This window comes from Pyxicephalus adspersus, chromosome Z (assembly GCF_032062135.1).
Source record: "Pyxicephalus adspersus chromosome Z, UCB_Pads_2.0, whole genome shotgun sequence".
Lineage (NCBI taxonomy): Eukaryota > Metazoa > Chordata > Amphibia > Anura > Pyxicephalidae > Pyxicephalus > Pyxicephalus adspersus.
In genome coordinates this window covers 87,530,444-87,602,532 of record NC_092871.1, presented here as the reverse complement: position 1 = coordinate 87,602,532, position 72,089 = coordinate 87,530,444, and positions in this window count along the sequence as shown.

Below are 72,089 nucleotides of genomic sequence, written 5' to 3'. Positions count from 1 at the left end.
ACGTAGCTGACAGTGGATTTCTGTGCAGAAATGACTGGGGGCCTACCTGCCAAACTGAATTGGAGCTACCGTGGGGGCTCCTGCTGAGGAAGGTTGGAGTCCTTGTGCAGTGGCACACTTTGCATCTCCCTATGTCCACCCCTGCTAATGATTTTGTGATTGTTGGTTTTATTTATAGTGTATGTACAGCCTAGCAATGAACGTTTCCTATTTGCTGCCTTTTGGTCTATTGAATATACCTTTGGAAGGGTTAATCTAGTAGAATCTGTCCTGTACACCATTCTTGTGTTATCTCACGAATCAGTCCTCCCAAATCTAATCATGAACATTTATTCTCTGTCTCCTGAGATGAGAAGAGTTGTAAGAAGTGATCACTAAGGATAGGTGTACTACAGCTTCAGCAAATGGTCTACGGAATGGGAAAGGTGGTCACTGTGATGCACACAGTGGGGATGGTTGTCATTGAGAGGTGGTCATCAGCTCTGACAGCCACTAATGAACAGAAACACTGCCTGTCATGTAGTAAGATACCAGCCAGGACACGGGTGCAAATAGTGGCATTCACATTGGATGTTTGGAACATGTGACTGCGCCCTTTTCTTTGGAAAAAGGTCAACCATGATTGGCCGGTTCAGCAGTGGTATGTCCCTCATGGAATTTTTAAATTCCTACCATTGGGCAATGGTTGTTGTAGCATTCAGTGTACTTCTGTGCAGAACTGACTGGGGGCCTTCCTGCCAAACTGAATTGGAGCCACAGTGGGGGCTGAGGAGGGTGAGGGCCCTTGTGCAGTTAAGAGAAGCACCATCCCTAATAACCACCATTCAATGGGAACATTGCTTGTTTTTTACATTAGCATCACTGCCCTTATCTGGTTATTAAGTCCATAGTGGATAATGTTCATATTAAATGGTGGCTGTCAGTGGTGGAAAACATCAACTAATGGGAGTGTTATACCAGCAACTGGCTCCCAACAAGTTTTCAGTTCAGTTGAATCCTAAAAAATAAATGACTTAAAAAGTAGCCAACATTCACTAATGTTATTGTTTCCATGGGTTTGCTTAAAAGAGGAACGGTAACAGCATATGTGTAACCAAGCATAAGTGCAAACCAAGCAATATCCATATCTATTTCAGAAAAGACATTGAGATATTCAAAAGGGACAGCCAGAAAGGGTTGACAACTTTTCTTGTAACTTCAGTCCAACATTTTGTATATTGTTGGCCACCAACGTTGGCCAAGAGGAACTTAAAAGCTGAGTGCTTTTCTGCCAGGTCTACAGGTATTTTCTGTAGCTGCATCATCAGCAGACTTTGAGTGTAGTCACAAGGCTGAATCAGGGCAGATATCAGACAGTTGTAAACACAGCCAAGAACTTTGTAGAGACCAGAATTGACATCCTGGCATCTCAGTCCAGGAAGTAGATGGCAACCTAGAATGATGGCTCAGCAAAGATGACTCCATCTTCCTGGAGAGAAACAAGAAAATAATACATCTGATATTGGCTTTCACTACAAAATACCAGCGATGGATGATTCACCCGGCCTATAACTGAAATACGCTGTGTGTGGATTTTGGACGCCGGTCGTCTTATTTTGTTTCAATATTTCAGTGGCTATTCTCTCCTCCAGCCATCCTAAACATTGCTGTACTCTAGGCTCAGCCGGTGTTTGCTTTAGACTAATAGGAATTCTTTTGCTGGATTTCATTAAAGGAGGCTCTCGAAATCTCAGATCTGTGGTCATGTCTGCAAGACACACGCTGTTGAAACAGATTATAGTGCTCCAATTTGTAGCGCAGAGGCCATATGCAGAGGTCTGAGGAGTTTTCTTAAATCAGTCTCTGGAATAAAATACAGCGCCGCTCTGATGTCTTTGAAGTAAGCGGTGTAATCAGGCCGCCATCACGTTTTTTCTTTCTTTCTTTTTTTTTTTGCAGCTTTTATAATGAGCTCACATTAAACTGCCCAGTACAATTGTATAGAATGGACACAGAACAGCATCATCTGCAAATTAAAACAAGGCAAAAAGACAAATACCCATGTATTCTCCTTCCTTGCATTCTTCTAGCTGGTCCGGTCCCATCTCTGGAGGCTTCTCTACCACATTTAGTGATGTAAATGAGTAGGGTAGGCATTATTCATGGACTCAGTTACGCTTGACTTCATTACTCAAAGTTACTTTTTTGTAAAGGGGGTTGAAGGCCACACATTTGGAGATGCCCCTTACACAGGTGTGGGAGCCTTGAGCAGCACAACTTAACCTTTTTTGGTCTTCCGTACTTAACGGTCATCAGCTTCTTGTGGATGAGTACTCATGACAAGGCTGAAGCCCCTGGGCAATAAATGAAGATTAAAGGGGATGCTGCAAGTTCTGAAGAACTGTGAAAACTTCAGAAACACCCTTAACACCCCTTACCACAACCCGACCCATTCTTGGTCAGTGTTATGTGGTTGTATCACTCTTCTTGGGACCCATTTATGCTATCTGTGGGGTCAACTTATGTGCATTTATATATTTGTTGGGTTGACATCACAGTTAAACTCTTAAGAGTTTCAAAATCGTTAACATTGCCCCCTTGCTAATAAAATAACATAAAATAATATTTACCTGAACCCCAACAGCTGGTTGCCAGCTCCAGCATTAAAAAGTTGATGGGCACTTTTGAATCATACACATGTTGCAAGATCATGAGTGGTCAGTGGTTCATTATTGTATGTGATGATTTTGGTAAGAAGGGTGGTAACACGACCAACTGAAGACCAGCTTTAAAGAAGTGGTCAGGATTTTGCAAATGTTACACTTAAAATTCAATAGCATGACATACAATCATAGGAATTTACCTACAGCATGGCATACAATGATGGAAATTTATCAAAAGCATGGCAAACAATCATGGAAATGTACCAACATCATAGTACACAATCAAAGAAATGTACCAACAATATGGCATACAATAATGGAAATGTACCAACATAATGGCTTACAATAATGGAAATGTACAAACATTATGGTATACAATAATGGAATTGTACCATCATCATGACATACAATCATGGAAATGTACCAACATCATGGTATTCAATCAAGGAAAGGTGCCGACAACATGGCATACAATAATGGAAATGTACTAAAAGAATGGCATACAATCACTTTAATAAGAAAGAAGATCCCTTTGCCGTGTACAAAATGGGAAGTAGACCATAGGCTGGCACATTCGCCTTTTATATTTTTTAGACATTGTGTGACAATAATGTAGTGTGGTCTTTGATGCCTTAGAACCGGCGCCAGCTTTTGGCCTCTTCGGCACATGGCAGCTGTGATGCGATTCTTTTCTCGATTCAGCGACCTCCCTCTCCCCCAAACACAGCAGGAGTACCAATCATTTTGTTTGATTTCTTAATCAGCGTCTCACTATTCTGAGCAATGTTTTTGCATAGACAATGCAACGAGCAGATTGTGTCTAATCTCAAACCGAGACTGCGCAACAGATGATTCCTATCTACAGTATAGGAAGGGAATCCCAGAACAATCACAGGAATGGCAGTTGATGTAATTTGTAAATAACTTTTATTTGGCCTCTTATCAGAAGAAGGAAAAAGACGCATCTGTATCTCTGCTGGCTGACAGATGACAAAGACAAATACTGTCTGTACTCAATGATCACTGAGTGAACCAAACTGATCCGTAATTGACCCACATAGCATGGATTTATATACATCAAATCAGGGCCAAGTTACAATGCATTTTCAAAAGTTTGCTCATCTACTATAAATTATTAATGTGTATTTATAAATGATTTTTTTTTTTTTTTGCTAAATGCATTCCAGGTGCACCAATCTAAAGACATGCAAGTTTTATATTTTGATTCATTAGAAAGCAGCAAAAACAGACTTGTTGGGAAAAATGAGAGGTTCTCTTTAAGCACATGAATGTTATTTGACATGTTGGAAGGTCTAGCTCCATTATAGCAGCCACAATATAGGTATTGGGGTCTATGTACAAAAGGATTTTTCAACACATCAGTTAAGATTAGCCTGATCAACACTGTCACCGTTGCATATAGCTCTATCTTTTTCTATCTTTTACCTAAAAATTGAAGTATTCCCAAGATTTGTAAAAACTTTACCTCTTGCCCCATCTTTACAACATACCCCATCTCTAATTTATCTCCCAAACCATTTTAAAAAATCAAAATGATACATTGGGTTCTAAATCTTTTTGCTTCCTCACTGCAAAGTGGGAGAATTCCAGTTTGGGTTCCCATGTTGCTGCCTAGTGATGAGGACACGTTCTATGTTTTGATCAGTGGGGTCCTTGCAGGGTCCCTGAAGACTCCAGAGCTGTTGTGGGGACATCAGGATCAATCGGTAATGGGTCTGCAGGAGTGGATCAGTGGTCTTCAGAAATAGGAACCAAAAACCATGTTTGATCATGTTCTATGGTTTGATCAGTGGGGTCCTCCTAGGGTCATGAAGACTCCAGAGATGTTGTGTTGACGTGAAGACCAATTGGCAATGGGCCTGGACTACAGCAATGGATCAGGGAAACATTAACGGTGGATTTTAGAGTAAAAAGGGGTATTTTTTAAGTAAACTGGATGGGTAGGGGTGCAATGTTGCCTGAAGAAAGGCTTGAAATCATTTATTGTACTAGCATTCAGAGTGAAAAAAGTCTGGTGGTTTTAATATCACAAAATCCCCTCTGAGACATTTTTCTATCAAATTATTCATACCGCTTTGATTGAAAGATTGCTGCATTTTCCCTCCGACGCTGTCCAGAAATTCAACTAACAACACTTACATGAAAAAATACTTTACAGATTGAACAGAAAAACAACACTGGGAAGGCGATGAGTTTTCTCTATCATGAACATTTGTAGACCCAACACAGCAATTTCACAGTTCAACTGACTTCTCAAGTCATAAAAAGGATTCTGGTGCTGGCCCTGAATAGTCATGACGTTCTTGATGTCTTAGCACAAGAAGAGATGCAGTTTGTAATATGGGAGGAAGGAACATGTGTTCTGAAACTTACCCACACATCATAAAAAAATTACTTCTGCTTCAATGACCAGAACTGAGGACCATCATGACTATGGCCAGGATAAAATATCACAAACTGTACATGATAATCATAAGGCAGACATAGAGTAAAATTTTTTATAGTATATCTATGTTGTTAATATCGATCATAAACTATCTGCATGCAGTTTGCAGGTTCTCCCGTGTGGGTTTCCTCAGGTAATCTGTTTTCCTCCCACATTCCAAAAAAATGCAGTTATGGTAATTGGCTCCCCCCAAAAGTTGACCTTAGACTGTGATATTGACATATGACATTAGAGACATTAGATTGTGAGCACCTTTGAGGGACAGCTGGTGACATGACTATGGGCACTATATAAATACTGTGTAATAATATTAATAATAATAATAAGAGGTAAGAAAAAACTATTCCATAGAACTGACCAAGTACTGAATGGAATGATAAAGTTACACTGCAAAGCATGAAGATTGAGGACACCTGACCATCGTACTTACCTATATAGACAATAACATGTGGATCCAGTGAAGGGTCCTGGTAACCCTCCATCATACAAAGACATTGTAGACAATTGCATTCTCCCAGCCTTGTGGTCACAGTTTGGTGAAGACCCTTTTCTGTTCCCCCATGACTGTGCCCGCGGGTACAAAGCCAGCTCCATAAAGACATGGGGTCACCAGTTTGGTGTGGAGGAACTTGAGTGACCCGCACAGAGCCCTGACCCCAACCTTACTGAACACCTTTGTGATGAATTGGAATGGTGAGCCAGGTCTTCTTATCCAACATCAATACCTGACTCCACCAATGGGGGCAAATCCCCACCATCAGCACCTGACCTCACCAATATGGGGCAAATGCCCACTATCAGTACCTGACCTCACTAACAGGGGCAAATCCTCACCATCAGTACCTAACCTAACCAATGGGGGCAAATCCCCACCATCAGTACCTGACCTCACCAATAGGGGGGAAATTCGCACCATCAGTACCTGACCTCACCAATGGGGGCAAATTCCCATGGAAACCATCCAACATTTTGTGGAATGCTTTTCCGGAGAGGTAGGGTGTTTTAGCCATTGAGAGAAAATGTGTGTGTGTGAGAATATTAAAGCTGAGAATATTGTAAGCTTGGCAGACCTCTCCACATTCCCTCACCCCTCTTGATGTCCATATCTAATGCTTTTCTCCTCTGCCCTTCTTCTTTCACAGTTCTATACCTCTTTCTTGTGCACAGATCACAAGAAGTTATCAGCTTACTAGCTTGGCAGGATCAATGAGTATTTTGTGCACTTACTGAACAGATATAACAAAAAACATTCCAATGGCATATTTAAGAGACCAAAATCAGAGGAGCTCATTGTCAGGGTTTACATACACTTTACCAGCAAGCACAAAGTAGTTTGGTAAGGCTGTGACATACAACGGAGTCTGGGAGTCGGTAGGGGGACAACAACATTAAAAGCTGGACAGATGAAAGGAAGACACTCATTGCAGGTTCTGCGCCGCACCACAGGGAATATCGAACAGAACTTATAGACTGGAAGCTTATGAGGAGTTTTGCCATCTGAAACATGAGAGAAGTCAGGGACAGCAGGGGGTTCATGTTTTCAGCTGACTAAATTAACAGTGCACAGCATGGCATTCACATCCTGTCCTTCAGAGCCTGCGTCAAGCACAGATTACACTGCACAGGTCTGAAATGGGGTTGTTAGTGGTGACTGTTGCAGCTCAGATCTATGCTGCCAAAAATATCTTCATTTGATGTGATGTAGTTTCCAACAGTCACTTCCATTCAGTGAGATCAAACATATCTTCCAAAGGCCTAAAAAAAGTTTGCACAAAAAAAAGACTTCCATACACATCACCTATGGCCGCAATTACTCAGTATTTAAGGTCCAACAATGCAGAATGTTTAGAATACAAAAAGAAGCTCTAGCTGCAATACTGACTCCCTCTTTGGAGTTGCCCCATGCAGAAAAAAATAGCAGCCCCAACAAGATGTCTTAAAGCATCTGGACTGATGTATAAAATTTAAGTCCTTTGTTATCAAGAAGTATGCTTTTTCTCTTGTTTTTGTTCTCCACTTTTTGAACCCCCAGCTGGATTTATCAAAAGTGGAAACAGGTTTTTTTCCCTGGTGATCAGGCCTCTAAAAGTGGACAATATAAGTACAGTGATACCTCTAAAGTGGGAATCTGATGTTCTACAGCCTTAAAGTGGTAGCGTATCACTGCTCTTCAAAATGGTGATAAGTGGCAAAAGAGAAAACACTGCAGATCTTCATTGTAGCCTATGGCATTCTCAGTGAATTAGGTACAGAAAAAAGGACCAAAATGATTTACTATTTTTTATGATGCTGAGTGATTTGTTTTTAAGCGACATTGGATAAAAATTTAGCAAATATTTAGGAAAAACAAAAATGTTGATATGGACTGTTGACAAATTGTTGATAATCATTGCCATATTGTCGATAATCCTATCAGACATTTGATAAATTTGCCTTTTTGGATACCAGTATGGCTTGGACTCGGATGAAGGACATTACCCCATGGAGAGTACTAAAACATCCCGTAACAAATCATGGATTTCCAGCGCAGTAAAACTTTGATAGTGTTTGTGTAATTAACGGAATGTATGGCTTTAAAGCCATCCGTCTTTCATCATCGTTAATTATGAACGGTCTTCATCTGCCTCAAATCTTCTTTGCACAATGCTAGGGGGGTAAGGGAGGTCATCATTCATTTTTTCATCTGCAAATCAGAGCTCCAGCTTAGTAGCCTGTAGATATTTTCCTAGCGTACGGTGCCTTCCTCAGATGAGACTATCTGACCCTGGAATAGAAGGCCAGAGCCAAGGGAAACATCCGCAGACAGCTGCTTGTCTTACTCTGTGAAACAAAAGACAGAGACACAGACAGAACAGAGCCAGATGTTGTGTGAGTCACATACCTCAGCCAACGTGTGCAAAATCCACTCAACCCTTCAGGGCTGCAGATTTCCCATTGCCACCTCAGCTACTTTGCAGCAATTTTTTTTTTGTTACTTCTAAAGAAAAGAAAAAAGCAGCAAAATTATAATGGAGAAGAATCCCTCTTGCGTGACTCTGCTGTAATACAAAAGATAACATGATCTCTGGGTGATGGCACAATTACTGCCGCCCAAACAAAAACTTGCAACAAATTGACATAAAATAGTTACTCCATTGGCACAACTGATTGCTTTGAGGAAGCCAATGGTGGAAATATTGTCAGATTGATATCAGAGAGAAATAAAGAGAACTAGGAAATAGAAAATTCTCTATGTGCGGAAAGCCATTTTTTTGTTTAGACAGGCCATCTCATTGTATATTGCAAGATGCTTGGTTCAGATGTCATATCGTAGCATTTTTTGTATAGAAGTAGCACATCATAGATTGTGTATAGTATCATATTACAGTATTAGTATAGATTCTGATATGGCTTCTGGTTCGTACAGAGAAAAATGGACAGCGTGCTGTGGACCTGTCATTTGTCCTCAGTCATCATCATCTACTTCTTCTTCTTGCAGCAGATTGATGAAATCATCTCAGCCTAGACAAAGTCACTGATTGGAGGTTATGAACATCTTCTGAATGATAAGAGTTGTAGCTTTCCTGCACAATGAAACTCTTTCCATATATTGTGACATGTCAGGAATGTACTCAAGCTAACTTGAAAAGTTGTTGGGGTCCACATTAAAGGATCATTTGAATCTGGGCTTTTTGGAAATGGGCAATACCACAAACATAACATGCATCATCTTGTTGAGGCACCATTTATTTTGAATAGCATTTTGAGTCAATACATCTGTGTTGTAGTGCATTGTAAAGCAAAGTAATGCATTAAGGTATGTTTCACTAAAAGAAAATAGAGGTTTTTGTGTATAGCCAACCTTAATCAATTTTAATTGGTTTCCCTAATTCTATGAGCATTATTGCACCATATTTGCACCATCTAAATGGACCACTGGTACCAAAAACCAAAAGCTTATGTCAGCTGGAATATTCCTCAAAACACTGATCATCCGATCCAAGCATTGTGCTTGGACCTCTGAATAGGTTAGCAGCATGGACACCACTAAACTGCAACAAGCATGCATATTATGAATTCCAAAACTCCTGGTTATAGTTAACATCCATCTCTATCAATAGCTAAGGTCATAGGAAATGAATGGACATTTTTGGCCAAAGAACAAGTCCAGGGTAGATAAAGGGAGCTTCTTTGACCATCAGGAGCTACTTAAAGCCCATTAGGCCCTAAAAACATTTAAACCTATTTATCAATAGTTGATCAAACCAAAAATCAATCTATCTCTACTATTAGGTTTCAGTGTTCAATGTTAGATTGGGACTCTAAATTATCTTTTGGGCACAGTTTGGTAAATCTTATACACTTTTGCTGCTCATCAGTAACTCTCTTCTTACCTTCTCCCCAGATATACTTCTTTTTTCTTGGTACACACGGGTCTGATGTGCATGTTTTGTGAGTTCAACAGCTGGCGAGTGTAAGCAACCAATTGTTTGATCTTTGATTAAATGTGTGTAGAACAAATATAGAAAGTGATTAGAGAATTCCATCCAATCAAACACTGATTGGAAAATTGATTGGACCTGTCAGTCAAGCACAAAAATGGCACCCGGTCTACCTTACACATGTGTCCAGCTCTGCTCCTCCACCTGCTCTTTCACATTTCACGTTTTTTCTTTTCTATAATAAATCTGCTCTTACTTATTCTTAGTAAACTCCTTCTATGGAATCTAGTCTTTGTCTCCATCCCCTCAGCCCTTACAGTGTTATTTTAACATATAAGGAGTCTATTTTCACTTTATTTGTGTAATGAACTATTTCCAATTTACAGAGCAGCAGCTGATTACAGGGCAATTAACACGATTACAAATATACAGTTCCACAGCAATAGCTGTATAATTTTCAAGTCACGCAGTTGTTTGGGTTTAGGTGCTAATTACAAATCTGTTTATTTTAGATAGAAGAAAGTGAGAATAGGAACCTTCCTAAACTTTAGAATTTATTAAAAAATACTATTAATTAAATAAGGCCATCTATTGTGTTCTTTCTTTACTGTCCAGGCAATATCAAGTAATCCTGCCACTGGGGACAACAAGGCAGAGCCAAAATTTCCTTCTTACCAATTAGCTGTTTGAATAGGGTTGTTCCCTTGCTAGTCAGATCAGCAACATGTCACTCAAACAATAGCCAGAGGAGCGAGATGTTGATCTAATGCTAGAAACGCCAACAAGATGATGCTCATGGAAAGCCAGACCAACAAAATATCATTCTATTAAACCATTGAGATGTTGTTCCATCACTAGCCAGGCCAGCGAAAATGTCCTTCTACCACTAGCAAGACCAAGATGTTGGTCCACCAATAGCAAGGCCATTGAGGTGGTGTTCTAGACCTAGGCAGACCAGTGGGATGTTGTTTCAGCACTCGCCAGATCAAGATGTCATTCCAACACACTAGAAAGCTGTCAATCTAGTACTAGCCAGATGAGCATGACGTTACTCCTGCACCAGACAGACCAATAATATGTTGCTCCAGCACTGACCAGACCAGTATTATCTTTCCCTAGTATTAGCCAGACCAATAATATGTTGCTCCATCACTGACCAGACCAATAATATGTTGCTCCATCACTGACCAGACCAATAATATGTTGGTCCATCAATGACCAGACCAATAATATGTTGCTCTGGCACTGACCAGACTAAAAATCTGTTGTTCCAGCACTGGTCAGACCAGTATTATCTTTCTCCAGCAATAGTCAGACCAATAATATGTTGCTCCATCACTGACCAAACCAAAATTTGTTGCTCCAGCACTGACCAGACCAATAATTTGTTGCTCCAGCACTGACAAGACCAATAATATGTTGCTCCCGCACTGACCAGACCAGACCTTGTTGTTCTATATAGAGATAATGGACTATTTCAGTTGTAATAGACCCAAAGAAATTTAATATTTAAGCTAACTTTTGTTTTTAGTTTACATTGAAGGCAGTGAATGCATTGAAGTTTATTCACAATAGGCTAAAAGGACACGCTGCCACTGGGAATGCTGCCCATTGTTTTACTTGATAATGGGCCTAGAGAGCCAAATATTTCAATTACTGACAAGATTGTAATTAATGTAAATATGGTGCTATGAGCATTACCTGTAAGCCTGTTGTTAATGTACAAAATGGGCTGCAGTTGCCTGCTTTTTATGAGAATGGGTAAGGGGCTCTAATGTACTTATACCCCTTGGAGATTCCATTATGACCTTCTCCAACAAACCCCAACATATATTCAGAAAGACTGAATGTAAGGGAAAGGCTCTGTCCCTCAATGTTGGGAACCACCATTCCCAATGATAGATACGTTTCTTATGGAGACTGTAATCAGCCTTAACAATTGACTAGATATAGGGGAGAGGCTCTGTCCCCCAACATCGGGACCTCCACCCCCAATGATTTATAGGTTTTCTATGGAGTTTACAAGTGGCCTTTTCAATGGACTAGATGTAGTGGAGGGGCTCTCTCCCTCAACACAGGAACCTCCACCCCCAAAAACGTGTAAGCCTCTGGAGACTACAACCAGCCTTTTCAATGCACTTTACACAGGAATTATTTACTATTGTCATCATTACTAAACCCATCTTGGAAAATGTAATACAGCGTCATTGGAGTGCATGTAGACATTACTGTGGAATATTGTCATCATTAGAAGGCTACAATAAATAAAAAAGTACCATTAAAACAAAATGGTGATAGTAATATGACACAAAATGCATGTGCAAAGTATATATGCAATGATAGTTTAAATTTACTATAAGAAGGTAAAAGAAGTGCAGAAAGTAATTGTATAGATCATATTGCCAATAAGTACCCCGAGCTCTGGGTAATATATTTCTCCTAATAGAGAAAAAGTGAAGGTGATGCCGCCCTTGGCTAGGGGGAAGGTCACTGGCTGCGGTGTGTTTTTAGCTCTTGCTGAGTCTGTCACTTCTAACATAAGAAGATGGGGGAAATAATTCCAGAAATATTTAGACAAGGAAGCATGATCCATATAATATACTTCCCCCCAAGGGGAAGACCAGCTCTGCCCCAATGCTAATGAATGCTGCCAGGGTTTGTTCCCAATGGACCTGACAGGTTAATAGGTTTTGCCAGGAAAGTTTCTTGACTGCAGGCAAAATATGCATATCATCCCAGGACGTAATGCGGAGAGCGATCCCACGTTATTATTTCAAGTCTTAACAGCACAAGTCATTAGTGGCTTTCAAAGGGTGATTAGGAAACGGTCTGGAGCTATCAACATGAGCTATGCGAAGGAAATCTCTCTGATAAATAATGTGATGTATGTGTGGATACCTCTGAACCTTGTAAGTGTTTATAGAGGAGAGGGGACAAACCAGATGGTCTTTGGGTTTTTGTATACCCTCAGCATGTTGGGGGTGCTGCGTCAAAATTTACCCGTCTGATGAAAAATTAAAAAGCGTGACAGTGCATAAACGAGCTTGCATATATTATATACCTATTATGCACAAGTTTACATTGTACCCAATAAAGGAGGTGCACAATTCCCAGCAGAAGAAGAATGTGTATATAAAAGTGCAGCAGTTGGTTTGATTTGCTCCACTTGGAATCAATAGGAAGACCCAAGGCTGAAATGAGATGGTGAATTGGTTGGGGTCTATCAGCCTTGTTCAAAGCTATGTACAGGCGCTACATGATTATCACTCCAAATAACATTGGGTGAGAGATTCAGGAATGAATGCAATACAGAGAGGCCACTTTGATATTGATGAACAACCTATTTGGTGCTTTGCCATAACGGAGGCGAAAATGCCCCATTCTAAGGACTTTAATGGCTGTTTATTGATCTGGCATGGTGGTTTGCTAAACCACATCAAGAAACACATTTACTAATGCAAAATTTATCTCAGTGATAATTGTTTGGATTTGTAAGGAACCATTTTTATGGTTTGGATTTGTAAGGGACTTAATTTATGAAAGATCCTATTGAAAATAACATCATAAGACATAGCAGGCCAAACTGGCGCACAAAAGTCCAATACATGAGGATACCAATGTGTATATCTCTTAGGTCAGAACACATTGTCTGTGAGGGTAGAGTTTTAAAAAAATGGTTCAGAAAAGATGCATAGAAGATAGTACACTATAAAATCAATCTGAACAAACAACAAAGAGAAAAAGAGAAGTGGGAAAGGTGAAAAGTGAGAAGGGGTGAAAAAAGGATGAGGGAGGGGGGTCTGATCTACTGCTGTCAGGGGAATAAGACCATGATAATCAGCATACTCAGCCCCAATGTATCTAAGTTGGACCCAGATGGCATCCATACTCCGGAGACGAGAGGAATTGGTGCCAAGAGAATGAGGTGTTGAAACGTTTCTACCAGTCCCCCAGATTTTCGAGACGAGGTCCTCCATGTTATTTTATTCACCCTCTGCAACCACAAATGCACTGGGGGCTCCTGTTTTCTCTAGTAGGCCGATATACATGAGGTGGCCGCTGTCCCCAAATGCTGGAACACAGAATTCCTTAACATTGTATGTGAGACACCCATTTTAACCTGTATTGTTTTATATACAGTTCTCTACTTTATCAGCTTCTACCAATCTAATGTGAATTGATTTAATTTTTCTGGACTTTAACAGCTTCAATTTTTATCACCAAGAAAACAGACAATTACTTTGTCAAGGCCAAGATTATGTCATCAGTCTGCTGCAGGCAGGAGGAATCATTGCTTTAGTCTCCTCCCCCCAGTAATCAAACTGCAACATTGTAACTTTGTAGCGAATCACAATGCAGAATACACATTTGTAAACCCAACAAAGAACCAAACAGACCACAGGATTTCTGTGACTGTGGCATCTCAGCCAATGGCAACCTTGAATGATTGCAGAACAAAGATGGCTCCATGTTGCTCAGGAACCTTTACTATGATCTCTGTGGGAGGTAATAAATACCTGGAAGTGTCACACTGACACAACACTAAACCAATACTAAATATTTGATAACAGGTTCTCTTATAATATAAGTTTTCATTGACTTTCCTGTCTATATCTCACAGGAACATATAGGTACTGGAAGAGTATAGAAGAATATTAAACTACATTTTCAACCAGTGTTAGGTCACCTAAGACCTCAGCTGTTACCTTCAGCTGAACTTGAGAAATTTCAGCTTTTGGTTTTTGTTTCATTTGAGTTTTTCTTGGTAAATGTTGACTCGCCAGTGTCTGTTAATATAAGAGCAAGAAAGTTATCCACATTTAATGTTTTTCAATGTCTCCTTGAGAATTGCGGCCTGCCGGAGAAGCATCTCTTTATCCGGGTGTTAAACAGCGATCAATTTTCACACAGCGTGATGGCGACCTCTTTTTTTTCAGATTTCCCCAGCGACACAGCCAGACGGCCAAGTCTGCGCCCGGCCAGCACTGCTTGACATGCTGCTCCTAAGCAGTGAGTCACTGTGGAGTGTGGAGAAGCGGGACGGCCGCTAATGACTTCCTCAAGTCTGTGCCAGCCTAACCTTGGTCCCCTGCTTCTTCAGATGGAGGGAGGGGAAAAGGGGACCTGTCACAACTCCTCAGCCTCAAATGCACATGTTTTATTGATTAAACATCAAATATGGATGGATACCCAGTGTGGTCACAGTAGCAGGACAAGCTCCTGTTTTCTGTCTCTCTTTGAGTTATGCAGTCGAAAACATTACCAATATAACAGAAGAATTATAAGTCTTATCATCTGCCAAATTCTGCTAAAAAAGAAAATTCTCTGATGGCCAAGGAGCTTCCTAGGTGCAATATGCTAGAAAAAATACCTTTTTCCTATGTTTTATTATTACAAGCTTATATAGTGCTGGAAAATCACACAGCACTTATAAAGTCCTCAGTCATCCCTGATGTTCATACTATAGTCTAAGGCCCATTTTGGGGGAAGCCAAATGACCTATAAGTATGTTTTTTGGATGAGGAAAGAAACTCACATAAACACAGGAAAAACAAACACATTCCAAGCAAATAGTCATAGCTTAGATGAAAACATGAGACCCTACTGCAACAAGGCATTACACTAGCCACCTAGCCATTGTGTTCATATGATGTGTGCTGGGTGTAGGGATCACACGCTAGTTTAGAAGAAAAGTGGTGCCGGGGTTTGGGGTATATTCAGATCTTTATGTTGTCACAGGAATGAATCAAAGTATATAAAGGCTGATTTTAAGCTATAGTGGTTGAGATGCTCTGATGAAACCTTTCGGGGTTGTTTTGTCATGGGTTTTAAGATCCAGTATTCTCCAAAATGATTAATGGACTCCACAAAAGTCACTCCACATTTATACTCAAGCCATAAATACCTGGAACATTTCTGATAATCTCTGAAAATTTTCCCTATGGTTTCTAGCATCCAGTTTGGACTTAGTCATCTCCAAAAGGTTCAATAGAATCTATACAACCCAAGAATATGTTTACAAGTCATAGGTTCCCCTGAAACAATTGGGACTTTTTGGGTATGATTTTGGAGAAGTTTAAATATGAACAATCCATTTTGTCTTTTCAAAATGTTTATTGGAAACCATTCAAACAAATGTAGATGTCATCTTCCTCTGTTTATAAGCCACAGGTACCACAAAATACTTGGAAACCTTGGGTAAGGTTTTGGAGCAGTTTCCCTAAGGTTTCTATCATTCAGACGTTCAGGAGGATCCTTACAAGCATCTGAATCTGTTCATAAGACATAGGTAAGTCTAAAATTAGTGAATCATTTAGGGATTAGTTATGTTGAATTTTTTTTTTTTTTTAAATACATACAGGCCCGATATTCTGATGGAAAACCATAATTTCCCATGAAACACCTGGGAACCTTGGTTTGTTTTTAAAGTAGTCTCAAGCCCAAGCCCATAGAGATGCCATCTTCTCCAAAATGTTCAGTAGAATCCTTACAAGACTATGACCTTTTCATTACCCAAAATAAGGGATTTCCTGCAAATCACAAATTTACTCCCAAGACAAAGATAACTGTAAAATTCTTAGTCACCTCCGAGATAACCTTGGAGCAGCTTTAGTGTTGTTTCTAACATCTAAATAGGATTTTGTGATCTCTTCTAAATGTTCTTAGAATTTATACAAGGACAAGAATTTTATTATAAGCTATAGAATTCCTTGGGGAACCTTGTGTTTGATTTTGAAGCAGTTTTAAGCCCAAGCCCATATATATGTCCTCTAAAACGTTCCAAAAAATACTTGATAACCCTGGGTATGGGTTTGAAGCAGTTTTACGTTCAAGTCCAGAATCATCCAGAATAAAGGAAAACTTGTTTCTTTAATTCAAACATTTAGATGACTCCTTACAAGCCTATTAATCTGCTCATAAGCCAAAGGTTATTTTTTAGTATCCAATTAGGACTTCTTTGATATCTCCAATATGAAATTTACACAAGCCAAGGATTTTGGTTGAAGTCATAGATTCCCATGAAACACTTGGGAACCTTAGGTTTGGTTTTGATCAGTTTCAAGCCCAAGCTCATATCAATATCATCTTCTTCAAAAGGTTCTGTAGAATCCTTACAAGCCTATGAATTTGTTCATAAGTCATAGATACTCCTAATACACTTGGGAGCCTTGGCTTTGGTTTTGAACCAGTTTCCTTAAAATTTCTATCATACTTAGACATTCACCTTCTCTAAAATGTTCAGTAAATTCATACAAGTCCATAAGGGCTTTGTAATGTTTAGAATTACTTTAGTATATCATAAAGCAGTTCTTTACAGATTCACTTGTGGCATGGAGATGTTCCACCAGTGGCATACTTCTCAAACTATGTGAAAGATTGTTTTACAAGTACATACAGTGCATATAATATTTTATAACTCATATTATTGTCTGTTGTTTTTTTGTTGTTTTTGTACTCTTTATGTGTATCTCACTTCAATTTACTACTTGGCTAGGTCAAAGCTTGTTGCTTTGTTGGGTGCATGGGCCTATGCAAAGGTAAACTTCCAAGCATTGAACCCATCAGTAAAATAAAATTGGCTTGGAATACAAACTTTTATGTAACAAGCTTTTTCTAAAAAATAACCTTTTCTATATCCCATCTATTGTATGGACCCCATATTCAACAAAAATACTTATTCAAACTGTTACAATTCTTTATTTGTGATGAAATAATTAGGAAAGTGAGTAATGAACGTGTTTAATTATTTGGAACTTTAGTTGAAGCTAACAGTATTGGGTGAATAATTTCTGTTTGGTTAATCATTGAAGGTGAATTTCAGGAGTCGCCATCTGCAATTATCAAGCAGTCAAATGTCACTCATTCTAGCATGAATGTTCTCTGTGGAATATGACTGCTGCGGGGCTTGTTCACTGTGTCAGAACATGACACCCCGGTCTCATGCATGCCAAGCACATACATTTATACACTCACACGTACATTTTAACCCTTTGCAGTGAAGGTTAGGGCCTTAAATTCATAACATACATTGTCTAAAAAAAAATATAAGGAAATGCAAGGCATAAATGATGATTTCTGCTCAGTAGTGGCAGTTATGCAAATGTTTTCCAGTGCACTGATTATGTACTGATCATTCTAAACAATTCTGATCATTTAGAGGAATAATCATTCTGAATTACTTATGTTTTAATATGACACTATAGTACAACAAAACAGTGTGCAGAAAAATAGTTATACATATCAACTTAGAAATTAAAAATGATTCCTTACGGTTCTTGGTCATGTGATGGACTGACACATTCCTTTAGGGAGAAACTTTCCTAAATTGTTAAAATTATCCTTGAGCTGTCCTCCAATTGTCCTTTACAATCCCTTTTGAATCAGATACTTGACATGAAGATAAGATGCCGCTTGGATAATAGATTCAATCTTTAGCACTTGGGAACTGCAGGGGTTGACCCACTCATTACCACTGATAATGCTGACTTCATCAGTCTTGTAAATGTACATCTGATCGCATGGGGACTTTTGGCTCAGAAATAAATGGCTGTAACAATGTTATTAGAAGTTATATATTGTGCTATATACATCGGTTTAAGCTACCTTTTAATGAAAAGAATTAAATAATGGTCCCTCATTCCTTATGGCTATAAAAACCTCCACTCTTCCAAGAAGCCTTTTGTCAAGATTTTGGAGGGTGTTCGTGGGTTTGTTTTCATTTTTAAGGTCAGGAACTAATGTTGGATGAGAAGACCTGGCTCACCATTCCAATTCATCCCAAATATCTTCAGTAGGGTTGAAGTAAGGACTCTGTGCAGGACACTCAAGTCTCCTACCTCAACTCTGCAGCCTCTTTCAGTCTACACATGGCCATCTTTATTAAGTTTTCACCTCTCAAAATCCTCCAATCTTCTGGGAAGATTTCCTCTAGATTTTGGAGGGTATCCATGGTTGAGGTGAGAAGACCTGGCTCACCATTCCAAAGGTGTTCAGTAGGGTTGAGGTCAGGGCTCTGTGCAGGACACTGGAGATCCCCCACACCAAACTGGTGACCCCATGTCTTTATGGAGCTGGCTTTGTTTTACATTGACCATGCAAGCCAGACTGTAAGCAAAATGAAATGTAGACTTTTATTTGGTGCTGTCCATTTATGAGACATTCTATTAGAGAGGACAGTCTGTGCCAAAGACTTGTTTAAACACCACGATTGAATGTAGAGTTGCAGATTTGTCAAAGCCAAAATATTCATATGCTGTAATGTTATCTTAAAGTCAAGGCAAATAATGTTTGTTTTCATAAGAATTTTGCCATTAACATTTTCTGATGAAAGCAAAAAGAATTTAATGGCTAAATTATCCCGAACAAGAAGAGTACAAGGTGACTGTGGAAAAGAGATGATGAAACTCTGAAATTAGGAATGAGAATCAAAATTTGTTTTTTATAAAGGTGTTTACTACTAATAAATACCGTAGGGTGGGGAAAGCTCCTGGCAACCTAATGAGATGATGGGCTATGAAACAGTCAAAAAACAATCAAATCAATGAAAAAAAACAAGAGATGAAAGGGGTTTGTAGGCTAAAGTTCAATCAATTATATTTTATCCCAGTAAGTACAAAAGGTAAATACATCAATGCGTCTTAAGTGTCCATCACCCATTTACATGTTATGGGATGGGGACTGCTGTACTATACAGAGATTAGCTACTTTGAGTATACAACAAAATTGTAATTATTGGTATTAAAACCCCAAGGAATGTCTAATTATCTGACGCGTTTCACCAATTTGGCTTCCTCAGGGGTCTGAGTAAGACATATATGGTCTAATAATTAAGAAATGAATAGTGTTGGTTGTTAAGCATAGCATATAAACATATCATGACATATTTTGCATAAGTGGTAATTTGTAATCAAACATTGCATAGGTAAGTGATCTCAATTTCAGAACATTGATCTTATGATAGGATTTACAATAGTGAAATCAACACCCCGTTTGAAATGTATGTTCTACTAAATAACAACAGTATATGCTGTACATTGAGCTACTCTATTCATCTAAATGATCAAGAAAGAGGAAATATACTACAATTTCTCCTCCCAAAAATCTAAACAGGGATATTAGGATAGAAGGGTGGGAGCTGAGTGGACCGGCAATCAAGGTAAAGCTGTGTACTGGTGCTAGATTCTCATTGATCAAGATAAAAGCTTGTGATTGAAAGCTTAAAAAAAAATATTCCAAAAAAGGAAACTTAATGGATCACTTGGTCTTTGCCTGCTGTCACTCTTCTATGTTTTTTGTATTCTTTGCCCTACTGTGCGGATTCCCGTAGTGGTAAGTAAACCAATGTCAGCCTTTCGTTGTGCCTATGAGTTCCTAGGGGAGCGTTAGTCTTGCTGCAACTGCCTTTCATACCATGATTTGAAGGGATCAGTAAGATGGCCCCCTGTAGACACAAGTCCTTCTGTTTTTGAACCATAACCCCAAAAACAGTTGTTGAATCCACAAATTTTAGAGCAAAAGGTAATAAAGTCATAATAACCACAATGAAGTAGATGTCAATCCCAAATGACATTGTATATCATTACTCATTTTCTTGTTTTTACAAAAATGATTTTGCTTTTTTAATCACTTTTATTATCTCATTGCCCATGTAGCCATTTCATGTCTGCAATCTCTACAACATTACCATAACAGTTGTCTGTCGATGATATGGAGCTGCTTCATGACTGTGACAACCATGACAAGGAAATGTGTTGGCATGACCCTTGCAGTTGAAATGGCCTCCGTCAGAAGCCTAGGTGACAATGCTGGAGCACAAACTAGAAACAGGGACAGAGTCATCACTGTAAAAAAGGAAGGGGCTTCATTGCAGGATCACCAGGGATTACGTTCATGAAAGTCTGAGAATAAAAAAGAATACCAATGACTTTTGCAATGACAAGAACATGTTAAAGTGTTTAGCAGTTGGGTTTACATCATAGGGTATGCATTGCATGAGAAGCAAAGGGATGGGTGTTTACCCTGTGTGCTGAAGTAAAGCAAGGGTGCTGAATGAACGTTGCCCCTGCACAGTTTATACGGAATTGTCAAAATACTTATTGCAGCTACAGACTGGAGCAATTAATGACCACTCATGGAAAATTCTTTCTCTCTGACAAGCTGAGGGGCTCTCTCTTCCCCATCATGCAGGATGTTTCTGGCAGCAAGTCGGCATAAAGGGCACTGACGATACTTCCTCCACCTTCACACGTCCTCGCTCCGCACTGGGCTGTCTGGGTGAATTAGGCTTACACTGCACAGGGGACGCCAGGGCCTTATTAGCCGGACCTTTTTAAAGAGAACAACCTGGAGTCGTTTGCTCGCCATGTGCATGGCTGCAGTACGAGCTGAAAGATTAAAAGCCTCGGCGACGGGAGCAAAGCCAAAAAGGTAAAAAAATACAGAAAGTGTTTGTACACAAAGCCGATGTCTGCAGCACGGAGAGCAGCTCACCGAGACAGGAGCACAAGTCTGGAAATGACTTGCCACCTCTTGATGTTCGGGAAAAAGTGAGCTCCGCTGGGTGTGAAAAGTCTTGTAAAAATAAAATGTGTCTGACGCAATCATGAAATAGGGATGAAAAAGGACATAAGCTGAGGAAATAAATGCAGGTCAAAAGAAAACAAAAAAGGAAAAATATCAAATATACTGCAGGAATTGTGGGTCTGATATCGTCAGTAAAGTTGTGGATAGGTGGATGTAAATCCTAAATGAATGCCATTTCAGTTTTTTGTTTTATATAAAATGGTTACTTTAAAAAATAAAATCCTTAGTTTGACCCTTTTTTTATCTTTTGTATCTTAGTCTTGATGTTATCTTGTGGCCTGTTCTTAGCCACACAATGCACACCAGCTATGAAATTCTTCAAGGAGGGTTCCTGATGACAACAATGGCCCGAGTTTGTGTGCTGAACAGGCCACTTGTGGTCTCCATTACAGGCCTGTGTGACCGTGAAATCAATTTCTCCTACATGACATGGCCACAAGTTATAATTTATTGTAAGGAGGTTACATGAGAGGTTAAATTTACCTAGGTGGCTTGAACAAGTTACTTGGCCTCTAAATCCATTATTAACCCAATCAGATGATATTTTTGCTGCTTAAATGTTCATAGAAGAGCCTCAAAGTGTATATATATCCAAAACCTTTTTCCCCACCTTCTGGTCTAATCACATTTCTAAAATGTTTTATTTTTTGTCACTTTGGACAAAGGTCACCAAGGCAAACAGAATGTAAATCTACCTAGTTGGCTATAAAAACCTTGAAAGGAAATTGGCAGATAAAGGCCCCTAATCTACTGGTAAAATTCCAGAATATATGTTGTGTTCACCAAGACATACTAACACATTTCAGGGGCTACTGGCCCCTTCATCAAGGCTGGAATAATAAACAATGCAAGTGTGAATTGGGCTGGAGGAAACAAATAGCTTCTGCTGTCAATTCTTGACTATTACCAGTGGACTTGTGCCTTTACCTTAAACATTTTTGGCTAGGATTCCACAGGGACCACCTTCAAGAGTCGCTGGGCCTAAAAGAGCTTGCCACCAATTTTAGCATGCCTCTAGTCACAACCAAAAGATACAAAGAATTCTAAAATCCTCACTTTTTTCCACTATAAAACTGTCAAAAAAAAAAAGTAATCTAAGATCCTTCACTCTATACAAAGCTATATAAGATATATTTTTTGAATTAATCTTAGTTCATATTTTTGTGTTTTTAGAATATGAATTTCCTCTTGATTTCAAAATCAACAAATACTCGGTATAAACTGTCCTACCTGTGCTATAAGCATTTCTTTATTACAAAGTGCCATCTCATTGTTCAGAATTGGAGAACCTTTTTTTTTTTTCATTGACAACATTTTAAGGTTTGGCAAGGTGAAGGATCTGTCAGTCCACATGAACATCTTCATCACGTTTTTCTCATCCTCGGTTCTGCTGGGACTAACTCCTTCATCATTTGCAATTAACTGCAAAACCCATTATCTCTCCTGCCACATTTCTAGCTTGGGTGAATGAGATAACTATTACTTCTTAGTGCCACTGGCATATTGCTCCTAGTGCAGGAGCCTCATCAGGCAGGTAACGAAGCATTTGCAGCAAGCTCCTTGGAGGGATGGAACAGCAGATGAATGCCTCAATTGGGTTTAATATCTGCTGACCTTACTATGCAAAACCTACCTGTGCGGGAAATTGGCTTAGTGAGACTGGCAGCGCCATCATACTGCATGTCTGCTGTTATACATCATTGTTATTCTAAAACTAGTAACACCACGGAGGGCAATGGAGCAGAGCCTGTAACAAGCAATGCTCCCTGCTCACAGCTGCTCCTATATATATCCAGGATGCTTTTCAGTAAAAAAAATATACATATAGATTATTTGTGGAACCTTTTGGAATGTCTCACTTACAAAAAAGAAATAACCCAGGAGAGTTTTCATTGTTTCGCTAATGGTATTGTTAATGTTTGGCTATGTTCTTTGAATGCACCAGGTTTTTGCTTTATAGGGAACGCTACAAGGTCAAAGGTTTTCGGACATCTGACCATCACACCTACCAATGGTGTGCATAAGTATGTGGACAATTGTGCTCTTCCAGCCTTGTGGTCACAGTTTGGTGAAGACCCTTTTCTGTTCCCCCATAACTGTGCCCCGGGGTACAAAGCCAGCTCCATAAAGACATGGGGTCACCAGTTTGGTGTGAAGGAACTCGAGTGTCCTGCACAGAGTCCTGACCTCAACCTACTGAACACCTTTGGAATGGGGAGTCAAGTCTTTTGTGAAAATGTGAACCCATTAAGTCATAAGAGCATTTACGTGGTCAGGTACTCATGTTAGTTAAGGCTTTTATCTTATCGGCCATGACTGTGTCCCTGTTTACAAAGCCAGCTTCATACCAACATAGTGTCACCAACCTGTTTTGGAGGAACTTGAGAGCCCTGACCTCAAACTTACTGAACACCTTTGGGATGTATTGGAACACCAACTGAGGCCAAGTACACGCGTGTTTAATCCAGGTTTCTTTTCTAGCCAGTCATGAGATGAGCAGGGTTCTTCTTCTCAATGGTGAGATGTCGTTTTTCACAGATTAACACTTGTGTTGTTTAGGAGAACCAGCCGCTAAATCATAGAGTGAAGACAAGTAGTGCCATAACATCTTTTTTTCCTTTACAAGCAAAGAGCAAGGAAAGAAACTACATGTTATATTAAATAAAATATGTACTCTTAAACTGTAATTTACAGATTTGGATATAGGAACTTTGGCTTGTCATGAGCGAATATCTCAATAATGAGCATCTTTCCTGTGATATTGTAAAATTAACCCGAACAACTTCCATTGTTTGATTTGCTGAACACGCAGGGGCTGCCCAGGCAGGTGACTCCCGTTGGATACCTGGGCTCGTGCACATGGCAGTCCATAATCTATTTCTCTCGCTCTCTTTCTGGCAGTTTTCTCACGTGTCAGGTTCTCTTCCTTCCTGGTAAAGTCAATTCAGGACAGCAGCTTCACTTGGCCAGGACTGCACTCTGTGACCCCTGATCTCCAATCTGGAACTTTGCTAAGCCATGATGAAATCATTATTCTGCTCCAGGCAGTAGAAATTTTTCCCCAGTTTTCCCCACCCAGTGATAAAGCTGTAATATTGTATCATTGCTGCATGTCTCAGGTGACAGCAGGGGCTGGTTTTGTCATTTGTGAACTGCTGCTATGTAGCACACTGCCCACGAGGAGCAAAACATTACAAAGTTTGTTATAGATCATCCTTATTGTTGAATGAAAAGCAAGATGAAACCACCATCACCCCAATCTTCCTCTCTAGCTCCAGAGCAAAGAGGTCCAAAAAATGCTGATCATAAAAGTTGAAGGAACAAATAGCAGAAACATTTACAGAACTTTCATTAGCCCATTGCCTATGAAAACCACTCCACAAACAACCCCATCTCTTACAACTAATATTGAAAAAAAACTTGACACAGCTCAAGGTTGTGAAATGGCCTACAGTTTTTGGAAAGCAAGGAAGGGGAGAGCATTAATTTGAAACCAATTGAATTCCCATTAACATTCTCAAATAGAAATAGTTAAAAAATCCCATTACTGAAGACTTGATTTGTTATTTTGTATACATTAACTAACTCCCCTTCGCTGTTCATTTCTGTAATGTGAGGAGTCGCACATCAGAGGCCTCAATACGGCAATAAACATGTTCTATGCATTACAGATTCTATGTCGTGGTCATTAAGTCTGTTTTATATATCGATTTTTTTTCCCTAAATGTAGAAACAAATAGCAGAAATAGTTGACGGGTTTCACATAACTGGGATTGTATGACTTTACATTACCGAGCGTGCTACAAAAGGACAATTTGCTGCAAATGTAAACAGAAGGTCATTACGCTACAAAGCAACAATGGCGTTTCTGCGAGCCGCTCAAAAAGTTTTGTATTGAGACTTTAGAGAGCTTTGATGTTAATCAGATTTGTGCTATTATTGGATGACGTGGGAGGCAAAATGAGAATTCCAATTAAGTTACACTTCTTTCGGTTGTACAAGATACAAATAAACCATCTCACAGTCAGGGAAATATAAATCTAGTGTATTATCACAAGGCGCAATGTAGAAATTCTCCACATAATGTGTGCCATTACTGAGGTGTGATTATTAACACATGCTATAACAATGCTACTTCAATTTGAAGTGATGGTAACCAATCAGTAAAATGTTCTATCAGTAAAGAAATAACAGACCTCTTTTTGGATCTCTGAATATTATTCTCTACTGAGTCTTGTTGGGTAAGAGACTGGCCAGGCCCCCTCCAAAATTTTTGTTGGTCTATCTCGCTTGGCCATCGATCCAACCTATGTGACCACTTTGGTGGGGCTACTACAGGTCTATACTTGTTCAACAAAAAAGCATACTCAAGGGCAGTGAGCAAATGAGAAGGCTCACCATATGACAAAGAGTTTGTGGACACCTGGCCATCGAACCTACTTGTTTGTTGGACATCATATTCCAAAACCATGGCCATCAATATGGAGTTGATCCTCATTCATGGCCATGAACATGAAGCTGACCCTTAACTATTGCCATCAATATGGAGTTGCCCTGAATCAAAGGCATCAATATGTTGTTGACCTTCAACCATGGCCATAGAATTGAGTTGATTCTCAATGATGGCCATGAGTACAGGGTTGACCCTCAACCATGGCCCAGTAATATGGAGTCCCCCCCCACTATGGCTATTAATATTGACCTACTCCCCCCATGGCCTTGTATATAATGAGTTAGCTGCCTATACCACATCAATGTGGCCACTTGTGGTAGAGCTACCACATTTCCAATCTAGTGTAACAAAAAAGATATATGATTATGCAGTATCTACATAGGTGAAAGCTCACTATATGACCAGGAGTTTGTGGGTATTGAATCATCACATCAATTTGGTTTCTGGACATTCCATAGCCATTACAATGGAGTTGCCCCCCCCCCCCCCCTTTCCCCAAGACCATTAATGTTGAGTTGTCCCCCCTTAAAACCATTATTATATAGTTTGCCACTTATTTCATTTTATTTCAACCAACATTAATGTGTGTAATTTGGTGGGGCCACCACAGTTATAAACTCTTGTAATGAATCAAATGTATAAATGTATACACCCCTGGCATGTGCATAAGTGAAAATTCACCATGTGACCAAGAATTCCAAGTTCCAAGAGTTTGTAGTCACCTGACCATCATGGTTATGTGTCTGTTGGACATCCCATTTCAAAACCATGGTCAATATTATTTGGCCTTCTGGATGGGCATTATTAAGGTGTTGGTACCTGTTTGCCCCCTTATGGCCATGAGTTTGGATTTGTTGCCACCTATGGCCAATATTATTGAATTGGCCCTCCCTATGGTCAATAATATACAGTAGCACTGGTCCTCCTTTGTAGTTATAATATTCTCTACTTTTCAGGAAAGGCTTTCTATAAAACTTAGCCAATTCAGCCAAAAGAGCTTTAGTTAGGTCCAGTTACTGATGTTGGCTTCTCAGCACTTCTAGACCAGTGATACCCCATGGTGTTTCCCATGCTGGGCTCCCTCATGCATACAATGGTGGACCATGTTTGTGTAGTCTTCATTGCAAGCATGTGTAACAGGGTGACAATGCTTGAGCAGCTGGGGTATATTTAGGAAGTGCAAAGTGTACCTGCAGGACCTTAATCAATTAATGGGCCAATCACAAAGACCCCAAGTCAGTTCAGAGGGAGTATATCAGTTATGCACAGGAGCCCACTGTTGGTTATGTCCACCAGTGAGGAGCAGGGACACAATGTTGACACTCATGATTACCTTAATGATGACTTTCATGGAGAAACCACCAGGGTTTACCAATACCAATTTTGAAGGAACATATCCAGAGTTGTCCTTCTCCAGTGATTGCTTTTCCAATTCTGGTTCTGCAAAGTTACAAGTTCCCATCTCAGATTCATACAAAGAAGTCATCTCATCTGTCTCTGGAGACACACGTGACTCTGCAAGTATTTGGCATTACATATTTGTGGTGTCTTCTGATGATGAATTATCTGGTGGGACATTCACTTCAAGGAGGACCTGTGCTGACTCTTCGTATCTTGGCACCATCTGCCTGTTGCAAATTTTTTGGCATATTCCCATTGGATGTTTTCATTTCATTCATTCCAATAATTTAGCTGTTTGCTCATTGTCATGTCCACAAAGCCGGGAAGACATATACTTACCTGTGGCATGTCTGGACCAGGCATGGCTGGATAATGAGTAAGCTGATGGAGAGAGATCGATGTTTGAAGCTGAACTATATGGGAGCCACCTGGTAATGCACGGTAATCACAGCTTCAGCACCCCTTCGGATGATACAGGATATGGTGGTGCTAAATGGCAGCATTGGCCATTGGCCAGAAATCCGCTGCGAGTGCTAATTAGCATCCCAATTTCTGTTTTGTGTTCCAGCATGAAGATAAAAAGAAGAAATATTAACTACTGTACTTTTTCTATTTTTAAATATGTAAAACTTTTAAAAAGCTTGGCGTGCATTGTGCCATCTCAGTGTTGCCCCCCCGTTGTTGCCACTTCCTGTCTACATGCACTCCAGAGATGGCTGCATAAGATTTCCCAGGGTGTATTTCCTAATGGTGACACCAGTCAGAATTTTTCAGGGGGGAACTGCAAAGAAAGGCAGCTAGCTTCTGATGATGTAAATGCAAGATGGCAACAGGAATGGGGCAAGAGAACGAAGGACTGGAAGTGAGCAACATGGGATTCACTGTGCCAGTCAGAATATTTAATAAGCTTTTTACAACAAAAGGAAAGATTGGGCAGAATTTCCTTAAGAAAGTCACCTTTAACTTGAGTATGAAGCTAACTAGCTCACAGGTCACACATGGCCCCCTACTTTATGGGCTCCCAATTAACAGAATGGCAGTGGTGCAGGGAGCTTGAATGCTGTGTCCCCCATTTCATATTTTATCCAAAGTCATCTTTGTGCTTAGTAGGCTGAATATGCCATTGTTAATTGCAAGGCATCCGTTTAGCGTTGTCACCCTGGACCCTAGTGTCACTTCCATTGGGCATGTTAGGCCGCAATGTGTTTTCAGTATTCTAAAGAAGGGTATCATTTTTTTTTGCCAAACCTTTCCCAGGGTGCACTAGGAAAATGGCAATGGCAGATGTTCTGCAAGCAAGGCATGCTGGGAGTTGTTTAATGAGCTAAGCTTAGTGTCCAGACTTTTAGTGCAGCGCGGTATTATAAGCACTCGTATTTGTTCCCTGGCCAGACCTGGCAATAAAATGAAATCTTTCTGGGGAGCTGAAACGATGTTGGAGGATGAAGCGAGGCTTGGCAGTAAGGGAGGTTCTGTTCAGAGTTAAAAAACCACCACCCGGCAGGGGGCTGAATACCTACGAGGAACTACCTACAGCAATGCAGGATATGATTCCTCCATCTATAGTAGGGTTTATAATATGTGTGTCCCCTGCGGTGCTGAACAATGCTGATTGCAGTGGTTATGTCATATTACAGGTGGTGGTCAAAGTCTTTAAAAGAGATGAAAATCCAGACACAAACACAAGCAAAGATGTGAACATGGATGGATATCTTAGTGTGCCATGATGATCTTCTGCATACTTTTTGCACTCTAGTGATGGCCCCATGACATTTCTCAGGGCAAGATTCCTGGTAGCTAAAACAGTGGCCCATACCTGCATAAAATGTGTTTAATTGGTTTATACAAAAGTGTTGTCACAATATATCAGGAAGTGTCAGAACAAGGACCTCTATGGTAGGATCACCACAGATTATGATACATTTTAAAGAAAATGTGCAATTCCACGGATTAACAGAATATTGTGGTAAATTCAGCACTCAGACAAAACAAATAAAGCTGGTGATTTTAAAACCAAAAAAAAAACAAGCAACACATTTTCTGTCCTAGGGTGACAACATTAATTTTTAGCACTGTATCTATGCAGTTGTCACCCAAGGATAGAAAGTGTAATAGATCCCTAGAACCCCTTCTCCTCTCATTCTCATCCCCTTAGCATATATGCATGGGGGGTTCTGTAGTCTTTAGATATAGCTGATATAGCTAATGACCTTAAAATGAGCGGAAACCAATTCGTGTTGTGTGCCCACCTGCGCTCAGTAAATGTGATCTGCTGAAATCCGATAAACGAGAAACATTAACAATGAGGGAATTATCTGAAGCCTGATCCTTATGGCAGGTGTCTCCTTGCATGACCATGACAGCATCGCTGAAATACGTTGCTTCATTAACACCTCCCGCCATGGAGGGGGCAGAAAGGGGTGACACCTCTTTAGTGGCGTCATCTTCCAAATGTTGGGATTTTACGGAGCGCTATCAGCTGGGATGAGCCCATATTAAAAACTAGACCTCAGAGGTCGACCCCATTCTCCTTCTGGCCCTTTGTGGGGCTCCTCCAATAAAAGCCTCTTGAGTTACGGCACATTAAACCTAAGAAAACTTGGGAAATCTAACAAATGTTCCTCCTACGATGTGTTTTATGAGTGTGTGGCATACGCCGGCTGCCAGGACATTGGGGTTACGGCTGATCACCTGAAGACTTCAGCCAGAAGCCGGTTTTACAGGGTTTTAAATGTCGTTTAAATAGAGGCGAAATGATGAAATGGTAACCCAACTCCTGCGGAGAGAACTAAATCTGGAAAGTTCAGTAAGTGACAAACCGATTTTGCACAATATACCAAGTATATAATAGTGGGACAACACTCAGCACTTTAAACTTTATGGCCCCAACTAAAGACGGGGGGAGCCAGTGTGCGGTTTGTATTGAACTACAATTCTCAGCAGTCCAAAGATCTGGTAAAGGGGATGATCCCATTTCTCAGATTTGTTTTTTTCTGGCAATTTGACAATGGCAATAGTTTCTGGAAGTACCTAAAAAATGAAGGAAAACAGTGATCAAGTATGGTACAGGAAAAGGAGGAGGCATTTTCACTGCTCTCTCTTTTCCTTGCCTCTCAAAATGAGAAGAACCCCCATCTCCTAACACTTGAACCTCCAATGTTGAGGAAAGGTATGTGGCTAGGATGTATAGAGGAAGCCTTGAAACACCTCAATGTTGTGGATAGGCATGTGGACAGGTATGGTCCCGAAACTGAACACATGCTAACTGCCCTCCTTTCTCTGTCCACTTAGGATGTGAAGAAGAAGCTATCTCTCCCAAAACAGGAACCCCCCAAAGTTGAAGGAAGGCTTATGGCCAGGTACATAGTGGGAAGATAGGGAGGCATGTTCACTTTAACTTTTATTCCTGACCACCCAGGATGAAGAGAAGAAGCCTTGTTCCTCAACAATGGACACACCGAATGTTGTGGTATAGCATGTGGCCAGTTGTGGTGCAGAAAGCAAACAAATGCTCACCTCTCTCTCTTTCTTGACCACTCAGGTGAGCACATGCTCCCTGCTCTCACTTTCTTGGCAAACCAGGAAGAAGAAAAGTCATCCTGTCCCTCAACATTGGATCCACCAAAGTTGAGGGAACGCATGTGGCCTGGTATGGTACAGGAACAGGGGGAGGCATGTTTACTGCCTTCCTTATTCTTCACCATCCAGGATGTAGAGACCTAACCCCATCAACCAGGTTGTATAGGAATGTCTCAACACCAGAAACCCCCAATGTTGAAAGGAGGCATGTGGCCAGGTATTGTACAGAAAAGAGGGGGCATTTGTTCACTTTCATCCTTTTCATACCCATCCAGGATGAAGAGAAGAAACCTGTCCCTCAGTCCCTCATTACTGGATCTGCCCAATGATGGCATGTGGCCAAGTATGTTTCAGAAGGTGAGTATGTAAGTATGTTGACTGGCTTTTTTTCTTTGGGACACAGGATGTGGAGAAAAAGCTCTTTCCCTCAACACTGGAACCCCCAATATTGAGGGTAGGCATGACCATGTATAGTACAGAAAAGTGGGGCATTTGCTCACTGCCCTCGCTTTCATGACCACCTGGGATATGGAGAAGAATCCCGTCCCCTAGTATTGGAACCCTTGAATGTGTGGAAGGTATGTGGCCAGGTATGGTCCAGAAACTGGGTATGTATGTTAACTGCCTTTTTTTGGGACATGGAAAAGTAGCCCAGTCCCTTAACATCCCTGAACCCCCAATATTGAGGGTAGGCATGTGACCAGGTATAGTACAGGAAGGAAATATTTGCTCACTGCCCTCCCGGTCATGATGACCCAGAATGTGGAGAAGAAGCCCACCCGCCAACACTGGAACCCCCCAATGATGATAGAAGGTTTGTACAAATATACGGTAGTACAAAAATAAACAAATGCTCATTGCTTTCCCTTTCCAGAACACCCAGGATGTAAAAAAGAAACCCTGTCCCTCAACACTTGAACACCCTGATGTTGATAAAAGGCATGTGACCAGGTGTGGTCCAAAAATGAATTCTGGTGACCAAGAAGTTAAAGAGGAGACTTTATCTCTCAACACTGGGATCTTCAGGTTGGATCACTGATTGGACTGAAAATCAGCATCTTTTGACATGGTTGGCCAGATGCATTCACTCATATTTTGTGGAAATACACAATTGGGAAGAGAAAGGAATGAGAAGTCATGTGACACATTTGTAGCATTTTGTCAATATAGGATCAGGGTGCATTTCTTACGTCCTGAGCCCTCTGGGACCAGATCCGCCGGGGCCACACATTACTCATACTCACATGGTGTGGCGGATGTTTTGTGGTGTCATGTGCGTGGACAATGGAATCTTTCCTTCTGCTATTTTTTTTCTTCGCCGTCGTGTTGAGTTTTTCAGCTTTAGAAGAAACATTCAATAAAGCCAACAATAAAAGCAGCCTAAAAGCCCTGTGAAATCTCAAAGCCCGGCTCGTTTTTTATCACAGCTTTTATATTCTTTTTCCTTTGTGTTATAAAACAGGGATTTTATACAGGTGAAAAGTGCCAGACTGGAAGGGCTGTAAACTAAATCCTTCAGTCCTGTGATGCACGGCTCAGGCAGATCGCAGATTGTATGGGGGTCCTCCACCCAGCAAAGATAAATCGGGCAAAACCCAGGGGAGATTGGGAGGAGTGGGATTCTACTCATCCAATGAAGACAATAAATATATGATCTAAAAAAGATTGCAGACCTGACCCTCCTCTGCCAGTATTACAGGAAGGTCCTGTGATATACAATGACTTTCTTGAGCATTAAAGTTACCCCTCACATAAAGAACAGCACATCATTTGCTTTTGTTTCCAGAAGGACAGAAGCACTTTGATAAAGCATTATGCAGGGTTGGCATCTACGTCCTGGACTGATGCAACTTTATTGCTTGACGCTGATCAGCCCTTGCTCAGATTTTCTCCTTTTAGTTTGATCAATGAGGGGGATAAAAATATACAGGAGGACTGCACACAGGACAAGCCGGCCTTGCTGTATTTGAGACCTTCCAGAATGCTTAGTAGCTGTTTAGCAGATGGAACATTACTAATCCATCTCCTAAAAAATGTCCCCCCTTTCTCCTAACCTCATCCAATCATCCCTCATCCCCTGTACACACTGCAGGTACAACAAAGGTTATTATTTTTCCACCTGTTGGCGGATTATGAGCACACAGTGCAGTCGATCGGTCAAAGCTCTGTATGTGGTAGGAAATAACGCGCTTTTCCCATCACTAATACGTCCACAGATTTCTCACAGTTTCTGGATCTTTCAGGAGCCTTCAGAAGTCATTGAAATCTGAATGTTGTCACATATTAGAAGGTAATGAGGTGAAAGCTGAGAAGGTCAAACAATTCACACTAATGTACCAGAGAAGGTTTTCATTTTTTCTAAAGGCCAAATTAGCTCAACGTCGCAAGGCAGCAATTATTTCCCTGTGTCTACCAGATCCTCTGCAACTAATATTCTGCTGAATAATTAGAAATAGGCGAAAAAAACAGAGATGATATCTGCTGTGATTAATAATAGGGAAGAGAGCTTTTTGCACCAGAATCTGCCCCCCAGTCTCCTCTTCATTCCATCTGCCCCCCAGTCTCCTTTTATTAAATCTGCCACCCAGCCTCCCCTTTATAAATCTGCCCCCCAGGCTTTATTTATTACATCTGTCCTCCAGATTCCCCTTCATTCCATTTGTCCTCTGGCCTCCCTTTAATAAATCTGCCCTTCAGCCTCCCCTTAAAAATCTGTCCTCCAGCCTTCCCTTCTTTCAATCTGCCCTCCAGTATCTCCTTCATTATGTCTGCCTTCCAGCCTCCCCTTTAGTTTATCTGTTCTCCAGCCTCCCCTTTATTTCATCTGCCCTCCAGTCTCCCCTTCATTCATTCTGCCCTCCAGCCTCCCCTTCAATAAAGCTGTCCTCCAGCCTTTCCTTCATTCCATCTGCCCTCCAGCCTCTATTTCAATAAATCTGTCCCAAGCCTCCTCTTCAATCCATCTGCCTTCCACCCTCCCCTTTTTTTCATCTTCCCTCCAGCCTCTCCTTCATTAAATTTGCCCTCAAGCCTCCCCTTTTTTAAATCTACCCCCCAGCCTCTCCTACAATAAATATGTCCTCCATCCTTTCCTTCATTTCTTTCCTTCATTCATTCCTTTCCTTCATCTGCCCTATAGTCTCTTCTTCCTTAAATCTGCCCTCTGGTTTCTATTTCAATAAATCTGTCCCAAATCTGCCCTCCACCCTCTCTTTCATTTTCCCTCCAGCCTCCCCTTCATTAAACCTGCCCTCCAGCCTCCCTTTTAATAAATCTGCCCTCCAGCCTCCCCTTCAATAAATCTGCCCTCCAGCCTCCCCTTCAATAAATCTGTCCTCCAGCTTTTCCTTCATTCCATCTGCCCTATAGTCTCTTCTTCCTTAAATCTGTCCTTTAGCTTCTATTTCAATAAATCTGTCCCAAACCTCCTCCTAAATCCATCTGCCCTCCACCCTCATTTTATTTCATCTTCCCTCCAGCCTCCCCTTCATTAAACCTGCACTCCAGGCTCCCCTTTATTAAATCTGCCCTCCAACCTTCCCTTTATTAAATCTGCCCCCCAGCCTCCCCTTGAATAAATCTGTTCTCCATCCTCCCCTTTATCCCATCTGCCCTCCAGTCTCCCCCTCATTAAATGCACCCTCCAGCCTCCCCTTCATTCTATCTGCCCTCTTGCCTCCTCTTCATTCCATTTGTTCTCCAGCCTCCCTTTAAATAAATCTGCCCTCTAGTCACCCCTTCATTATATCTGTTTAAATCTGCCCTTCAGCCAACCCTTTCATTCTGTCTGCCCTCCAATCTCTCTTTCCTTTAATCTGCCCTCCAGCCTCCCCTTCAATAAATCTGCAAAACATTTGACAGATGCCTACCCCCCATCTCTGGGCCCCCTGGTAATTGTTAAGCATACAGGGATGACTTTGTGCCCCATCTCTATTGCCCCAATGAGCAGAGAATTTTTCTGACTCTCACTGTACATCTCACCATTGTTAGCAGCAGAAGCTGCAATATCAGACGACGGGATTATTTTATGCATAAATAACGACAAAAATAGCTCTGTCTAATTAACTGAGTGAAGTAATTAAAAGTCAACGCAGAGAATTAAGCAGAATATGTGCAGGGAGAAGCGCAGCATGCTTCAGTGAGCGATAGACAGCACCTCTCATCCATTCCAACCCAATGAGGGGCCAAATTTCATTGGCATCTGTCAGGATTTGCATTCTAACATAAATATAATAAAGGAAGAGACTGGAGCCCATTGGAAGGCAGACACTGGTACAGCCAGATACCAACACCTACTGGCCGGCAATGGTGTTCCCCCAGCTATAACCTTATTGGGAAAAGGTGTGTACAGGTGTGTGACTGGCACCTCCATCTATTTCAACACAACAATGGAGGGGGGGCAAATATTATCGGCATCTGTTGGGATTTTCACTGTAAAATTTATCAATAAAAGAAGTGAATAGAACCCATTGAAGAACAGGCAGTGGCACCGTCAGATACCAATAACTCCTGGCAGGCAATGGCATTCCTCCAACTATGACCCTATTGGGGAACTATGTACATAGGTAAGTCACCAGAACCTCTACTAGATGATTTCTCTCATCCATTCCATCCCAACAATCCCAAAAAGCAATTTTCATAGCGTCAAGTTGCCTTATTCTCAATGAGAAATATCATCTGTTGGGATTCTCACTCCAACAGTAAATTAAAGAAGAAATTGGAGCCCGTTGGAGGGTAGGCATTAGGACAATTAGCTGCCATCACCTATAGGCAGGCAATGGCATTTAACCCACATTTTTCCTTAATAGAAACAGTCCCACAGTGTGACAGGTAAATCACCGAGAATGCTACCACATGCCATCTGTCATTCAATCCAACCAAACAAGGGGAACATCTTGCCATCATGTCTTCTTATTCTCTATAAGAAATGTCATCTGTCCTCATTTGGAAAGGAAAATCTTTATTTGCACAGACTGATGCCCATTGAAGGCAGCTACTGGTGTAATCAGTTACCATCACCTATTGGTGGGTTATGACCTTTTTGGAAGAAGTTCCATAGTATGCACAGGTAAGTCACCAGGGGCGCTACCAGATACACTTGCCATTCATTCCAACCCAACAAAGAGAAGATTTTTCATTGACATCATGCCTTCCTATTCTCTGGAAGAAATGTCATCTGTTGTGACTGGAATGGAAGATCTTCATTTGCACAGAATGATGCCCATTGGAAGGGAGCCACTGACATAATTATTTTCATTTTCACCTATTTGCAGGCAATGGCATTTCGCCAGCTTTGTCCCCTAATGGAATCAGTTCCATCGTATCCACACAGATAAGTCACTAGAAGCTAGACTTTACTACATCAGCTCCTTTACAAAATTATACTTCTTATCCATTCCAACTCAATGAGGGGGGCAGATATCATTGGTACATTTACTTATTCTGTGGAAGAAACATCATCTGTTGTGATCTCTCTTAGGATGTTTTTATTTGCAGAGAATGGTGCCCATTGAAAAGCAGCCACCGACATATTCAGTTACCATTACTTCTAAGCTGGCAATGCCATTTCACTAAACGGAATATGTCCCATTGTGCAAGTAAGTATTGAACAACTCTGGTAATGGCACTTCTCATCCATTCCAACCCAACAAGGAGGATATTTTTCATTGGCATCACATTGTCTTATTCTCTAGCAGAACTGTCATATGTTGTGGTTCCAACGTAGAATGGAGGAAAAGAAGGATTTTGTAATTGCACAGAAGGGTGCCCATTAAAAGGCAGCCACTGAAATAACCAGTTGGCATCACCTATTAGCAGACAAAGCCATTTGGAATATGTTCAATTTTGTGCAAATGTAAGTCACCAGCAGCTCTACTGGATGGCACCACTCATCCATTCCAACCCAGGAAAAGTTTTCATTTGCTCATTTTCCTATTCTCTTGAAGAAATGTCCTCGGCCACAGTTCCTACATGGGATGAGTTTGTGTTTGCACAGAATGATGCAGATTGGATAGCAGCCACTGACATAACCAGTTAGCATCACTTATTAGCAAGACATGTCTTTTCACCAGTAATGACCTTATAGGTGTAGGTCCCATAGTGCACACAGGTAAGTCATGAGAAACTCTACAAGACATATTAGAAGGCACCACTCACCCATTCCAAATCAACAAGGGGACATTTTTCATTGTTATGTCTTCTTATTCTGTAGAAGAAATGTCATCCGTCGCAATTCTCACTCTAAAAAATATTTACTTGCAGGGAATGATGCCTATTGGAAAGCAGCCACATATTCAGTTATCACCTATTAGCAGGCAATGTACTTTCACCAGTATTATTCCCAAATAAATTACATCCCATAGTGTGCACATAGGTAGGTCACTAGCAGTTCTACTAGACAGCACCACTCATCCATTCCAACCCAACAAGGGGGACATTTTTCATTGGTATCTTGTAACATCATTTGTCTTAATTCTCTTTTAAAAGGGTTTATTTTGTATTTGCACTGAATGCCTCAACAAGGGGGACAGTTTTTAATTTATTTATATTTTCCTATTCTGTAGAGGAAATGTAATCTGTCGTGATTTCCAATTAGTAAAGTTGAATTTTAATTTGAAGTATGGCTTCCATTGGAAAGCAGCTACTGTCATCATCAGTTACCTTCACTTCAAAGCAGGCAATGTCATTTCTCTAGCTATGTCCGCCAATGGAATATCTCCTACAGTGCACACAGGTAAGTCTTGAGCAATACTAGAAATATTAGATGACACCACTCATCCTTTCCAACCCATAAGGGGAGCATTTTTCATTGGCATATCTTCTTATTCCCTAGAAAAATGGCATCTATTCTGGTTCACACATAGAATGGAGCAAAAGGCATACATTGACATAATCAATTACCATCACCTATTAGCAGGCAATATAATGTCCCCTAATTGAATAAGTCCCATATTGTGCACAAGTAAGTCACTGGCATCTCAACTGGACAGCATCTTTCTCCATTCCTACTTAACAAAGGGGAACACTTTCATTTGCATATTTGGATGGATTGAATTGGGCACATTGGAAGGCAACCACATAATCAGTTTATATCACTTACAGTATAAGCAGGCAATGTAATTACCAGATTACCAGTTTTGTTCCCTAATGGAACATGTCTCATAGTGTGCACAGGTAAGGCACAAACAAATAGATATAGATGTAGATGAAGAATTAGCAGCATTCATCAATGAACAATTGAGGACACCTCTCATCCATGCCAACCCAGGAAAGGGGACATTTGTCATTGGAACTATGTCTCCTTATTCTTCAACAGAAATATCATTTGTCATGATTTTCACTTTCAGAAAAAAAAAAAGTGTACTTGCACTGAATGTTACCCATTAGTAGGCACTGTTACTTTTCCCTAAAATTATCCTCTCATAGAGTATGTCCCATAGTGCCAACAGTTAAGTCAACATTACCTTTGCTAGATGGCACTTCTCATCCATTTTTCCCCAACAAAGGGAGGCATTTTTCTTAAGCATCTCTACTTCTTCAAATGTCACCTTTCGTGATTCCCATTTATCAAGGATGTTTTTTTTACTTTCACACAATGGTGCCCATTGGAGGGTAACCAGTGATATAATCATTTAGAATCACTTATAGACAGGAAATGGCATTTAGGTAGCTTTAATCTTATTGGTATAACTGTATAGTGTATAGATAAGTCACCCGCAACTCTACTAGATGGCAACTCTCATCCATTCCAACTAAATGACAAAGACGTTTTTCATTAGAATCATTTTACTTCCTAATCTCTTTTTGAAATGTCATCTGTTGGGATTCTTACTCAAAAAGAATATTTACTTGCAGGGAATGCTGCCTATTGAAAGGCCCCCACGTAATCAGTTAATATCACTTATAGGCAGATAATGGCATTTCACCAGTTTTGTCTGCTAGTAGAATATGTCCCATAGTGCACAGGTAAGTCACCGGCAACTAGACATAGATTTAGGAGAAGCTATAGACCAATATGAGAAATGAAGGGCACCTCCCAAACTTTTCAACACAACAAAGGGGGTATTTGTCATTGGCTTTAATTGTCTTCTTATTCTCTAGGAGAAGTATCATCTGTCGCGATTCTCCTTCAGAAAAAAAGGAGTTTATATTTGTAAGAATGCAAAATAATATCCATTGGAAGGCAGGTATTGACAATCAGGTACCATCAATTATTAGTAGGCAATGTCCCTTAATTGAATATTCAAACCTACTGACGGGCACAGATTGCATTGGCATTTTTTTTAATCTGTAGAAGAAATGTCATCTGTCATGATTCCCACTTAGTAAGGATGGTGCCAGTTGGAATGCAGCCACTGACATAGTCAGTTAGCATGACTTCTAAGCAGGCAATGTAATTGTTCCAGCTATAACCTTATTGGAGTAAGTCCCATAATGTCCACACAAGTAAGTCACCATCTCCTCTATGTTCCCTCAATGGGGTCCAATTATTTTCTCATCATTTGAAATTAATAGGCAGGACAAAGTGATCCCTTAGCCAGTGACCTCCTCTGACATTCACAACTGTTTTTATTGGCAAAACACTCCCTCCCTGTAAGGAAAAAAATGTAATGTTATATCAGCTTTAAATGAAGGTGAATACATTAGGAAATCTCCCTCTGCCGGCCTGGCAAGCAGGATTAAGTCTGGCAATAAATCTGCTGAGAGCTGAGCATGGCGGAGACTAATAAAGGTGAGAGTGCCAACCTTGGCACAGGATGACCATGCAAAAAATACATCTTGCTGCTAGAATTGGTGAAGCTGCATTTACAAACTGCAAAACTTGGAACAACCTCTGACATGGGATCGGTATAAAGTCCATAGTCATGTGACTAGCTGTCCCTCAAAGGAGCTCACAATCTAATGCCCCTTCCGTAGCCATATGTCATTACCACAGTCTGGAAAATTTGGGGGGAAGCCAATTATTCTACTGCATGTTTTTGTAATGTGGGAAGAAAACCAGAGAAACACAAACACAGGGAGAACCTGCAAACTCCATGCACATAGTCTTCTGATTAAGATTTGAACCTGGGACCCAGAGCTGCAAAAGCCTAACCAGTGAGCCACTGTGCTGCCTAGTAGGCCTTCAGCAATAGGTATCCACCTAACTGATCTCAAATCACCTTGATGAGCTGCAAATACCCTGCACTGTTTTGGCAGGAATACCTGGAGTGTCACAGCTTCCCCTGAGGGTGCCAGGACTGAATGTCTGCATTGGAGATATGTCATCCCAGCCTGGCTAATCAAAATGGGCAAAGATTGGGATAGGAAGCCAAAAATGGAAGAGTATGGTGGTGGTTGCAATGGAACATAGACAGGTGAGTATCCTCGGGGTTTTGTTCTGCTTTAGCAGAATTTTCTTTTGGATTTTAGGTATCTTTTATGCCAGCAAAGTATACATTTGGATATTTAAGATAAAATTCCATTGGCCCACCACTCCAAACACTAAAGAATTTTTGTGCACATGATAGGTCCACATAATGTCTACTTTATTCAGATTGCCACCAACGCCAATGGTTAGTGCTCTAGAATCTCCAAACAGGTTATTAGTCACCAACCTGTACGCCTTCCCAGGCATATGGAATTTCTAGAACTGTTGTTAACACAATGCGGAAAACAACAAAAAAAAAAAATAACAGCAAAGGTCCCAGAGGAAGATGAGTTTATGAAGAATACACAAATCTCCCGTCCCAGTGGAGCAGAAGGACCAGTCATAAATCTTGCAGTGGATTTGGTTGTGACTTGCCATTCTACTTAAAACCTTTAAACTGCATTAAATGTGCAGAACGGCAGCCATAAAGCATCACTGATAGCAGCAATGAGAGAGGGAGAGCCATACATCTTCTGGGCCCATTAGCTGGAGGTGGGCAGGGGTGGGGGCAGGCCGTGTCTCTCAGCAAAATGACATCCTGTTTGGTTTATTGCCGAGAACAAGCAGATATTATTCCACATCCCTTTAGTATCTGATGAAGATGATCATTTTGGCTTCAGCAGGAAATGTAAAAATGCTTTAAACGGATTTATGCTCCTCACCGCTCTTCTGCTTTTATTTCAGAGCTTAATGTTCATTGCCATGGAAAGCAAACTTCTTGGTGGGATCAGATCCAACGTCGCTTCTGCATCCCCAAGCAGAGCCTTGGCACCTTACTAAATCAAATGATGTCCTGGTGAAAGCAGATCTGTGTCACTATAGGCAGCAATGGTATCATTTATAAGATAAGCGCCACTTTTGATAGCCAATGCTCCAGCCAGTGACATTGCTTTGGCTGAGATGATGTCATCAGTCTGTTGCAGGCAGGAGGAAGCATTTCCTCAGTCTATCTTCTTGTGATCAACATTGCAACTTTAGAAGAGAAGTTGCAGCAGGGGCTGATCCGTTTTAGATATATGATAACTTATAGTTGTGTTTTCTCTGACTCGAATGGATGTAGATTGTGACCTTTGGTGATGGAAGTGCTGGTGTGAAGGTCTCATGACTTTGTTGTAAAACATAAAGTTATTTTCATTCTTAGGGTGAGCAATATAATTAGTGTTAGGGTTAAGCGTGGCTTTGTTTAATAACAAAGTTGCAAGACCGCTATGCCCTGGTGATTACATGGATTTGTTAGGTCATTGGTCCACATTTATTAAAACTCTCCAAGAGAATAGAGAGTATCACAGCTAAGCCAAGGTGATCCCACAAACCTGGAATGGATTTCTTAGTTTCCTTAGTTGGTAAATGTTTGAATTCCTGGTGCAAATCCATTTATGGTTTGCTGGATCACCCAGGATCCCTCATGTTAGTCTTCTCCAGTCTTGGAGAGCTTTAATAAATCAGGATTATTCTACACTGTACATATATCCAATGGACATCAGAAGATTGTTGCTGAAAACAATCATTCATATTCATTTCCAGTAACAAATGTATGCATGGGTACTGTACACACAGCATCATTCTGTTCTAAGGAGAGGGGAGATGGAAGGATGAGTGAATGGCATCCTCCTGTCCAACATTTATTCCCTATTACTTAATCACCCAAGACGAGCACAACCATTCACCTTGTGTTAGAATGATTTAATACCCTGTTTCCCCGATGATAAGACACTGTCTTATTTTTTTTTGAAGGCCAAAATATGCTCTAGGGCTTATTTTCAGGGGGATGCCTTATTTACCCATGAAGAAGACTACAGCCACACACGCAGGATCGGGTATTGGGTGAGTATATTTTAATTATTTTTTTGGGTGGCTTATTTGCGGGGGGGGGGCTTATTTTTCATTTTAACATGAAAAGGGGGGGCTGTCTTATTTGATGGCCCTGCCTTATCATCGGGGAAACACGGTATGTGATAGGGACAGCATGGTGGCTCAGTGGTTAGCACACCAGCCTTTGCAGAGCTGGGTCCCAGGTTGGAATCTCAGCTGGGACATTATCTGCATGGAGTTTGCAGGTTCTTCCCGTGTTGGTCCAGGTACTCTAGTTTCCTCCCACATTCCAGTGATAATCACATATGACTATAATAGGGACATTACATTGTGAGCCCCTTTGAGGGACAGCTAGTCACATGATCGTGTACAGTGCTGCATGATATGTCAGCACCATATAAATACTGTGTAATAAAAATGGTGTCACACAAGATGCATTCTCTATAACATAAAATCATGTATTCTAACTGATAAAAAGCAGCACCTTTGTTCTGATCTCTTGCTTTATGTTTAAGCTTGCTTTGTTTAGCAACAAAGCCATGTGCTCACCTGGCCACAACTGATTTGCTGATCACAGGACTCAAAGGAATCAAAGCCATGTGAATCTTTAAGCAGTAAATATGAAAATTGAGAATCATTTTTGGTCTTAATTGATAATTTTGCAGTGAAATCCATCCCGGCTTACTGCGCTCATCCTCAATGCTCTGTAAAAAGTTATGATTCTTCCATAAAATAGTTCTTCCATATGGCACATTCAATATTTAATGATCCTTCTCACCCGCGGGTTCTTGAGATGCGTAATGTTTGTGACAAGCATTTACAGCAATGTGTGAATTCATTTACAACCCATGAACTGATGTAGAGATTTCTCTGTACAATGCAATAAAAGCAAAAATAGAAAAAAAGAAAAGAAAAATGGTTCCTATACATATAACAATACATAATAAAATACTTTTTAAAGAATTCCTAATTTAAAGATATTAAATAAAATCATTTCTGGTGTTGTGCTATGTCACCTGAGGAATCTTCAATCATGGAAGCGTGTGGGGATTGTGGTCTGCTTCTGTGTTCCCTTCCACTGGCCCCTAAATTACTATATGCCATGGCATGATGTAGGGGGCAGTTAGGGTATCCACCGAGCTAAGTTGGGGCTGCGGCATCCAATTTCCAAGAAGGTTGAAGATTTGCTTTACAAGAGTTAGAATTCTATAATTGGACAGGTAACCATAATGTGTTGCTGCTTTTTGTTTTTTGTTTTTATTTCAGCGATGGATTCATTTTTAGTAATCTAATAAATGTGTAACAAATGGGTTCTCGCGCTTTCAAAAAAAATTTTCCTCTTCCGCCAAGAAATTCTGATTCATGTTAACGTTCGGCGTTTTGTTTACAAGAGCGAATAAAACACAAAGTAAATTGGGCAGCATAAATCTTTTGTGCACATTTTGTTGTTTAGTGAACGCAGCCAAAACAAAGGAGTAAATTAATATCGCGGTGCATTAATACAGCAAAACGCTTCCCGTACAGAGAATGATTCAAGCTTCCTTCTCAAAGTAATTATTATCTGTGTTGTCACCGTATAATAAAGAGCTAAATACACGGAAAAGAGGAAACCTAAGGGAAACCATGGAGGAATATAGGCAGAAAATAATCGCTACACATTGTTATTTCAATCTTTATTCAATTCCCCTAAGAATCAAAATCAAGCTCCTATGCTTTGCCTTTAAGTCCCCCAACAGCTCCTCCCCCACCTACCTACCTGATACACAAATCCCTCCACAGCTCCTCCCCCACCTACCTACCTGATACACAAATCCCTCCACAGCTCCTCCCCCACCTACCTACCTGATACACAAATCCCTCCACAGATCTTGTCTCGCCTACTTACCTGATACACAAATCCCTAACAAGCTCCTCCCCCACCTGATACACAAATCCCTCCACAGCTCCTCCCCCACCTACCTACCTGATACACAAATCCCTCCACAGCTCCTCCCCCACCTGCATCTGTATCTGTCTGTGCTGTGTATTATGTTAGTGCTATATAAATACTGTTTATTAAAAATTATATTGGCAAACGATTGGACAATAAATATGTTGCCAGAATGACCATATCCAATGGTATTGGCTGTCTGTAAGTCCCCATAGAGATTGGGGTCAAATACCAAGCATCCCTGCAATTTTTAATTGAATATTTTGGAACAAAATTCCATATATAAAAAGAATGCTGGAATCAACGCTTCAAACACTTCCATGTTAAAGCCCTTATACCTGGATTAAATATTCAAATTGTATGAATATATTGCCAGTTCCTAGAAGTGTAATCAATATAAACTTGAAACACTTACCCAGTTCATTTGCCTTAAAGAGACATCATAGCAAAACTCTTTGGTAATATCTAAAAGAATCAATGAGTATCTGACCAACAATATTGTAAATTTGCACATTTGGAGAGTTTTAGGTGCACCCTTTATGCAGCACTTCTGGGTGCCCCTTATCTAAGTTTTGTCATTCGTTTTGCCAATTTCTATGCTCATGCCCTCTCGCAGTGTTGGAGCCATAGGAAGAGCCACTTTTTTTTGGCAGACACGCCTAGAAAGATCAGACATCAAAGGCCTGTAGAGTTTTAGAAGGCTTCCATTGGTTAGGGTATTATTCAGCCAATGAGTTTACAAGGTTCCTTTTATATTTGGTTTTGAGAGTGGAGTTGCTTTGAATGGTCCAGAAATGTTTGGCTGGTCCTATTTTACAATTAGCTTTATCTGCCTTTTAGTGTCATTGCCAACGTTGACCCTACGCAGATTAAGATTGCTCTGCATGCACATTTCACCAACAATGTTGTAACAATAGTCAACTCATCTATGTCAATTCAATCTGACGTATTCACTGTTCTTTACTTTTTACCAAGTGCCATCTCCAGTGCAGCTGTCTCTCCGCCACATTCCCCTTACCAGATGACTCATCTGTCATCTTTCCTCCATTAACTGTGCATATCCGAGGCCCCTGGACAGATTTTATTGAGGATTTATTTCTGATAGACTTGGAACGCCATCCCGCAGAGCATAAATTCTAATTAATTAACGTTACATTGAAACATAAATCCCAGAGATGAGTCTTTGTTTTTCACCCTGGATGGCTGATTGCTCAACAGGTTGTTGAGTGGAATACAGAGACGTGGAGCAAAGACCTAATTAACATGGATGGCAAAGGGTCCTTCTTCATAACAGGAACCGTTTAGTGGAATATTATACTCATATGTAAGCTGCAGGTTACATAACAAATAGGCTTTGCTTCATTTTCAGTATTGATGGAATGTGTGGGTGTGATATTTGTTTATATAGTGAGGGAAAACAACTCAGATGGCTCAGGAGATGGTCTGGGATAGGTTGTTTCTGTTGCTCAGGCTGCGGAACAACTGTTTGGGCAGAAATGGATCTGGTTTGGGTTCTGGAGCATGGCCAGGTAGAGTGTGGGTGGACAGGCAAGAAAGAGATCTTCTTAGGGTCCTGAAGTAGTAAAAAAGTAGGTGGGTTTCCTGGCCATCAGAAAGGATACACATGAAATAGATCTGTTTACGGTCATTAAATAATAAAAAAGTGTGGATTTCCAGGCCACCAGATTGGACATGTATATATTTGATCTTGTTGGGGTCCTGGATTAGTAAAGAGAGTGTGGGTTTCCTGGTCAGCAGGTGGGACAGGCAGGAGTTGGATGTGGTTACTCACCTGGAGCTTGGCCAGATAAAAGGTGAGTGGTCTTCCTGGGCAAAAGGTTGGACAAGTAAAACATAGATCTATGTCCTGAAACTCGGCCAGGTAATAAATTATGGACTTCATGGCTAACAGATTGAACAGGCCATTGGTGAATTGAGTCTTGAGCTTGTCCACATAAAGAGAAGGTGGACTTTTTGGGCATCAGGTTAGACAAGGACAACGTTGATATGATTTAGACTTTTCAGCCTGGCCAGAAAGAGGGGGGTGAGCTTCATAACTGTTGGACAAACAGAAAGTGGATCTGATTTGGGTCCTGGAGCCAAGTAAAAAAAGAATTTGCTGACCACAAGGTTTTTACTTGGCTGGAAGGCCACAGGTGATATAACCAGAAAGCTGTGCAAGAGAACTCCGCTGGTTATGATAATAGAATGAGCATGAACAAAGAAAATATGTACTGTATACTAAAAAAATAGCTATTGGGTACAACATTAGCCCTAATATGCCAAATAAGATTTAAATCATGTAAGAAAAAAATTCTTAAGTGTTTTTAACTAAACCTAAACCCTGATAGGATATTTAGTTTTGTAAAGCACTGTATGTCATAGGCTATTGTTATAAAGCTATTAAAATATAAAGACCCTGACCCTTCTAAACTCAGTGCTAAGAGTACCTGTCTATACCACCATACTACAGGTTGAGAGTAGCAATGACAGCACCCTCCCTCCAGAAAAGTCACACAGAGACACTGCCAGCCTTTCATTTGTAATCCAATTAATTTGTTCAAGCAGGGATAAGCACATAGATAAGTCATCATTCATTAACAGCTCTCCAAACACTGTGTAGATTAACCCCGATTACAAGACTAATTGTGATCAATTCCCTGTAATGAGCTTATCCTTCATTCTACTCACTGGCACTCTTCCCTTTTTTCTTATGTTTCTGCCAGGCATTCCAGGTAATAAAAGTTATGTCCCTATAGAACAGCCACCAATATTGCACAGAGATTGTCATAGTCAGCCCTTGGTGCTACGTTCTATGACTGAACAAAACAAAAGCTTTTCATACATACATAACACACACTGCCGGTTCTGTACATATTGGTAATCGATGGAAAATAAGTTGTAGTTCGCTGAGTTTTATTACAGGAATTGGCAGCTGGTCTGCTGCAGCTGAGACAACAGTCACTAGTGCAAAATAATCTTTGCAAAGAGACAGATATATATTGTAACACTAAGAATGGCTGCCAATAACTCCACAAGAGCAATGCCTTGATCATTTTTCAGTATTGATGATAATTGCTTGTGATATATTTTTATATGGGGACAAACAACAACCCAGATGGCTCAGCAGATGAGTCTGGGACAGGGTGTAGATGCAGCCCGGGCTTTGCCCTTTTCTGAAAGGCTACATTGGTTGACAAAACATTGGACTGGGATGGAGAATGTCTAATGGATCAAGTTTAGGTTTTGCAGATGCACCAATTAGACGGTGGGCTTACTGACCATCAGGTTGGACATGCAGAAAGTAGATCTGGTTTGGTTTCTTCAGTCAAGCAAGGTAGAGAGAGGACAGGCTTTCTGGTCAACAGGATGAACAAGCACAAAGTCTCAGAGCCCGGCCAGGTTTAGTGGCTACCAGATTGAACAGACAGGTGGTGGTTCTGATTTGGGTCCTAGATCCTGGTCAGGAAAAAAGAGGGTGGATTAATAAGGCTAACTGGTTGTAAATACAAGAAGTGCATCTGCTTTGGTTCCTGGCCAAATAAAAAAGGGTGGATTTGCTGCACCCAGCAGTAAGTGGATCTGGTTTGAATCCTAGAACTTGACCAGATAGATAGAAGGTGGGCTTTCTGGCCAGCAGGTTGAACAGGCAGAAAGTTGAGTAAGTTTTGGTCCCGGAGCCTGGCCAGGAAAAGAGACGGTTGGAATTATGGCTACCAGATTGAACAGGCAAGAAGGGTATCTTGCTTTGGTCCTGAAGTCTAAATAGATAAAAAAAAAAACATGGGCTTACTGGCCACGCTGTGGGATTTAGTAAGGTTTCAATTGGTGCTATAGTTTTCTACAAAACCATTTTGTACAAAATTAAACCATTTCAGCAAAAGGCATTGGAGTCAATGAGAAAGGAAAAATGAAAGCAGAACTGATGTCTATTTTTGTGTGTGCATGTGAACAAGCCTGTTCTGTAATCTGAAGCAAGTTATAAAAATACAGTTTAGAAAAACAGAAAGACCAATCAGAATGGCCTTCCCGTTCCTCTATCTTCCAGACCTCAGACATGGCACCGGGTGCAGATCTGGCAAGTGGCGTATTCTGTATTTATGATTCCTGACAAATACTACATTGAGGGAGTTCAGAAACAAATCATATCTATCACCATCCTTATACAGACATTTCCCTTCTGCTCTGTCTCATTGTCACATTTAATGTGATCTAAAAGGGCTACTTATCAAACACTAAGAACACAGGACCTAGACAGTGCCATGATTTACTAAGGTTTACCAGCTGTGGCTTTTATGTCAAGAAACTTTGGTCTCCTCTGATATATTTAACAATCTAATAATGTTCCTCAGTAAATGCTTTCTATGTTAGGAAGAATTTGATGTTCTCTAATATTTTTCTGGAAAATATGATGGCAGTATGGGAGGGAGGTTTGTATAGCAATAAGTACTGGGGGCTGTAATGTGGTTTGATCCAACTTCCAATTGACACTTCATTTGATGTTTGGCTATGATGGGAGTGATGACAAAAGACTCCAACAATCAGAAGGAACTCTTAGAGGTTCTCCAACTTTTTGTGACCTGGTTCATACTTCACTATCTTCTAGTTGAAGTATGGAGCATAAGAATATACATAAGAATACAGTCACTCAAGATTAGGCGGAGGGTTATGGGAGTTCAGAAAACAGGGATCTCCATGACCCTCATTCTTGAAGGAACATCTGCCTGACTATGGAAAACAGAAGCCTTTAGGAAAAAAAACTCTTGGGTGTTTGAATGGACATGTAAAAGTGCCAAACCCAAACTATGAAAAATATTGCAGCAAGTGCTTGGATGTTGTGCATTCATTTTGTTTTGTTTTTTTTTTCAGGGTTTTTCACCTTTATTTTTGCCTGGTGATTCTGAAGGTTACACAACATTCACTATACTGTATCTATGAAGGAGAAGAGAGGACTACCGATGAGTTCCCCTTATCTCAATACCATAAAGTAGTAACTTACTGAATTTTGTTTTTATTTGTTTTTGAATATTTAAGGCTTGGTATGGAACCTTTTAAACAAGAAAGAACTCTTGAAATAACTTTCAGGTCTTTGGAAACCCCTTCTATAATTATTATATCTACTGGTCACAGTAGATTAGTGTGGTGGTCAGTGGAATGAGAGAGAATGCCTCGTACGTTGCTGGCCATTGGGAAGAATGTCACTCCTACAGATTGCCAAAAAGACCAATGGGGTAATTTAAACTGACCTTAGAGTCAAAAATTGCTCATTACTCAAGAAACCACTAGGAACTTGTGGAGGAACTCAAGGTTCTTCTTAGGGGACTACATGAAGCCCTGGTTGAGGAACATTGGTATAGACCAACATTTTTATAGATGGTGGAGCCCTAATGTTTGACACCTTACCAACTGGTGATCAACTGCAACATCCATCCTTCTTTACTAAAATGAATCAGTGTTTTCACAGAGGTGGTTTGGAAAGGCGGTCGTCAATCCTCACGGTAGATCTTGCATCTTCAGATGGTACTTGCAGTTCCTGCAATCCTTGGGGTCTTTAAACCACATCCATCAACCACCATAGACAAAGGCCAGGGTAGTTCTCGGCTGCTGAGCACATGCAGTCAGGAATCGCAACAGACCAAACTGTTACAATTTATATACATGGTGAATAACCATTCATTCTTCTTTTTCTTTTCTTATATTTGAATCTTTATTGCCACCCGGAGCGCTCAGCATTCGGATGCACCAGAAACCTTTGCTTTAACTTGTTTTTATCTTGAAGATTGGCACAGTTATGATCATAATCAGCTAGCAGTTTTTGATTTAAAAAAAAAAGGAGCTGGCAATTCTGAAGATAGATTCAGACTGATATCTTTTGTGTCTTAGAAATAACAGTGTTCAGCTTTGGCACAGCTAGAAATGTGTCTACACCTCCAGCTGAGTCCACGTGTTATAAACCCTAACTAAATGGCATTGCGTTTCCTAAAGCGCCGACTGCAAGCAATTGCCAGTTTAAAAAATACATTTTTTCTTTTTATTTCTTTTTTGAGCTCTTTGTTTCATCACTGCCTCTCCACCTCTTTGCAGCTTCATCCTATCTTTATGCACTCCAGCGATGGCTGCATGGAATTTTTTAAGGTCTCTTAAAGGGAACAAAAGTGGTCCATGCCTGTGTAATGTGCTTTGTAACGTGTGTCTCCACTGAAACTCATTGAGGGATGGGGTGACAACAAAGTGACAGTAAAAGACCATCGTCATCCTATACCAGGAAGTGCTTTACATAGATCTTTACAGGAAGATCACCAAAATTTTTTTTAAGGCTGCAATTTAAAAAAAAAAAAAAAAAAAGCTTAATTGAAAATTTAAATTTTAGTATTCAGCTTTTCATCTACTGCTTTGCAATCAAATTAGCCCCCTATTGTGTTCTACTTCCCCTACTTCTGACATTGTAAGCTCTTTTGGTTAGGGTCCTCTCCACCTCCCTCAGCCTTTGCTTCTGTCACTTAAAATCCCTATTTATTGCACAGCGCTGTGTAATATGTTGGCACTATATAAATGTGGTTTAATATTAATATTAATAATAAGAAGAATTAGCTTCAAGCAAAGGATGACTAAATCCAATGTAAAATTGCACTGTTGTTAGTTTTTAGCACAATCCCATATGTGACAGGTTCTCTTTATATGTATGTCTTACACAAGTAACAAAATATACATAGTTACAATTCTTTGTATTTGACATATAAACTATTGGATACTCTGTACAGTCCATTGAAAGGATTTCAGGCTCAGATAGCTAACCTGCTCCCCATCTCTTCCCCCAGGGACAAGTCTTATTGGCTTTGAATAATTTTAGGGAGCTCTTTGCAGAATGACCACCCAGGTTGAACACATCTTGCCATAAGCCTCAGGAAATACCCCCAGCCCTAAAATATGAATTGTGAAGCCTCCATGAACAGCAGGTGAGGTACAGACCTGATCTATGCTTCTCATGTGACACCATGCAAAGATAGATTGCCATTCCTAGATCACATTCTTGTCTCTGTGATTTATCTGCAGACCTACAGAAGCTGGAACTTGCACAGAGAAAAGTGATGTGAATCTCACAAAATCTCATAGCTTACATGGAAATTGTAGTTAGGTTTTATCCTAAATAAGGGAAACTTTCCAGTTCAGGACTATTTTTAAATTCCGGTGTATTTGACCTAAATCTAAATATTGGTGCCAGAATGAAGGCAGTTCCAGCATTTAATATGCATGGTATGGGAAACATGTTTGCCCTACACCATGCCAATGTACACAGGTAGTATATTCTCACACAATCCAAATATCAGTAAGGGTGAGTCAAAGTGTTTCAATTTTTTCCAAACTTTCAGCAAAAATATGGAGCTAATGTTGGTTCATAGCTGGGGTCCAATAAAGAAGATATAGGTTAATGTTTCTGCTTCAATGGGACATTTGCTGCAAAATCAAATTCCCTGAAATTATGTTAAACACCTCTATAATAATAGGATTCATATAAACACATTCATTGGAAACTGAATCACACGGTCCAAAGACAACATGGGGCCCTTGACAAATATGCTATGGGGGCTCCAAATGCACAGCATTCCAGCTCCCTGGAATTCCAACCCCTTGCCAGGGAAAGTGATGCATACCTCTAAACTCACCCTGGGGACTGCTATGCTATCAGTCTTCATCACAACTCCCAATTCCTGTAGCCACAACAAATATGTGGCACGGTGGCTGAGGTTAGCACTCTAACCTTTGCAGTGCTGTGCCCCAGGTTCCAATCTTGGACAAGACACTGTCTGCATGGAGTTTGCATGTTCTCCCCATGTTTGCATGGGTTTCCTCCTCCGGCATTCCAAAAACATGCAATTAGGTTTATTGCCCCCCCCCCCCCCCCAAATTGACCAATTGACCAATTGACCATAGACTGTGTTATTGATATATGACTATGGTAGGGACATTAGATTGTGAGCTCCTTTGACTTGACAGCTAGTCACATGACTATGGACTTTGTACAGCGCTGCATAATATGTCAACGCTATATAAATACTGTGTAGTAATAATAATAAAAATGTTGTCACACAAGATGCATTCTCTATAACATAAAATCATGTATTGTAACTGATAAAAAGCAGCACCTTTGTTCTGATCTCTTGCAATTTTATAAAGTAAACCCTAATTAGATATTATTATTTTTTTTTGCTACAACACTAAGTATCACAGAAGATTGCTTTTTTCAAGAATAAAACATTTTTTACTTTTGTGTGATCCATTTTTCCATTCCACAGCTGTCAATCTTCAGCATTCACTTTCTGCACTATTTACACAGGTATATTCACACCTGAAAGGAGGTTGAACAGCTATAAATGTGTCCTAAAGGAGTGATCACTATGATTTGTTACAATATTGATCAAGGGGACAGGAGACATTTAATATTGTTCCTCATCACTGCCTGAGATCTGAGATCAAAATCAGTACAGGTAATGACGGGTCAGTAATTATTGTGTTCTGATGCTCTGTTTTATTGCATGCTGGTGCTAATGACTTAATGAATAAGATGAGAAAATATTACTCAATCCTTTGCTGCATCTTCCCAAGAACTGGCACTAATTATGCAAAAATCATGTTTCAGAACAATCTTTCCATTCATTGTGATATAAGCAATGCTAATGTGACATTGGCAGGGTTATGATCAAAATCCAGAATTGCAGCATCATTCCTATACATATTTGACAAGAGGTTGTAAATCTATACATAAAACTCCAAATTCTTCCAGTCTATGGCCCATGGCTCAGCTTTGGGAGTTGTATTGTTCCCAGGGATGTAGAACACCACCGATGTCTCACTTTACCATTGATGGACAAGGTCACCAAGCATTCATTTGTCCTCCAGTATTTTGCTTTGTTTATACCAGTTGCTTCGTCCATCAATCCACCCTTCCTGTATTCCGTGATTCTTTGTAGTTGGTCCCCTTGGGAGTGGCTCTGATATCTCAAACACTGAGGAGCCTAATTTAATTCTGTGTATCTATTATAGTGTTGGGATCCTCCTTGTCTTCTCAAGTGTAACTCTTCACACAATCTCATGAGTTGGGCCAATTCTAATCCTGTTGCTTAGACTTCTGTAGGTCACATTGTATTAAAAACTCATCAGGGCAACATTTGGATTTTTTTTAGAAGGCTTAGTCAACCATACAAACACATTTTCTTGTAAGTATAGAACAATACCTGTTGATCTGCCAGGAATGGACTATGAACCCCACCACCACCACACCCTGCTCCCCATAATCCAAAGGAGATCGAATATGTAGTCAATAAAAAGTGTTTTAAACAGGACATTTGTAATCTTGACTAGAAGCTAATGTTGCAGGGTGACAATGCCGAACAAGAACCTAATGTCCCAACCTAATAACATGGTGAAAAATACATGAACAAAACCCTTCATGGCACTAGGCATGATCACCAGGATATTTCTTAATGAAAGCTGCAGACTTTAAATATTAAAAAGGAGAACTTTTGAAATAATTTAACCTATTAATGGCAACTGGTAATTTAAACTATACAAAGATACATTCTATTTATCATGACCTGTTGTATAGATGCATAAAGGTACATTTAACTTGTTCCCAAATCATAAATCACACATTTTAGATGTAGGGCCTCTATACACTCTATGGGAAAAAATATTTTTAGACACTTGACTATCACACTTTTATTTGCTAAATGGACAAAAGGCATTCCCATGTCATGGCTAATATTATGAAGCACTTCACTTTTCTATAAATTCCTTCTTTAAGATATTAGAGGGTGTCTGCAGGAATTTGCCCCATTGGTGAGGTCAGGTACTGATGGTGGGGATTTGCCCCCTATGAGTGAGGTCAGGTACTGATGGTCGGGACTTGCCCCCTATTGGTGAGGTCAGGTACTGATGGTGGGGATTTGCCACCATTGGTGAGGTCAGGTACTGATGGTGGAGATTTGGATTTGTCCCCATTGGTGAGGTCAGGTACTGATGGTGGAGATTTGTCCCCTATTGGTGGGATCAGGTACTGATGGTGGGGACTTGCCCCCATTGGCGAGGTCAGGTACTGATGGTGGGGATTTCCCCCCATTGGTGAGGTCAGGTACTGATGGTGGAGATTTGCCCCCATTGGTGAGGTCTGGTACTGATGGTGGAGATTTGCCCCCTATGGGTGAGGTCAGGTACTGATGGTGGGGATTTGCCCCCATTGGTGAATTCAGGTACTGATGGTGGGGATTTGCCCGCATTGGTGAGGTCAGGTACTGATGGTTGGGATTTGCCCCCTATTGGTGAGGTCAGGTACTGATGGTGGGGATTTGCGTGAGGTCAGGTACTGATGGTGGGGATTTGCCCCCTATTGGTGAGGTCAGGTACTGATGGTGGAGATTTGCACCCATTGGTGAGGTCAGGTACTGATGGTGGAGATTTGCCCCATTGGTGAGGTCAGGTACTGATGGTGGGGATTTGCCCCCATATGTGAGGTCAGGTGCTGATGTTAGATGAGAAGACCTGGCTCACCATCCCAATTCATCCCAAAGGTGTTCAGTAGAGTTGAGGTCAGGGCTCTGTGCTGGGCATTCAAGTTCCTCCACACCATGTTTAATGGTAGTTGCCAAATATTTTCAGTCCTGGATCAGATCCATTCCTGCTTAGCTGTATCACCCATGTTCTCCCATGACAGTCTATCTGCAAGGTGGTGTAGTAGGTCATATGTGTGCAGAAGCAAATCTTTTAAATGTACCTTCAAAGAAATTAAACTTATGTAGAGATTGTTTTTATATTGGTTTGTATATAGTTGTATATGAATAACTAAATTTTTACTTTTGCCATGGCCCAAGTTGTTGGTGGAAGATCTGGCTCACCATTCCAATTCACCCCAAGGGTGTTCAGTAGGGTTAAGGTCAGGGCTCTGTGTAGAACACTTTCTCCACAGCAGCTTTCATAAAACCAAACCCATTGTGATCAATTCTTCTGACATTTGAGGATATCCATATTTCATGTCTCTTTACAGAATATGATATAGGTTCTGTAGAAAATAAAAATGCATTTAGTGATGATTATCAGGACGATGAGACCCTCAACAAGGAGTTTAGCATTATCGGGCTCTATGACAGATTTAATGCACATTTTCAGTCAAGTTGCTTTAAAGTGGATGATATACACAAAGGACTTATGAGTCATAAGTACATGCTAAACTGTTTTATAATATTAGCACCCCATAAAAGAACAGGGGCTCAGTCTGAGCTGTGCAGGAGGATGTCTTCTGAAAGATGTTAGCTTGATAGAACACAGACATGCAGCCCCCTCTCATTGCACATCTGTGCTATCCCCTCCAGCAAGGGCTTTTTGGCTTTTCCAGATTCCATATAAATCAAGGACTGTTATCTCAAAAATGCCAAAGGCTTGAAAACAATTTGTGAAATCTGACACGGAGCTGGCATGAGAAGGGAAACGCGCAGAGATCTGCTCGCTGCCCCCCTTCCTTAGCCTACCTGAACTTTCCTTTCATTTATTTTCTTGGCTTCATCTTCAGAGCCTTTTCAGCCAGTGCAATAAAACATCCAGTCATCCCCTGGTGCTTGGATGTAGCAGCACTTAGCCTGGATAGATACATTGCCTTGACCACATATATCACAACATGCTTCTCACTACAAAACATTGGTACCCATTATTCCTCTAGATGTGTGTTTTTTTTATACAGGATGCTCAGAATGACAAATTTAGCTTCCTATGCCTGCAAAAGAAACAATGGTGGCTTGATGCCACAATCTGAATGTTGTAGTCAAGGGAAGCAGTTATCACGTATATGGAAAGCCCAAACTTTTTATTGCAAGTTGTGATCCTCTATCAGGATTTTTTTTTTCTATTAAAAGATGAAAGCGCCCACAGCTAGCTTTTGCCAATCCAATATATTTTTCTCTGTTACATCAGTAAACAAAAAATTAGCCAACATGGTTCGGGGGCTCACCGGTCCCCCTTCATCAAGGCTTATTATGGCACGATGAGGAAAAGCAATGGAGAAATCATTTTGTAATAAATGTATTGCTGTTTCCATTTGGCACATTTTAACTTCAGGTGAACTTTAATATTAATGATGTGGGAATTTTTCAAATGCCCCTCTTGCATTTGTAAATCAGGGAGATTGTAACATAAAGTTTTTGCATTGCTAAAATGTTTCCAGTTTTGCAAAGTGCGGTGCAGTCATTGGAAAAAATGACATTAGGGTGTATTTTCTAATTTCCCAAATAGGCTTTAAATGCAATGCAAGAATTCAATTTTTGTTTTTTCATAAACTTTTATTTATTATTCATTTGCTTTCCAAGAGTATTTGAATATTTAGTATGCATGGTATTATAAAAATGTATGCTATGTGCAGCTAAGCCAAAGCACATAGTTAGTATATTCTCACACAATCTGACAATCACTAAGGGTTAACCAAAGTGTTTCAATTGTTTTCACAAATTTCAGCAAAAATAGGAAGTTTTCTGGCCAATGTTGGTTCAAAGCTGGGGGTCAATGGAGAAGATATAGATAAATGTTTCAACTTCAATGAGACATTTGCTTTGAAGTCAAATTCTCTGAAAATACTTTGATCACCTTTATAGTAAAAGGATTCATATATACAGCATGGTGGCTCAGGGGTTAGCACTCCAGCCTTTGCAAGAAGGACCTCTTTCAAAAAGGACCTCCTTAGAAATTAGAAAAAAATATGGTGATGGTTTTGTTGCTGAACAAAAGCAATAACCAACATTGCTTTGTTATTCAACAAATTCAAGAGATACTCTTCACCTTCCTATATCCACCTGTTAATCAACAAAGCCATTAATCTCCATCACGTTGAATGTTGAAGCTCCCGGTGGTCACTGTAGCTCTCCGAGAGATAGTATTATCAATGTAGTTCTGCATTTATTCATTCCTCAATGTAAGAACTTGGGTGCCAAGAATATGCTAAAGTATTAAAATTATATCCTGAGCTGAAAAGTCAAAGACCTGGGTCTACCACTTTCTATCTTCTACTGGTCAGTGAGACAGCCAGGCCATTTATGAGGATTAAAGGAGGAAAGGGCTAGGCTTCTGACCTACTGACCCAGTGTAATACAGGCCACCTTTCTGGCAATCAGGAGGTCTTGAAGGGGCCTGCTTCTGCTATTAGATTTGGATTAGATAACTTGGGACACTTCAGATTTGCTTTGAAGCCCCATTGAGCTCCAGCCTGGGGGTGCTAAATACTAATACCAAATGGAGTGATGGCTGGAGCATTAAACAAGCTTTAAGCAAGTTTTCACATACTTTAGAAAGCGTCAACATTCCTATGGCTAGCTTTTCATATCATTTGTAAATGGTTTGCTGATTAGATTTCCTGGATATTTCAAGGGTACTTCATATGATATTGCAATGCAACAATGCATCACATTTCATGTGAGAAACCTATTTTCATTTGTTTTATGTGTATGCTGTAGTAGACTATAATGTAGCTGCATTGTGTGTGTGCTTTGAGGTGAGTATAATTCTACAATTTTAGATTCAGTTGGTAAATCAATCCCAATGTGTCAAAGTGCATTGTGGTCACATGGTACTGGTGTGTGAATGGAGAATCTTTGTCAACACACAGTTAAAATAAAGTACCTAAAAAGAAAAGACAAAGATTTAGGAAAGAAATTCTGCCAGCTTTAGAAGAAACATGTCTGTGAAATGCCAGTCGCAAAATATTGGATATTAAATTGATTACAGCTTTACCCTGTAAGAGGGAGAGTGGCATTTTGTGGATCCTCGGAGAACAATGAGCGATAGTTTATTATATTATGATGGAGAGGCAGGCTGTTTCTAAAATGATAAGGGAGCAGGTGTCTTGTTTTAAATACTCTGCCATATTAAAATGTTCTTCTTTATAGCACCCTGTAACATATACGGCCTCAATAAATTAAAGCAAAGGGGTTTTGTAAAGAGTGGCATATACTTCCTTCATTTCAGATAAGTCATCTTTAAAACTACAATTATTTAGCAGGTGATATCTATGATGGAAGAGGAATAAACTTTTGTGTAATTCAGGAATTAAACCTGAACCCCAGGCAGATACATAATATCAACCAAAGTAAGTCCCCCCTCTACAAATAATGGGGTTCAGGTGTCCCCAGTGAAAGGTCCTGGTAATTTTCTATCATACAAAGACATTGTAGGCAATTGTGCTCTCCCAGGCTTGTGGTCACAGTTTCAAGAAGGTCCTTTTCTGTTCCCCCATGACTGTACCCCAGGGTACAAAGCCAGCTCCATAAAGATATGGGGTCACCAGTTTGGTGTGGAGGAACTTGAGTGTCCTGCACAGAGCCCTGAACTCAACCATACTGAACACCTTTAGGATGGAATAAAATTGTGAGCCAGGTTTTCTTATCCAACATACCTACCTGATCTCACCAAACCTGATCTCACCAAAAGGGCAAAGAGATAACACAAAATCTTGGGGAGAGCAGAAGAGAAAAGGCTGGTATAGTAGGCAAGATCATAGGCCATGGAAATGATTGTAGTGGGGCGGCAACTCTTTAAAATGACTATGAGAGGAAAGGAGCAGCTCCATAATAACGGACAGGTGTCAAGGAAGGGTGGCAACAATCTTTGGGATGAATTGTAATAGTAAACCCGGTCTTCTTATCCAACATCCACCCAACAGATTGGACCATGGCCAGAGCAGAAACATACATATACATGCAAAACATTATAGAAACAATCCAACTTCTACATAGGCATCATATAAAGAATTCTTTCTGCATAAGTACAACATACTTCACTACCCCTGTCACAAAATCAAATCAGCATCAGTTAATAAATAGCTGAGCCTATATCACATGACTTACTGGTTTACATCACAGTGCCACTTTGATTGACATCATACGCTCAATCCGAACCTTCAAATTGTCATCTATAAGCACTAGATCCTTTGACATGTCACTGTTTCTTGTTGAAGACATTAATGCCCACATATGAGAAATAAAAGGCTCTTATGGAGCATATGTTGTGCTGGTGATATCTATGAATCATTCCCTGGATGACAGCATTAACTATTACAAATCAATAAATCATTCATCTCTACAAGGCTGAATGTGCCTGGTGTGCATCATACATCCTGTTGGATGCCCATTTATGAAAGGACACCATCATGAGATCAATGAGATAAATAATCCCCCCAATCATTTTGCTGCCTAACTAACCAGAAAGGTTTTGTGCGGTAGACTCCACCACACTAATATAATGTATGTTAGAAAAAAATGGATGCAATGGATAAAAGAACGGATTATGGAAATTCGAAAACTCATCTCTGAATAGACTGCAATTTTGAGATAGTTAAGGATTCTAAATCTCATGAGAAGACACTTTAGCATTGTGTAGGTTTGCATAATCACAATTGGATTTCCTGGGTTTCCATGAAAAGACCCTTTGATGCCATTTTTGCCTAGGTGAGCTTGCCTACAGTCAGAGTATGAGTATTTTTTACAGCTTTTTTATCTTTTATTTACCACATACTGTAAAAAGACAAAGAGCACATTACCAAGCCATTGTAATTAGCTGACGAGCCAGCGTAAGGGCCAGTTCAACCTTGTAAATATCAAATTACAAAACAGAGATCGCTAGAACAGGTAGAGAAAAGGTTATAAGGCCTGAGATAGACATAAGAAAGCAGTCCATCGAGACCCAAAATTGAAATCACTCTCTTCTTAGTTTTCTTTTATAGCCAAGTTCTTCACCTTTGCTTTCCTTTATTCATGCCAAATGAAAGAGAAGATGAAAGGTAATTGATGACTATGTTCAGTTCCCCGAAGACCCAAGATTGTTAGAGACTCATTTCTGTTCAGCGATCTCTCAAGTGCAGATGAAAGATGGCTGCCTTCTGACTTACATACCTTCCTTCATTCCCTCTGTTACACTTAGGAAGTTGTATGGTTAAAGATGATGTAGCTTAGTTGCAACCTTTAAATATCTGAAGCTTCCATTAAAAGTATTGCTGGCTATCCTGCCTTGGTGGTCCTTGTTCATGGTGGTTCATTTTTTTATAGGGTGGTAATGCTCTGTCTCTGTTTCCCAATGGTCCTGCTGCATTGTAACTCTGTTACATTAGATTATGATATGGCTTATGACAACAGCATGGTCCACAATTGTCACCAAAAGAATACCGACCTAGAAAAATGGCATTCAGACATCACTGGGGTGGCTGCAGGAGGTCAACACAGGACCTGAGCTGCAATAAAGGGTAAAAAATTGTATTTTCTATAAAATCTGTAATTGTTCATCATGCACAGTTAAAAAACAAATTGTCATTCAGTTAAGGTTTCTCTACTTTAATTCAGATGGCTGAGTTTTTAGGACTCCTGTCTAGATCCATCGGGTGTAATTATTACATTTCATCAAAGCTCCAAGTCGTTCCCCTGAATACAGAATAATCTGATTCTCCGAGCACCCCTTGAATGTTACTGTAACTTTAGACAGACTCTGTTGGATGCCTTCCATTATAGGATGTGCACCAGTTCCTAAGCTGCAGGCCTGGATCTTGTTTCTCTATCTAATTAAGAATAATATTGTCAGACCTAGATGTTTAAACTAGGACAGAATTATCCTCCTGAATCCCCTCTGAATATCTGTCCTCTTCAGAGATAGCAGTAGGGAAAATACACCGGGACTTCTATATGGGAATCATCTCTGTAATGACAGTAAACATTGGCTTGCGAGCTGGTCCTGTGGGACAAAATGCAACCTGAATAATTGCATGGAAAATGGATATTCTGAGTTACCAAAGATAGACTTGCATGATAATTATGACATTTTAATATGAAGTTTAGGGTGAATAAATAACAATGTTGCAGTGTGATAAAGTGCTTCCATATATATACAATATAGGTAAAGTTGTATATCAGCTGACCATTAATATCTAGTTGCTTCTCTTTCCCCATAGGTATTACTAAGGAGTTGCTCACCACCATCATGGCCTTAGTATGGTGTTGCCTCTTATACCAGACTTTAATCCTTTGTACTTCTGAGAAGGCTTTCCCCAAGATTTTGGGTTGTCTTTGCCCTGGTTTGTGAAGTTGGGTATTTATGTTATTATTATTATTATTATTATTATTAATAATAATAATAATAATAATAATATTAATAATAGTAATAATATTAATAAACAGGATTTATATAGTGCCAACATATTATGCAGTGCTGTACATTAAATAGGGGTTGCAAAGGACAGATGAAAATAGACAGTGACACAGGAGAAGGAGAGGACCCTGCCCCAAAGTATATAGGATGAGAAGACCTAGCTCACCTTTTCAGTTCATTCCAACTCTTTCTCTTTTTAAACATATTAAATCATTACAGATGTATTGTTTTATTATGTTTTGCATGTATTTGTATGGTACTAATTACATTTTCTGCACCAGAACTATATGAGCCTGTTGGATAACTGGTTCAAAATAATTAATAGAAAGTTGACCACCCTCATGGTCATTAATATAGAGTTGACCACTTTGTATCTCCACCCCTACCCCAACCATTGCCCTTAATATTGCTCTTAATAGGAGTTGCCTTCTTATAGCATTCTCCCTTTTTCTGGGAATACCTCAAGATTTTGGGTTTTGTCTGTGGAAATTTATCACCATATCTAAGGTCAGGTACTGATGTTGGATGAGAAGACCTGGCCCACCATCCCAATTCATCCCAAAGGTGCTCAGTAGGGTTGAGGTCAGGGCTCTGTGCAGGACATTCTAGCTCCTCCACACCAAACTGGTGACCCCATGTCTTTTTGGATCTGGCTTTGGACCCGGGGCACAGTCATGGAGTCTTCAGCAAACTGTGGTCCATAAATTTCTTTGCATATATATATATGTACACAACCCATCTGTTCATTAACATACTTCATCTTGAATGGGCAACATACTTCATCTTGATAGGCTTCACGAAACAAAGATATAGCTGAGACTTTTCAGTGGGTGCATTGGACCACTACAAAAAAGATCACTGCTTCAAGGGAGAAAGGGTTCTATTTTGCAACATAGTGGCAAGGACAGATTTTTCTGCTGCATTATGAAGAAAGCGAACAATTAGACTTAGCACATATTTTGTATTGGTGCCCCTGGATTGCATGGCTTATAGTTAGAAAAATATAGGCAGGGCATAAGAGATATATGAGCCCCTTATCTCTTAGGATAAAGTTGGAGTGTGTGTTACTTTCCCAACTTTACTTTAATAAATGTTGGTCTTACGCAGCACTCATTCAGAGGGGAATCTCTTTCCGTTGACGGAAAATGTACAGTAATTAGGTTGACTTAGACAGTGGACAAAACGTCCTAATAAAACGTTGATGCATACAGTGTGGTAATTTAACATATGCCAGGGGTTGGTTTGTGCTACATTATTAAATTTGTGTATCCGTCCAAGAGCAGATTAAGCAGATTTGTAAAAGAACATCAAAAGATAGCAGTGAACAGAACACATGTATTCTTGCACACAATCTTCTCTGCTCATGTTTTATTATCCATTAAAAGCAGTAAAAATTCTACATTTAGAAGGTGATGCAACACGTTTGAGTCACAAATAGCACTGAGACCATAAAGGGAGCCAGTGATGTCTGGAAGATCTTGGAAAACAAAAAGTACTTACAAGTATTTGTACTGCTTGGGAATAAATTATCAGCATCCACAGTATATAGAGAACTCAAACAGAATACTTTCAGCACCCAATGTATATGGAACCTTCAAGTAGAACATAATCAAAAAGTAATACTAAAAATAATATGAAATTAAAAACTTTTGATTTAATACTCTCCCTCAGCCTAGAGCTGCCCCAGGCAATACTTCTTCCCCACCTCTAGTTGTCCTCAGTATCCTGGGTAGTGTTTCTCAGGTTCTGTTTTAACACAAAGGCAATATTTGGGAGCCCTTAAATGTGCACAGTGGGCAGCACCAGCCAACCATGACAACACTCATAAGGTAATGAGCTGGTAATCTTGGGGTGGACCAGTGTTTTTACTGACCACAGGCTTACAGCCCATGGCTTGTCACATTGAGTGTTTCTATCATTTAGCCAACGTTGAGCCCAGGCTGTCATGGCGCCACCACCAATCTGTGATTGGATCTCACCCCTTATATAATTTGCTTTTTGTGATGCTTTTTACATTCCCAGACTAATACCAGATCAAATCCAGGTTGCACAGGTTAAAAAAAATGTAATGATGTATTAATGAGTGCAGCCCTCCCGCATACAACCCATTCCGGCAAATCCCTACTTGGAACCTCACAGTCTTCTAAGCAAAAAACTAAATGTAATTAATATTGATTCATATACCCCCATACATCTTCATGGCCAAAAAAGCCTTACCTAAAATATTTAATTTTGCATCACAACAAAATGCTGCATCAATTGCTCAGCAAGGTGATTACAAACTGCAGCAAATAGCTTGCCTAAGCCCTGCTACGTGCGCTGTAGAATGCTATTTAGGGCCCCTTAACCTTTAAGTTGCAGGGTTTTTGGTTACATTGTTTTCATATGCAAAAAAAAAACTTGAATTGACCCCAAAACTCAAACTTCAGGATGCAAGTTCCCAACAGAATAACCGTCCTTTAAAGGAGAGCAAAGTTGGAGCTTTGTTTTAGCACAGATCAGGGACAAAGGAGCTCCAGAAATAAAAAACTATCTGCCTATCTAGAAAATCCAAGTCTGTCTCCTGCCCCGCAATCATAGTGAGCCGCCGGCGCGGTTCAGGGGTAAGAGTGATTCCTCCACTTTAAGGGATACTTCTGTTACTGTGACAAAGAGGAGGCTGAAGCATCCCGAGTATCGGGCCGAGCACAAGGCCCCTTTTATTCTGTGTCAGAGGATGTGAAATCCGCATCACTGCTTTCTGGCAACATTCCCCCTCATATTTTACTCTTCCAGACACGACTGTCTTAAAAAAAAAAAAAAGAAATTCAAAACAGGGCTTGTAATAAGATGCTCATAAATAAAATGGCTCAGTCTTTGTTCCAGGATTTGTCACCCCGGCCTCCCTCCGGACTATCCCTCCCCGACAACTCCAACATCCAGCCTTGGCTACACACAGGCTACCCTCATTCAAACCACATGGCTGTCTCCAGATGGGAACAGGAAGGACCCAGGCAGCATGCGAACCAAGAGTACCTGTAATGGATTACAAGGGGGAGCTGCAATCTGTGATGTATGATGTTTAGAATACATATAAAGCCCACTGAGGGACCAAGTGTGTTGGTTAAAAGCGGGCCCTTTTACTCCTTGGTTAAAAAAGGGCACATTCACACTTTTGTGTTATATTAACACACAAGTATTTCTTCATATATTGCTGTGCCTTATGTTATGTTATATACACCATTTTTTGCAACATGGCATACTACAATGCCCATGTACAATGCATTGCTATGCATTTGTGTTGAAGCTGCTTTGCCTTTGTGTGTTGCGGTGGCATTTTAAAATAAAGATAGCTCCACATTGCAGTAATAGTCATCACATGTGGGAAATTGTGGGGTCACCATCACGAGAGGGGTCAAATTTAATGCAAACAGAAATGTGCTTTTCCAGAGTGGGGTTACTGATGGGGACATAAGCTGACCATAGCATCTGTAGTCCCCATCAGAAGCCCTGTGGCATGGTGACTATCCAGGTGCATACCTGGGGGATCAAGACAGAGGGTTGTCACCCTATAACAGGAAGTGCCTAAACAAAGCAGGATCCTCATGGATTATGTTCAAAACAGCTTTTAGTTTCAAAGGACTGCAATTGGAGGCTTTTTAATGGTAAAATTGAGCTTTTCCAAAAAATAAGGAGATGCTACATACTGTAACCAGAGTTTATTAAAAGAGTCTGAATGTTCAACTTCCATAGTGTGGGTCAGGAGTTTTCTTTATTTTACATTCCAACCAGGTTATCTCACTCTTCATACATTTTTAATGATACTAGAAGGAAGTTGGTTACACAATTTGTTAGATGTGGCCACATCTCAAAAATAGAAGGTTGTCTCACATTTTTAGTGATGGTTCTCATTCATCCAGATTCTGGGACATCTAGTAGTAGTTGGTTACTTTCAACTGGACTTGTTTCGGTAACGCTGAAGAAGTTTTGTAGATGGTCCAAGTCACTTCTATAGCTCTATATTCCAGTTCCATTAGACCTAATGGACTTGGAGTCTTTTCTACAATGAGGCTTGAAGCAGCTACAAAATGTGTTAGATATCACAAGAACCCATCCAGGTAAATGTGACCTTGATACCATGGATGAATATGGACCTTCGGCAGTAAAGAAAAGCCTCCTTCCATTTTTGGTCACCTAAATGGCACCAGGAGTATTCTTTGTACTTTGTTGGCAAAGGTAAAAATTGTCACCTGCCCTAAGGTACACCAGCATCTCATTACATGATTTTTTTTCTTTTATTAAAACTAAAACACGAGTGAACAGAAAGCATTTTCAGCCTCTGCTGATTTTCACTTTTTATAAGAATATGCACACCTACATTTTCATCCAGTCTGCGAAGGTTGAAATATTGTTGGTGAGAGAAAGCTGCAAGCCCAGCAAATTACTCCTGGTGCTCCCGCTTCTGTTTACAAAGACTAGAAGCCAGTTTTTGCATTCCAGGAGCCTGTCATAGAAGTGGCTGCACGACAGAAGCAGAAGGGGGTGACTGCAGAATAAATGAAAGGCTTTTTCTGAGTAATTAAACTCAGCGGCTGCATTTTACCAATGAATTCTGTCAAAGGACGATGTTTCTCTACACAGCATAGTCATTAAAATGTATCTTGCCTGACAATAATTTATAGGTCTGCATGTAATTTAAAACTATTTTTTTTTTTTTTTTTTTTTTTTGCAAACATCTCTGAAATTGCAAGTTACAAATAGTGCATGCATATTTGCAAAATATATTCTATATCTAAATGATAAAAGTAGAGAGAGCATTAGACAAATTGTAAACGAGTCCAAGGATACTTTAACAGTCCACCATTACATTAAAACAAAAGAATGGATGCATTTTAGGGGCTCCAAACATCCCATTTTAATTAGAACTGGACAAGGGGTCTGAGCTGTCCACATCATTGCACTTTACTGAACAGCAGCATAAATACATATAGGGAGGTCTATGAATAGAATTATGGAGTCTATCACTAGAGGGGTCACAAGCAGAAGGGGGGTTCTGATTCCTATATATAGAAAGAATTGTGTGGTCACCATGACCAGAGGGTTCACTGTCAAGAGGAAGGAGGTCCTGATTCCTCTATATAGATAGAATTGTGGGGTCACCATCACTAGAGGGGTCACCAGCAGGAGGAAGGAGGTCCTGCTATATAGATAGAATTGTGGGGTCACCATCACTAGAGGGGTCACCAGCAGGAGGAAGGAGGTCCTTATTTCTATATAGATAGAATTGTGGGGTCACCATCACTAGAAGAGTCACCAGCAAGAGGAAAGAGATCCTGATTCTCTATATAGATAGAAATGTGGGGTCACTATTACTAGAGGGGTCACGGTCATGAGGAATGAGGTCCTGATTCCTTATATATAGACAGAATTTGTGGGGTCACTATCTTAGAGGGGTCACCAGCAGGACAAGGGAGGTCCTGATTCCTCTATAAAGATTAAATTGTGGGGTCACTATCTTAGACGGGATACCAGCAGGGGAAGGAGATCCTAATTACTCTATATAAATAGCAATGATAGAAGAAATCCAGAAACAGCAACAAAAATGGTGATACTTCTATTGGGTAAATCAAATCTAGGGAGACAGTAGAAACTTATTATGTACAGTCTGAATGAGGTTCATATGGGCAAAATGTTTTTTAACATGGAGAAATGAAGAATGTGATGACATGACCTCCAACTATCAGGAGCAACATTCAAAACTAACTTTTGAAAGTATTATTTTACGGAAAGAGCAGTTGATGTTGGAATAGACTTCTAGCAGCGGTAGGTAGTCAGTCTACAGTAATGGAATATAAACATAAGTGAGGCAATCACAGATCTATACTCACAAAACTGCAAACTTGATGGACATGTTGGAGTTTTTTTGCCATCACTTTCCCATATTCTGTTTGTATGGCCCCTTCTCCTGAACACTATTCTGAGACTGACAATTATCACTTTTCCACAATGAGTCATTATACATTAAACATCTGTTGTTAGGGAAGTTGGCAATTGGATTTCTAAATACAAATTCTTAGGATCGATCATAACAATAGAATAAGTGTAGAATGTAGTTCTAAATAATAGCATCCCAGGAGCTTTTCTCCAATTCTTATTGTTCTTCAGTCCATCTGCTTTCGTTATTTTTTTTGGAACGCAAAGTCTGGAGGACAAATAAAATATAATAAGGCAGAGATGTAAGAGCATTTAGATCCGTGGCCACATAAAAAAAAAAAAAATCAGGAGGTGGCAGTGTCATGCTGTAATGGAAAAGCTTTAGAAAGGAGGGATCTGTCCCATTCATGGGGGAATGCATTAGCCCCTAAGCCTGTGCCAAAGAGCAGAGGGCTGTAACAGGGACAAAAGCCCTGAGTGGCGGCAATGAAAGCTCTGTGGTGCTCAGGAGACCTGGGATCTGTACACAGCACATGCTGGAGTGCACTACTCCATTCCAGGCTTGCTTGCTAATTCATGCTTGGCTACAACATTTCCTAGGCTCCGAGCCATAATGTGTTATGTCTTTATACAGTTCCTGCTAAGAGAGAATGTTTATTCCTTCCTTTTCTTGTACACAATGCTGTGCACACAATTTTGACCTGCTTGTTGTCGTAAAGGTCAACAATGTGAAGGCACCACAACAAAATGCCACAGAAGCATGATTATAGCCAACTTGATATTGTTTTTATAGGTTACCCAAAAATTGGGGAATAGAAAAAAGCTTTTGCTGCAATAATATTTCTAAAGTCGGTCCTGTTCCCCACTTATGTGAGGACAGATCAAGTGTCTGTCTTCTCCATGGAGCACCATGCAACCCACTTCCTGTAAGTGTAGGGAGTTGTAGATGTGCCTCATAGGGGTACATCATGGGCACATCATGGGCTTATAGGAGAGAATTGCATAGAACAGCACTTGCGTCACTACTTGGCAGCCGTACTCTGTGGCATTTAGGACTATGCATCACCAAAGAAGGAGAAGAAGAACCAGTAATTATGTCAGTGGGCCAAAGGAACCTAAAATTTGGTATGTATTAGGGAAAAAATATACATGTTAAAAGTGGACTCCATGGGGAAAAGGAAGTTTAAGAATATGGCAGTGTGGGGGTTAGTTGGTGTTTTCCTGCATCTGGACCAAAGTCTTCTTTGTTAACTTTAGCCATATTTATTGTCTAACCTCTTTAAAGCATGTGTATAACAAAATCTTTTTTATTTACAATTTGTAAAAAAAAGATTCCAGATCATTTGTAATTGTGAATATTACCTTTAAAGCTGAATTCTAAGATACTCTTCAATCATTTCTTCCATGGCCTCAATGAACAATGAGTAGGCAGCTGATGTTACATCCATTTGTCAGAGTGAACTACAACTACTATAATTCATTAACACATTGCCAATTGGTGAGATTGCAGGTATTGAGAAGTCTGCAATTTGACAGGTGTGGATGGTTGTGATAGACAGGAGTCATCTTGGACAGGACGGGAGATGTCCATAGCTGCGAACTTGAAGTTTCCAGTTCAGCAGCCATGATGGGGCAGCAAAGCCATTGTGGGACTTTAAAGTCCATGGTCCTCTCTTAGAGTTATGCCTGTACGTATACAATCAAATATAGCCATCATGAGGGACAGAACTGACCATTTATATGAGTAGCCAAAACCACTGTAGAGAGTGGCAAATAATTACTCCATTGCTCATTTAACTTAACTATAGATGGTCATTTTTATGACTAGTGGCCATGGGTTAGTCAAGGACATAATGTCCAGCAGTCTTAGGAGCAGAGGAGTGAGCTCCAGAAAGCAGAGGATGGGAGAGAAATTATTTTAAGGCTGATGTTGTAAAGGAAAGTGTTCACAGATCAATAAGGGCACTTTTCTGTTCCCCCATGACTGTCCCCCGGGTACAAAGCCCTCTCCATAAAGACATGGGGTCACCAGTTTCGTGTGGAGGAATTTGAGTGTCCTGTACTTAGCCCTGACTCCAACTCTACTGAACACCTTTAGGATAAACCTTCTCATACAACATCAGTACCTGACCTCACCTATGGACAACAATTCTTACATATACACTTTGAAACCATGACGAAAGCCTTTTATACAACTCTGTATTTATGGGCATAGTGTTGGAATGTCCTACAATAGGTGAGATGGTCACCAGGAATACACAAACACCATGTAGTTCTCTTGGTATCTGGTTACAGTTTATCCTTATACGCTGTTAGCAGTTCACAGTATATCACATTTAATATTTTTTTTGTATTTCTTCATATGTATGCTTGCGTCTTCCCATATTGTTTTATTAAATACCTGTGATGTTCAGCTCCAGAGAAGTGTGAAGAACATATTCTCATACAGTAAATCGCAAGATTAGCTTAGTCCAAGTAACACCCTGGAAAGTTACTTTTACCTTCAGGTTTAAACTGTATTTCTTTTAAGTATTTTCAGATATTAGGCAATCACATTGTTCTTTTGTGTGTAAGGAATTTGGACCAAGCAATGTCAAGTCTAACAGGCCTGCTATAGTGATAGCATACAAAGTATCCTAAAGACATTCTATAAGTTCTCTTATCAATATGTCACCCCATAAATCTGCATCCTAAGAAGAAGTCTAACACTTTCAGAATTGCTGGATTTGGACATATCCCCCCTTTCCCCAGACACAAATCCAACACCATCCCTAATCCCCTCACTGTTTCAGATGCACACGGCCTTCCAGCTGGGCGGAACGCAGAAAAAGCCAAACTTATTAATATCCCGCCAGGAGTCAATCAATCACCTCCAGGCTGGCACCCTGAATCAAAGAGGAATCAAAGCCCCTTTTAGTGAGGAGGGATGGAATGACAGCCAGGGAACTAACAGGGACAATTCTCTATGGATCAGTCCATTTCAGGGGGAGATTAAAGTTTGACATGAGTAAGAAGCAGCCACGGCTTTGCTTAGATATGCCTGGAATTTTTTCTTTCCTTATTTTGTCAGCATTAAAGCAGACAGGTTGAGTGAATGAGAAAGAAAAAAAATTGCAATTGATTTAAAGCGAAGGGAAGTACCTGTAGGTCAGCTAAATATGTTACAAAGCACTTTGTGGAGTCTGTTTTGCCTGAGATACAATGTGGCTTTCAGGGACTAAATGCAATCAGGATCACTGCTGGGTAATAGAAGCTGTCCTGGGAATTTCTAATATGAGATAAGATAATGTTATCTTGGGAGAAATTAGGCACAGGCTGGGAGCAGATTCTATATCTGCACATGAGAAGGGGACAATGAATGTGTATAGAAGTCCGGATAATATTGTAACATTCTGGTTACAATATTTAAAACAGATGTAAACCAAGCCACTTATACTATAAAATTTTCTTCCCATATCACCTAAACTTAGTAGATGGAAAATCTGCATTAGACATATAGTTACTATACACGTCTTCTGCCTGGGCTTGACATCACTTCCTTCCCGGAGAATGCAGAGCAACCGCAAGTTTGGGAGAAGGAATGGTGCTCTTGCTGCGATGGAATGACGTGTATTGTCACAAGATTCCATGGAGATGTCATCATTATTTAGGGTTTGGTAAACATATTTCAAATTTTTTATAAGGTGAATTTTTCACCCACTAAAAAAAAGACTTAAGGAAAGTACTCATAGAGTACAGATTGACCTTACATTTTATCCAAACCCAACAGACCTTCTCTGGCAGCTGCAATCTTAAGTTTTTTTCACTTGCTATGCTCACTCCACTAATGTATCTATAGATGATGCCATAGTCATCACCCAGGCTGGTCAACTATGTCAGCATTTCTTCATATCTGTTTCATAATTGATAAATTCCAAAAAAAGATTAAGGTGCTTCGGTTGTCTGACACATTGAAAGTACCAAGGTCTTTGCATTTTTTTTTTTGCAGGATAACAGGTATTTTCCATTCTTATAACCTCATCACACGCAGAGATACAAGACTTCTCTAGAGCTGCCCCAACTCTCTGGAATGGTCTTCCTCCTCCTATTCGGCTTGCTCCTACTTTCTGCTCATTTAAAAGAACACTCAAAACCCATTTTTTCAAACTTGCCTACCCATCTTCTTCTGTCTTTTCTACCGTCACTACTTCCCAGCACTACATATTTCCCATCCTATTGTGTGTAAATTCTCCCACCTACTAGATTGTAAGCTCTTTGGGGCAGGGTCCTCTCCTCCTCCTGTATCACTGTCTGTATCTGTCTGTCATTTGCAATCCCTTTTTAATGTACAGCACTGCGTAATATGTTGGAGCTATATAAATCCTGTTTAATATTATTAATAATAATAATATTAATAATATTATACTCTTTAGGGAGGCAAATTTCACTTAAAAAACGTCTAACAGTCCCACGGTTGCTTCTCTATGGAAGCAAGGCTGTGTTCATAGAAGGTCTGTTCTGCAAACATTCTTGTAGCAAACCCTACGTTTTGTTTCAAAGGACGTCATGCTTCATTGGTGTTGCAGTTTATTAAAACCATTCCATTTATGTAGACCTTAGTTCCTGACTTGTTTCTTCTTAGTAATTATTATCAAACAGACAAACAGCAATTTTATATTCTTGGCTCATTGTCATTTCATTCTTGAGGCATCTGCATTCCCCTTGTAAGATTCATGTCATCATTTCTCCAGGTTGGGCCCCTCCTCTTTGCCCTAGAGTCATTCTGCAGATTTCGGCACAATCTGTGACTTACATTCATTCTCAAGTCTGCATGTGAAAACTTTATTAAACAGACCTCAGCTCCAGAGGAGAGGGAAGACTTTTTACTCCCAAACACCTGTTTCCCTTAAACTCTCTCCAATGGAAAAATCCATCTTTCATTTCAGTTTCTTTCAATATATACATATGATATATGTGCATGTACATTTTGAAGCAGCACTCTTGCAGTTGGCTGCCAGCTGTGAAGGCTCTTTCACTGGATGGAGAGGGACCCTGATAAGTCAGTCCAGATGGCTCTCAGATTCCTTAAGTCAGTTTGAAAATAAATATGTAACTTTTTACACCAGAGCAAAATATTTGCTAACTTTAATTTATCCTGCCCCTTCTATACCACATTCTTGGAGCATCAAGATGAAGTGTGTTCTTGTAATATACAATGGTCCTTTTCTGTGTTGCATCTGACTCCAGAAAGTTTAGATCAAACTGTATTTGTTTAGCAATGTCATCGCTATACACTGTGTAAACAATCGATCTCTTTATTTAGTTTTTCCCCCTATA